General features: G+C 40.2%; 2 protein-coding genes across 2 annotated transcripts; both read right to left on the reverse strand.

Moving 5' to 3' along the window:
* Positions 1–32,491: 32,491 nt before the first annotated feature.
* Positions 32,492–33,415, reverse strand: LOC309382238 (olfactory receptor 5AP2-like; the record flags this gene model as incomplete). The annotated part of the gene is made up of 1 exon (XM_081933824.1): positions 32,492–33,415. One exon carries the CDS (start codon positions 33,413–33,415, stop codon positions 32,492–32,494), a length of 924 nt encoding a protein of 307 aa, XP_081789950.1.
* A 5,587-nt stretch (positions 33,416–39,002) lies between these two features.
* LOC309401390 (vomeronasal type-2 receptor 26-like) lies at positions 39,003–51,075 on the reverse strand (the record flags this gene model as incomplete). Its single annotated transcript, XM_081970460.1, has 5 exons — positions 51,048–51,075; positions 44,333–44,939; positions 43,242–43,469; positions 41,382–41,508; positions 39,003–39,901 (listed from the first exon to the last, which is right to left on the reverse strand). Exons 2-5 carry the CDS (start codon positions 44,936–44,938, stop codon positions 39,003–39,005), a joined length of 1,860 nt encoding a protein of 619 aa, XP_081826586.1. The 5' UTR covers position 44,939; positions 51,048–51,075.
* Between the last annotated feature and the right edge of the window lie 21,014 nt (positions 51,076–72,089).

Consider the following 72,089-nt stretch of genomic DNA (forward strand, 5'->3'; position numbering starts at 1 on the left):
AACAGGTACATTAAAGAAAGAAACAGAGTCACTAATCCTGGCTGCGCAAGAACAAGCTATCCGAACAAATGCCATTAAGGCCAAAATCAAAAAATCCTCTGATGATGCCAAATGCAGACTCTGCAAAGAAGTTGATGAAACTGTTGACCACATACTCAGCTGCTGTAAAAAAATCGCGCAGACTGATTATAAATTGTGGCACAATTCAGTAGCACAAATGATCCACTGGAATTTGTGGAAAAATTATAATATTAAAACAACAACAAACTGGTGGGAACATAAGCCTGAAAAAGTCACCGAAAATCAGATGGTCAAGATCCTGTGGGATTTTCGTATACAAACAGACAAAGTACTAGCGCATAACACACCAGACATCACACTGGTTGAGAAAAAGAAGGTTACAATCATAGACATCGCAATACCAGGTGATAGCAGAGTTGAGGAGAAGGAAGATGAAAAAGTCGCGAAATACCAGGACTTAAAAATTGAAATCCAACGATTATGGCAGAAACCAGCAGTGGTAATTCCAGTGGTAATCGGCACACTGGGTGCTATTCCAAAAGCACTGGAATTACATTTAAAACAGTTAAAACTTGACAAAATCACCATCAGTCAAATGCAAAAAGCTGCACTGCTTGGATCTGCACGTATATTACGAAAATACGTTACGACGTCCTAGGCCCCTGGGTGGGGCCCGACTAGTAATCAATGCCAAATCCGGCGAATCAACTGGCCGCTGTGATACAATCGTATAATAATAATAATAATAATAATAATAATAATAATAATAATAATAATAATAATAATAATTATTATTATTATTATTATTATTATTATTATTATTTATTTGTTAGCCGCACCCTCTCCTAAAGGACTCGGGGCGGCGTACAATAAAAGCACATAAAATATACAAATGAGCAATACATATACAGATAAAAATAAACACATACACGTACGTACACATATACATTTTCCTGTAAATGCTGCCTCTAAAGTTTAAAAAATGAGGCGAGGGGAGGAAAAAAGTGATCTTTCAGGGCAAGTCAAGCAGCTGCTGCTCTGAGAGGATGTGCACTGTTTTGTCACTTTTGCTTCCCCTCCTTTAAAGCCCACACCTTGGGAAAAAGGAGAGGGGAAAATCTCAAGCCTTGCAAGCACCCTGAGGGGAATGGCAAGCTTGTGGGGGAGGGGGAAAGAAGAAGAGAGCATGACCGCAACAAGAGGTGGGGGAAGATGAAGGGACAGTTGTGATGTTGGCACTCAGGGCTGTGATGCGGTCTCAAACCCATTCGGGTTTTGGCTCTGTCCTCTATCAGGCTTCCCCATGTGCATGGAGAAAGAGAGAATGAGAGAGGGGGGGAGAAAGAGAGAAATGAGAAACAGAGAGATGGAGAAAGAGAGAATGAGAAGGGAGAGAAAGAGAGAAATGAGAAGTAAAGAGAGAGATGGAGAAAGAGAGAATGAGAAAGAGGGGGAGAAATAGAGTAATGAGAAACAGATAGAAAGAGATGGAGAAAGAGAGAATGAGTGAGAGAGGGAGAGAAAGAAAGAGAGAAATAAGAAATGGAGAGAGATGGAAAAAGAGTGAATGAGAGAGAGGGGGAGAAAGAGAGAAATGAGAAACAGAGAGAGAGATGGAGAAACCATATTTATCTGTTAAAAAAACTATATGCCACTTGTCTATTCACAGAGTTTTCTGCTATTATATAAAAGCACAGTGTCAAGCTCCCTACTTCCAGTTTTGTTATTTCATGCACTAATGAAAGGATTGCCTAGGATTAGGAATTCCCAGTTAACGTCAATTTTCAGCCATGGAAGTTTACTGGGAATTTTGGAACCAATCTCAAACTCTCGCCACTCTTACAGGATTGTGGTAGTGTCAGAACATTGGTTAGGGTTAGGGTTGTATGGTACTATGTTTTTATAGAAGAAAAACAATGTAAATCTAGCAAATATCTAACAATAAAATGCTGTATCTTCTACTTGGAAATCTTGAGAGTAGATGTTGCCCACTGGTGTAATGTGTGTGTATATGTGTGTGTTTTATGGGATAGAAAGATGGGAATGTTTTTCTCAGACCCCCTAGTACAGTGATGGTGAACCTATGGCACGCGTGCCACAAGTGGCACACGGAGCCATTTGTCAGGGCACTATAGGCACTGCCCTGTCAGCTGGCCAGCGCGCATGCACGTGCTGGCCAGATGAGTTCACCTTTTTAAAAGCTATTTTTCGCCTTCCCCAGGCTCCAGAGGCTTTATAAGAGCCTGGGGAGGGTGAAAAGAGCCTCCCCGCCCCCCCCCAGAGGCTTCAGGGACCGTCCGGAGGCTTCCCTGACGCTTTCGGAGCGCTTAAAACCACCCTCCGAGCAAACCGGAAGTCACTTCCAGTTTGTTTGGAGGGTGGTTTTAAGCGCTCCAAAGGCTTCAGGGACCATCCGGAGGCTTCCCTGATGCCTTCAGAGTGCTTAAAACGACCCTCAGATCAACCCAGAAGTCACTTCCGGTTTGCATGGAGGGTGGTTTTAAGCGCTCCAAAGGCTTCAGGGAAACCTCCGGACGGTCCCTGAAGCCTCCAGAGGGCCTCCGGGGGGCAGGGGAGGCTCTTTTCGCCCTCCCCAGGCTCCTATAAAGCCTCTGGAGCCTGGGGAGGGCAAAAAAACCATGTAAAAATGGGGGGTCATGCGTTGTGCGCGCATGCACACTGGGGGGGGTCGCACATTGCATTATAGGTGCGGCACGCCCGCACATGACCCCCCTGCGCTCCCCCCACTTGTGGCACGCGAGCCAAAAAAGGTTCGCCATCACTGCCCTAGTACTTATTTGGCAAAATAATAATAATAATAATAAGCTTTATATCTAATACATAAATAATAATTCCTAAACATATATTTAATCAAACATATAATTAAACAGAAGGGGGGAAAACTTCATTTGCAGCATAACAGCATTCATTAGGTGGTATTTACACGTGTTAAACACAGTGGACTTTTAAAAAAATAGGAATTTAGACATTGGCAGAATACATCCTCTTTTTCAAGAATCAGAGGAAAAGTCATACCTCAATTTTAAAAGCAGTCTCCCATCAAGTACAAACCTCTATTCCCTCCAGGAGAGTTTGGCCATAAAATGAGATGCAATCTATTACAACTATGAACTCTGACATCTCAGTATTTTATGCATTTATTTTATTTATTTATTTAGTTTGTCACTCACGTGCAAGATAACAAGAATAAGAATAAAGATAAATAAGAACACAGGAAATGGGTACAAATAAATGGGGACATTAGGATAGGGACATTAGGCACGGTGGTGCATTTATGCATGCCCTTACTTCTTTCAATATTATGGGACAAGATTTTTAACAATAACAATTTAATGTTTAAAATTGAAAAGACATTAAGAAAAATTCTAGATAGCCATTTCTTTTATTGATGTACAGATAATTTGAAATGACTTAGCTGATGCCAATTTTCCTACTATTGATCTAATTTTCATGTAGTTAAACAGCTATCTGAAATTTAAGAGAATCTCTTTTGAAGGTTTATTATCTATTTTTTTTCCCTCGTGAGTCCAGCAGAACAAAATAAAATTGATTTTGTTTGCTTCCTGGAGCATGTTTCATCACTTGGAATTCTCTTTCACTTCTACCTTTTAATACAGGGGTGTCAAACTACTTTAAGGACAGGCTGTCAAATAAAAGTCATCAGATGATGTATCATGACTTCGCTAAAATGGGGTGGGCATGGCCACTGCATGGTGCATCCAGCCCATCAGCCGTAAACTATTTTTTACTCAAGTAAAACTCAAAACAAACTAAAGCATAAAGTAACTCTTAAAAATTTTAAGGAACATACAAAGTAAGATACAAGAATAAACGTATCCCTAGAGGCACATTGTAGGATGGCTGACTTTCTCTGTATGTAGTTGTTCTAGTTGGTGTAGTTTTGACTGGGACAAATGGAAAAAGGAAGAAAAACTGAACTCCCAGAGGCAGAGAAGGGAATGTATTGGGAAGTACAAGATATATAAGCTCTGCTAATGTAAGAGGCAAAACTGACTGAGCCAGGAGGAGAAAGGGGAAATCAAATGGGGAATTAGTCAGGAATCCCAATCCAAACCTGTTGAACCTTATCAAGTCTCACCCAGGTGCCAACCATCAGTCTGAGAACATTCCTTTGTAGAGGCTTAATCAATAAAACAGCTGAATGAGCTCTTAATGTCTGGGTCTGGTTATTGGTCCTGACAGCTAAGCAGGTAGAAAGAAAAAAACAGCAGTGTCTATAGGTAAGAGTGATCACATTGGCAACATCAGTATAGCACTATTATGATGCAAGCACCACTTCTGTTACATGTAGACTAAAATCTCCCATTTATACATGAAAGGGATAATCTTTCACAGACTTTCTTTTTACTAAATGGGTAGGTTTGGTTTTCTGCAACTCTCTGTAGCATGGATGGAATTCATTATTTCTCAAGGACATTTCAGTAAGATATCATTCTTAATGTATATCTGTATATCTTCTTTTGTCTGTGTATTAGAGCAGAGGACATATCTTATCTCTTCTACAGTGTATCAAATTGTAAGAGTTCTGAAATCTTATTTTTATCATTATTATTTTTATCTTCATTAGAAACATGTATCATCCTAATTTAATTTCTTGAATTTTCATTTCTCTTTATTACTAATAGGTTGTGTGATACAGTATTACTTCATACAACCGTTTCACCCTACCAGGTGTTTGGTTTTACCAAAGCTTTTCTAAGGGAAGTAAAAAATAGTCTAAGCTAAAGATTTTGAAAATCTGTTTGATACAGAAGGGAAGGCATTGGGAGTATTACAAAGCAGGACTACAATTCTGACATTGGAATGTAGCTATCTGGATGACTTTGGGCTAATCCCCCAACTCAATCCTTAAAGGAAGCAATAGCAAACCCCTTCCAAAAAATGTTGCACAGAAAAGAGAATTATTCAGGCAGTCAATTGGTGCAAAATATCAAACGTAGGGAATAAATGATTAATTAAGGAGGGAAATTGTTAAGTCCTCGAGGCTACGACACCATTGACTATCATTGCTGGCCCCTGATTGGTTGAGATGTGAGCAGACAGCTGGCGGGAGAATGCAGCCATTCTATTGGTTCAGCTTCTGACAGCTGTAGTATAAAAGGGCTGTCAGCTGTCAAATGTTGCTGTTTGCCAGTTCAAGGTTTGAATTACATTTTGTCGTCCAGCAGTTTGAGGCAAACGACTTCACTGGTTTGTCCAGTGGCTGTAAAAAAGGATATTTTCTCAGCTCATGTGGCCACGAGATGTTTGGAACAGCTAAGGCTTTAGCAACCCCTCAATCCATACATTCAATGCCTTGGGAGACTCTTTTGGAGAAACTTAAAAATCATTACTCTCAAACGCCCTCGTGCATAGCCAATGTTATGCTTTTAGGCAGAGGACCCAGAGAGAAGAGGAATCTGCGAGCAACTACATGGCTTCCCTCAGAACAGCGGCCCTGCACTGAGACTTTCCTGTGCTCGACGATGCCCTGTTATAACATCTGGTTTGTGATATCAAAGACCTCAGACTCCAGCGACGCTTGCTGGCATGAAAAGAGCTGAGCCTTCAGGGAGCCGTGAATGAAGCCACGGCACATGAAATGTGGGACAAATCCACAGTAGAAATTCAGAGATTTCTGCCACTGGTCACCCATGTCAGCAGGGGCCATGCTGTCCACCACAAAGAAGAAGATGAATAAGACTTCTCTGATGAGGAAAAAAAGATTAGCCGCCTCAAACTGGCCACCAGAAAAAAACAGACTCAGGCTGATTTTTTACCTCAGGTGGGTTGCCTGAGTTTTGGCAGGAACCATGCAAAGTCAGTCTGCAGGTTCAAAGCCGCAATATGCCGTTGGTGTGACAGGAAAGGACATTTAGCCAAGGTCTGCAGAGCGGCCATGCCAATCAGTGACCCACCTTTGGAGCGCGCTTTGTCTAGACAATTTGCAAAAAGATTTCCTAAACACCGCCAAGACTGCTTTGCCATCACAGGTGACCAGCAGCACCCTGATTGGGCTATTAGCCATGTGTCCCTGACCAAATCTACCCATAAGATATATCTGACTGTGCACATAGAGGGAGAGCCCTGCAAGATGGAAGTGGACAGGGGCTCTTCCAAAACTCTGGTCTCTTGGGCTACTATCAAACGGATAGTGCCCAGCCTGACCAAAGTTCAACTCAGACAGTGCCCACTTCGCCTCAGAGACTATCAAGAGCAGCCAATACCCATTGTGGGTTGCAGCACATTCACCATAGCCAGCAATAACTTCCTGGGGCTCTTCCCCTCATTATTGTAGATGGCCATGTGCCCAGCCTCCTGGGGCTTGACTGGTTCTCTGCATTGGGGCTCAACGTCTCCAGCATCCACTCCATTGTTCCAGATTCCTTTGCTGTGCTGGCCAGCAAGTTCACAGATGCATTTGACAACAGGCTTGGTAAATATAATGGGACCCCCATTTCTTTTAATTTGGACCCCTAGGTGGCGCCAATACATCCAAAACCCAGGAGAGTGCCTTTTGCTCTTTGGCCCAAAGTAGATTTAGAGCTAGATAAATTAATAGCACAAGAAGTGCTTGAAGCAGTAGACCACTCCCCCTGGGAAACCCCCATAGTAATATCTATTAAGCAGGATGGTAGTATTAGAATTTGCGGATATTTTAAATGCACCATTAATAAAGGGTTGCAAACCAACCCTTACCCAGTGCCAGTGGTTCAACATCTGCTCCGTTCCTTTTGCCAGGGAAACATTTTTGCCAAGTTAGACTTGGCATAAACCATCGTAATGCACTGGGGAGCTTTCAAATGTAAATGCTTGCAATTTGGGGCTAGTGTAGTCCCAGGTATTTTCCAGACCCTAATTGAGCGGATGCTCCAGGGGCTGCCAGAGGTGGTACCCTATTTTGACGATGTGCTTATATCCACTTTGTATCAAGCTGAGGTCGTCGATGAATTAAGAGCAGTCCTGACCCATTTCTGCCAAGCGAGGCTGAAACTCAACAAGAAAAGTGTAGGATAGGGGTCCCCAGTGTAGAATGTTTGGGGTATCTAATTGATTCCAAAGGCATCCACCCTACTCTGTCCAAGGTAGAGGCAATTAAAGTGAACTGCAAGCCTTTCTGGGGCTGCTTAATTTTTACTCCATTTTTTACCCTATAAGGCGTCTTTGGCAGAGCCTCTTCATAGGCTCCTGGACGCCAAGATGCCTTGGCATTGGGGTTCTAAAGAAGCCCAAGCCTTTAGGGCAATTAAGGATGTCCTTACATCCAAATCTTTATTAGTGCAATACAGTGATCGCCTCCCATTAACTTTGGCTTGTGTGTATCACCTTATGGCATTGGGGCCATTCTGAGTCACATTCTACCTAAAGGCTCAGAAGCCCCGATTGTCTATTATTTGTGCAGGCTCTCAGCAGCTGAAAGAAATTACAGTCAGCTGGATAAGAAGGCCATAGCTGCTGTAGCAGGGGTAAAGCGGTTTCAAGATTACATTTATAGTCATTTTTTTCACTTAGTGACCAACCATAAACCCCTCTTGGGTCTTCTGGCAGGGGATCACCTGACTCCTCAGATTTTGTCTCCAAGAATATCCAGATTGACAGTCTTTTTAGTGACATATACTGTAATTATCAGCTACAACATAGGCCAGGAAAAAAACTTGGGGCATGCTGATGCTCTCAATTGCTGCCCTCTGCCAGCGCCTGTTTTGGATCCTGCTCCTACAGTTTTGGTCCTCTTAATTGAAGAATTGGCCATGCCAGTTTCTTCCGCTGAATATTGCCAGGCTCTATGCCACAGACCCCATTTTGGCCCAAGTTTTGGACTGGGTGCTCAGGGGGTGGCCACAGGGGCCAGTAGATCCTGAGTTTCACCCCTATTATATATGACAGCATGAGCTGTCCATCCTTAATGGGTGACTGTTATGGGGCAATAGGGTGGTAGCTCCCCCAAAGCTTAGGTCGCCAATTTTAAGTTGCCTGCGCACTGCTCACCCGGGCATTGTGCGCATGAAAGCTTTGGGCCGAAGCTACATGTGGTGGCCCAAGATTGACCAGGAAATAGAAATCTGGGTAGCCACTTGCCAGAAGTACTCCCCCTTCTGTGCCCATCAGGGAATGGGACATGCCCTGGGCTCCATGGACACGAGTCCATTTGGATGGCCCTTCTTAGGGCAGAACTTCTTGGTCCTCATACATGCCTACTCAAAGTGGGTGGATCTGGCACTCATGCCCTTCACCACTTCGGAGGCTGTAATTAGGGTGCTGGGGAGGCTATTCGTGACCCATGGGTTGCCTGACGTGGTGGTGACTGACAATGGGCCCCAGTTCACGTCAGCACCCTTCCAGATGTTTTTAGGCCAGCATGGCATACAACACGCCCCGATGGCCCCGTTGCACCCGGCCGGAAATGGCCTAGCAGAATGAACTGCCCGGTTGGCTAAGGAGGCATTGGGCCACCTGGGGCCAGGTAATTAGCACGACAAACTATCCCAATACCTCCTGGCACAGCATACGCCCGGTCGCTTGTACCAACCCCCGCAGGCTAGGTGGACAGGATCGGCAGAGCCTGGGCCTTAGGCTGATGTTATGTAACGCGAGGTCCGTGATTAATAAGGCCCCCCTCATCAGTGACTTGATCACAGAGGGGGAGCCGGACCTCGCAGGAATAACGGAAACCTGGCTGGGCCCAGAGGGGGGGTTGCCCCTCAGGGAAATGTGCCCTCCAGGTTACCGTGTATTCCACCAGCCACGGGCCCAAGGTAGGGGTGGTGGGGTAGCGATAATCATCCGGGAAGATTTGGCACCGAGAGAATTCACTGTGTCGCAGATATCTGGTTGTGAGTCTCTGGGCATGAAATGGGGCCCAGGGAGTCAGCTGGGCCTGTTGATAGTATACCTGGCTCCCCGCCATACATCAACGGCCCTGCCCGGGCTCCTCGAGCGGATCACGGAGATGGTGGTTGAAACCCCCAAGCTATTAGTGATGGGGGATTTTAACCTGCCATCGACGGGAGAGGCATCCGGGGCAGCCCGGGAATTCATGGCCTCCATGACAGCCATGGATCTGACTCAAGTAGTTCAGGACCCCACACACGAGAGAGGCCACATACTGGATCTTGTGTTTGTCTCCGACCAGTGGACGAGTGATCTGGGAAGAGGGAATTTAGTCATCACGCCCCTGTCATGGTCAGATCACTCACTTCTCCAGCTGGACTTCCCTGGCGCTGCTCCCCACCGCGGGGAGGCGGAACCAGACTATCCCAGATAGTTCCGCCCCAGGCGTCTGATGGAGCCAGATAGGTTCCAGGCAGAGCTTGGGCCACCTCCTGCAGACCTGCCCCGCCCCCGGGCAGAGGACCTGGTAGCCGCGTGGAATAATGCGGCCGCCGGTGCCTTAGACCGGGTGGCGCCTTTGCGGCCTCTCCGACGGCCACGATCTACCCGGGCCCCCTGGTTTAACGGGGAGCTAAGGGCGATGAAACGCCTTAGGAGACGCCTAGAGAGCAAGTGGAGGTCCTCCCGCTCCGAATCCGACCGAGCACAAGTAAGAGCCTACGTAAGGACTTACCTTGTGGCAATAAGAGTGGCCAAACATCAGTATTGTGCCACCCTTATAGCGTCCGCAGAGAACCGCCCTGCCGCCCTGTTTCGGGTGACTCGCTCCCTTTTGTCACAGGGGCAGCGGGACCCCCCATTGCTGGGCCGGGCAGAGGAATTTGGAGAGTTCCTGCAGGATAAAATCGATCGGATCCGAAGGGGATGGACCCACCTCAGTGCTCCAGTGGGGACGTCTGAGGCTAGTCTTGAGAGACCATGCTGGGAGAAGTTTGACCCTGTTGTCACCGAAGATTTGGACAGGTTGCGCGGGCGACTGTGAGCCACTACATGTTTATTGGACCTGTGTCCCTCCTGGTTGGTACTGGCCTCCTGGGAGGGCTCACGAGGCTGGCTACTGGGGCTGGTGAACGCTTCGCTGGGTGAGGGCCTTTTACCAGCCGCCTTGAAAGAGGCGGTGGTGAGGCCCCTGCTCAAGAAGCCTTCTCTGGACCCAACGGAGCTAGCAAATTACCGTCCTGTCTCCAACCTTCCTTTCTTAGCGAAGGTTGTTGAGAGTGTGGTGGCTCAGCAGTTTCCGCGCCACCTGGAAGAAGCTGATTATCTAGACCCGCGCCAGTCCGGCTTCCGACCCGGTCACAGCACGGAGACAGCCTTGGTCGCGTTGGTGGATGATCTCTGGAGGGCAAAGGATGAGGGTTATTCCTCCATCCTTGTCCTATTAGACCTCTCGGCGGCCTTCGATACCATCGACCATGGTATCCTATTGCGCCGTCTGGAGGGGTTGGGGGTCGGGGGCACCGTATTATGGTGGTTCCGCTCCTACCTCTCTGGCCGGACGCAATGTGTGTTGGCAGGAGAGGAGAGGTCGACCGCGAGGCCCCTTATCTGTGGGGTCCCACAGGGGTCGATCCTCTCGCCTCTCCTGTTCAACATATATATGAAGCCGCTGGGCGAGATCATCCGTGGTTTTGGGGTGGGATACCATCTGTACGCTGATGACACTCAGCTGTACATTTCCACCCCAAACCACCCCAACGAGGCTGTTGAAGTGATGTCCCGGTGTCTGGAAGCCGTACGGGTCTGGATGGATGACAACAGGCTCAGGCTCAACCCCTCCAAGACAGAGTGGCTGTGGCTTCCGGCTTCCCGATTCAACCAGCATATGCCATCGCTGACCATCGGAGATGATCAATTAGCCCCGGTGGAAGGGGCACGCAATTTGGGCGTCCTCCTTGATGCCCGGCTGTCTATGGAAGATCATGTGGCAGCCGTGGCGAGGGGGGCGTTCCACCAGGTTCGCCTGGTGCGCCAATTGCGGCCCCTTTTGGACCGGGAGGCCTTGCGTACAGTCACTCATGCGCTGGTGACGTCTCGCCTGGACTACTGTAATGCTCTCTACATGGGGCTCCCCTTGAGGTGCACCCGGAGACTGCAGTTGGTCCAGAATGCAGCCGCGCGGGTAATTATGGGGAGATCGAGGTTCTCCCATATAACACCTATCCTGCGCGAGCTGCACTGGCTTCCTGTGGCCTACCGGGTGCGCTTCAAGGTGCTGGTTACCACCTTCAAAGCGCTCCATGGCACAGGGCCTAGTTACCTGCGGGATCGCGTCCTGCCCCATACATCCCTGCGACCCGTCCACTCACACAGAGAGGGACTACTCCGGGTGCCGTCCTCCAGAGAGTGCCGGAGGGCAGCGCCCAGGAGTAGGGCCTTCTCTGTAGTGGGCCCCACTCTTTGGAATGACCTCCCCCCAGACATCAGGACAACAACCGACCTTCGCTCCTTCCGTATGAAGCTGAAAACCTACCTGTTTCGACTAGCTGACCTGGCATAATTCTACAACCTCTCCAGCCCAGGGCATTTTTAATTGGTAATTTTAGTTTTTAAGGGTTAATTTCACTGGGGTTTTAACTTTTTTAGGTATTGTAACTTATTTATTTATTCTTACCTCCTCTGTACGCTATATAGTACTTTTGTACGTCGCCCCGAGTCCCTGTGGGGAGAGGGGGCGACTAATAAGTTCAAGTAATAAATAAATAATAAATAATACAACCCCATGCCCAATCAACAAGCAAAGTCCTGCAGAACGACTTATGGCTCCAGACAACCCTGGACTGACTTCACCCTGGTTATGCAGCAGAGAAAAGCCCCCTTGCAGGCGACTCCACATGGGCCTTTAATGTGGGAAACCCAGTCTATGCCCAAAACTATGGGGCCAAACCAAGATGGCTTCCCGGATAAATCACTCAACTAACTGGACCCCACTCTTATAAGGTCCAGCTCAGTGATAGGCGAATATGGCACCGACACATCAACTGGCTCAGACTGTGAGCCACCAGCACATCAGACTAACACCCGGTGTGTGTTACTGCATTATTTTGTTTGCCAGCTGTGCTTAAACTCTAAGACATATGGTAGACTGATCTGACTCTTATCACTAAGCTTTCTATGCATGTCCATATTCTTTTCTTTCTGTTCACCTGCCAAGAAGGTAGGCAGGAACGCTGCCAAAATATAATCATTAGTTAGTAAGTTTTGTTTTCATTTTCTTTACAATAAAGTGTGTTTCTTAGAATATATTTTGGGTTTATTTTTCTTAATTATGAAGTATACTTCAAGGAAAAACCACGGTTCATCCCTCATTAAATACAATTACCCCAGGAGGGGGCTGAATTTCCACCCTGACACGTGGTAGAAGAGGATGGTTGAATTATGGCTATTTTGGATTGATTTATGGTTTTTTCCTTGCTTGTTACTTTGATGATAAGCGTCTAGGCTAATTAGGCAGATGATTATTTTCACGATTGTGGAACGCTGATTTAATCTCTTCTAAGATGCTGAAAAAGAAGAAAAAAAATAAGAAAACAGTCTGCAAAAGATATAAATGTCACTGGTCTCTCTAATGAAGAAGCGAAAAGTATTTTACACAGGCTTTCAACCTTTCAAATGACGCTTGCTTCAGCAACCAGACTGGATGGAGAAACTGCTGTGGGAGAAAAAATGGAGGAAATGTTTCAAGAAGAAGACGAAGCTGCTCTTGAAGGTGACGTGCTACGACTGAGGTCAGTGACGCCCCTTTCTAATTATGCATGCTTCCAAACAGTTCTTCAAGAACCTTTAGATTTTGAAACACTTGGTGCAAGGCCAAAGATTTCACAACTGGAAAAGCATTTGTACTCCAACACACAGAGAGAAACATATCATTCTCCTCAAAGCTCTAAGCAAGCTATAAAAAGCTATTGTGATCAAACAGAAGTTTTTGAACGTGAGCTATCCCAGGCAAAAATGGCCTTATCTATGCTTGAGCCAGATAAGAGGGACTCTCCTGTTTTTCAAATTTCTGAAAACGCCATCGTGGCTCCTTCTCCAAAGCCTAAGACAACCCCCCTGGAGGATATTGTGTCAGGCAAATCAGAACAGAGAGCTGTGTACACGTCAGAATTGTCACATGATGTTCTTTCTTCTCAAGTTACACATGCCATGCAGGCCGAAAGATTAACAGAGCAGCCTAAAACTGAAATTACAGCACCATCTGCTAGCAGAAGTAATTTACTAGAGAAAGCCGACATGCATTGTAAATTCCAGGAGCAATTACAGATATTGGAACAATCCTTAACTCACTCAGATGTTCAGGCTGCAATGCAACAAGTGTCTCCACAGGCCCAATCTTCAGCAACCCCTGATGGTGCTGGTGTCTTCTTAGATGAAGCACAACAATACTTAATGCAGCAAAGGATAATGACTGCGCCTCCAGCAGGCCATGTTAATGTTGCAGCTCAAGCACCGGCCACAGCTGTAGTACAGCAACCACAGGGTCAACAACAAGTATATTTACCTGCACAGCCAGCATTTCAAATGCACATTCCTCAACAGGCACCTTTTGTTGCTCCATTGACTGGTGAGTCAAAATTAAAAATGCCAGGACAGAATTATAAGGCCTGGGTCAGTGAGGTTGCACTTTTGCTTCATAGAGAAGGTACCCATTGTATGGTGTTTAATCCTCCTGTCCAGCCATGGACTCCTGCAATAAGAGACTTAGAGACTAAGGCTTGCACAATATTATTGATGTCCATGGATACTGAATTGCAGGTTACTTTTCCGCCTGATGCAACAGCCCAACAAATTTGGGTCCAATTGGAAAATTGCTATAGACCCATTTCAATCGAATCTTCATGTTTGCTCATGCCTGAGTTCCATGGTTTGAGATTGAAACCCGGTGAACAAATTGGAGGACATTTAACCAAACTGAAAGGAATGAGAAAAGAATTGAGAGAAAGAGGCCATTTTATTGATGATATTCAAATGATCAGCATTATCATTAACATTGAATTATGAATGGAAAGATGCCATTGCAAAGATTAACCAAGTGCCTATTGCTCAACGCACAGTGGACACTGTTTGCAGACTTTTAATTGAAGAGGAGGCACTCATGTTGGCCTCGCCACATTTGTGAGGACCACCCACTTTAAGAGCTCCAGCGAGGCATCCCTTCCGAGGAAGAGCCTATGTTCCAAGGATGCCAAGATGCTACATCTGTAACCATGTGGGACATCCCACCCAGGAATGTCTCCAACGAGTTCCAGCTCCCGTCACATACCAGCCCAGAGGAACAGATTCCAGAGGCAGAGGTGGAAGACAAGGTTGTCGTGGTCCAAGGCGTGATTCACAAGCTCCACTCTCCACATTGGCCTTAACCAACATTCACAACCTCATCCAGAGTACGACAGACAGCTTTTGCTGGACAGTGGTACAGCACTGCACGTTACCTACAGAAAGGAATTTTTCACAGAGATGCACGAGCCTGAACCTGAAGTACATGAACGTTATTCTTTCTCCAATCATACTTGTGAGGTCATGGGAAAAGGAACTGTATATGTTGAAGAGCTTGATGCATTCATCCCTGATGTTTATTACATACCTACAGCAAATAGTAATTTGCTTAGCCAGAGTCGCTTGTCTAGACAGTTAAAGTTCCAGGTTCACCACCTTGAAAAAGCAAGTTACATAGTTAAAAATGGAGATATTGTTGCTGAAACCATGCTAATTGGTGGTGTTTATTACATAAAACCAAAGCCTAAAGCACAAACACAGGCAAGTATACAAACTCCAAAAGAGGAGGGCACAGGCCCAGAGAGAGATGTTCCACTGAGAGATTCTGTAGCAACTCCAAAGTCTCCTAAAGCCAACAAAAAGAAAATAAGGAAACAGATTGCTCAGAGCAAGCCTGAGGTTCCTCACAAAACTGTTAATGTTGAAAATTCACTAATTGGTAAACCTTTGCATTCTGGTGTATCCACAAGTGGCATAGAAGATTGGGGCATTCCAGTTTCCATGTTCTTAAGAAAATGCCGGCGTTCGCAAAGGGTTTGGATGTAAAGGGGTGTAAGGTGTTTTTGGATTGTGCTGTCTGTAAGAAGGGCAAATCCAAAGCGGCAGCCATTCCCAAACGGGCTACACACCTGTCAACATGCATTTTTGATTTGGTACACATTGACATAGTGGGTCCTTTTCCGCCAACACTTGGTGGTAAAAAATATTTTCTAACAATTGTTGATAATTACTCTAGATATGGATATGTATATCCTATGAAAGAGAAATCTGAGACCTTTCAGATCTTTAAAGACTTTGCAGCTCTTGTTTCTACCCAACACCACATTTGCATTGCCAGAATCCAGAGTAATCATGGTTCCGAATTCATGTCTCAGGGTTTCCAGGACTGGATGCGTAAGAATGGAATTCTTCCAGACATCGGCTCCGTATTCACTGGCTCATAATGGAGTCACAGAACGAAGACCAACGGTCCTACAAAACATGATGCATTGTCTCTTAGAAGACGCCAACCTCAGTAACCCATACTAGGGTGAAGCTATCAAATATGCAAATTACATTGTCAATCATACTTGGAGCAGTGTAATAAATCATACTCCTTTCTTCATGATGTATGGATACAAGCCCAATCTCAAGAACCTCCATATTTTTGGTTCATACGCTATGGTGAACACTAACCGGTTGGATGATAAGGGTGCACAAATTGTGTAATGTTTTCCATAATCCTTAATAACCATAAGGCAGTGTGCAGTAATCCTCACTCTTTAATAACCTTTTATTATGCACTACTTTTAGAGTTTTTCGGAGGACCCTTGTTTCTAGGGTCCATTGTTTCTTAACCCTGACAATCCCCAACTGTTCTACCCTGATCTCCTTTTTTCTCTCTGCATCAGACAGACAATAATCATTTATGAAATCTTTCAAACTGTCAAAGTTAACTTTACTGCTATTACCACACCTTTCATTTCCCCTCACCTTTACCACCACTTCACGGTTGGACAAAACATAAGCATATGTTTTGGAGCCGGCTGCAACAAACTCTGTCATCGTAGTGTTTGGTGGAATTTTGCTTGTCAGTTGGCCTAAATAATCACCCAAAGGGGGTGTCCACGCCCCCTCTCTATTTACAAAGATGACTGAATAAGTGTCATGGTACAGACACCTATCACCCAGCCCCTCCAGTGGTCTGTATAATTCCAGCCGTGCATGTGCACTCGTAAAGCCGGGAATGAATACATTAGTGCAGGTGGATTTGGTGGGGTGGTTCTTGGCTGTTTTCCATGTCACAATGGCTGTCTCCGTATCCACAAACTCACACACAAATTGAAGCTCTTTAGCTCACTGGGTAGATAGTGTGGTCTCTGGGATAGCTCAGAATCCCAGTTATATTCTAGGAGTTATTATTTTGGAGTCTGCAAAATATAAATCACATCTTGTTAGTGAGTTATCCACTCCAGTGTCATTTACAATATCCTAAAAAAAAGTATATTTACTTACCATTGCTGGGAGATAGTGAAGCATCATTCGCTTTTTCACATACTGTCCAGTAAGTACTCTGCATATTATCGTTAAAATTATAACACATCATGCTGCAGCTGTGCAAAACAGGTCAATAAAATAATTCTTTATCATAACCCTTGCAACAGGGTTTGTTGCATACTGGCGGTTGGGTTCTTGTATCAGAGCATGTGATGTTGGCTTTTGCTGCTGTTTTAAAAACATCTTTGGAATCTGAGGTTGTCATCTTCAAGAGACTGCTGAAATTAAGGCAAACTACCCAGCTCTTGTAATGACAAGTGAGCCTTGCACATGCCCGGAAACATGGGAGGTATGACATGCCCAGGCATGTCCCTGGAATGTCCCTTGCACGTTCCCAGAATTTCAGGGGAATGGGCTGGGTGGGTGGGTGGGTAAGGCATGCCCGGGCATGTCCCACACATGTCTCTTGTGAGTGAGAAACACAGGGGGTCAGGTTGGTGGGTGGGTGTGACATGCCAGGGCATTTCCCAGGCATGCCTGAACAAGACTTATCCCCTGCATGCAACCTGGCGGGTTTCCTCTTGTGAACATTTTAATTCCTATTAATATTCCTTGTTTTTTCCTGTAGGTGGGCTTCAAAATGGTTACATGAGTATTTGAGTGAGCAATTGGCAAAATATGATTTTACAAAGGTAAAAAACAGCTGCAGGTTTTAAAAAGGTTGTGTTTTTTCCCCCCAGGGTTCAAGGAAATGTTTTTAAATCCACCTAGAAATAAATACCTTTTAGAAAAAAAAGGTGGGTTAAATGCAAACCCCTGTCACCACAAAAATTAAAATTTTATTTGATTTCTAGACTGCCCCCTCTCCCCGAAGGGGGAAAAAAGCAGGTTTAAATGCAGCCTTTAGGAGAATGATTACAAATAAAAAACATTTTTTTTTTAATTTCACAACCCCCTCTCCCCTCTTGAATGTCAATAGAATTAATCTAGGGTTAAACTAATCATGTACACAGAATCTTGGCATCTTTCTTAATGGGGTAAGTTTCTACAAGTCTTATCTGAAAAAATAGGGCTAGGATATTGCACAACACCTTATCTGCTAGGGCTACTCATCATGATGGGCTTACGCCAATACAACATATCCGTCTAGGGTTATGACCTTGTGAACCCTGTACCACGTGGGGTCAATTATGCACATCCCAGCCGGGGAGGAGGGCTATGTACGTCACATCCGGAGGATGGGGGCTGTGCACGTCACTTCCGCTTAGGGGCATGATCTGGTGACATAATCAGCACGTGGGCTTGTTTACTTTAACAACGTCACTGATCAAAAGTACTGATAATTTTCATTAAAAAAAGGTATGAACTATATCTACTAACATATGTCACCAATTCTTTGAAATATAATGAGCTTCTGCAATGCAACTGCAAGGCACTAACCAGCCCAAATAAAAGTTATAGCATTAGTATTTTTGAAGTCTTTTTTTACTAATACGTGTGTTAGCGTTTGTAGCAATCCAACCAGCACACAAGTAAATAATTCAGCAGGATTCAGCAGGATTATATAATATAATAAACTTATATGAAATAATACAAAGCATGTTGCATGTATATAATACCCACGCAGCAGAAGCCGGGACATGAACACAAAAGACAGAAACCCTGAAGCTTTATAATACAGAGGCTCTATTGCAAAGACAAAGCAACTCTTACAGTATATACAAATCAGCCAAGCTAAGCCATACCCAGGCTCCGAGTCACCTGAGTCACCAAACAGTCCCCATTGGCGGACCTGTAATTGTGTCTATTCCAATTCATGAACTCTCAAACAGTACAATACAATACGATACAATACAATACAATACAATACAATAGTAGAGTTGGAAGGGACCTTGGAGGTCTTCTAGTCCAACCCCCTGCCTAGGCAGGAAACCCTATACCATTTCAGACAAATAGCTATCCAACATCTTCTTAAAGACTTCCAGTGTTGGGGCATTCACAACTTCTGGAGGCAAGCTGTTCCACTGATTCAAGACCCACCTGTTTCAATTAGCTGGCCTGGCCTAATTGTAGTTTTAATCTTCAATCCTCCTGGCCGGTATTTTAAATTTCTGGGGGTAGACTTTTTAAGCTGTTTTTTAATTTTTACTATTATGGTACAGACTCTATATTTAATTTGTTTTTAAGGGGTTTCTAATATATTTTTATTGTGTATACGGTATTTTAGCTTCTGTCTGTACACCGCCCCGAGTCCCTTTGGGGAGAGGAGACGGTCTATAAATTTAATAAAATAATAAATAAATAAATAAATAAATAAATAAATAAATAAATAAATAAATAAATAAATAAATAAATAAATAAATAAATAAAATAAAATAAAATAAAATAAAATAAATAAATAAATAAATAAATAAATTGTTCTAACTGTCAGGAAAATTCTCCTCAGTTCTAAGTTGCTTCTCTCCTTGATTAGTTTCCACCCATTGCTTCTTGTTCTACCCTCAGGTGCTTTGGAGAATAGTTTGACTCCCTCTTCTTTATGGCAACCCCTGAGATATTGGAACAATGCTATCATGCCTCCCCTAGTCCTTCTTTCTATTAAACTAGACATACCCAGTTCCTGCAACTGTTCTTCATATATTTTAGTCTCCAGTCCCCTAATTATCTTTGTTGCTCTTCTCTGCACTCTTTCTAGAGTCTCCACATCTTTTTTACATCTTGGCGACCAGAACTGTGGCCTTACCAAGGCATTATAAAGTGGTATTAACACTTCATGTGATCTTGATTCTATCCCTCTGTGTTTTTTTTGTTTTTTTTAAACAAAATTTTATTGGTTTTTGAAAAAATAAACAAGGAAAGGGGTAGTGGAACAAGTTACAAATTTTGGCAGTTACAATATGCAGGAAGTGGCCCCTCCCCCCGTTCGCATACTTTTCATTTATTAATACATTAGATTAGTATTTTAATAGTATTTTGTCAGCATATAAACTTTTATCTTCAAATAATTTCAATCATTTTACATCAAACAGAGTTTCTTGTTCATTTTTGTGATCTGAGTTTTCTCGATGTTGCCCCTTCTCCCCCCTCCAGCAGAGCTCCGGCACCTCCCGTGTCCTGTGTGTCCTGAGCAGTGTCATCAAGTTTATCAAGGAGGACTTTATTTTTTTCCATGAAGGCCTGAGCCTCTGTGGTTGTATTAATTCTAACTTTTGTGTCCTACTACTGAGCAAGGTACCACCTATACTGTACCTGTGCATTCCATTTTTGTTGCCTAAATGTAGAACTTTACTCTTTTCACCATTGAATTTCATTTTATTAGATAGTGCCCAATGTTCAAGTTTGTCAAGATCTTTCTGTATCTTAGATGTGACACGCCTCCCTTCATGACTGGAATAGACATAAAACTGAATAATTTAATATTCTTCCCATGGTGGGCTCCACCCAATGTCTTGGTCATCATGTCTGTTAGATTGTCCTCTGAAGAACTGTGAAGCTAGCTAATTAATTTATATTTAATGGCTTCTCTTACATTACAATATTTAATATTGACATGCTTGCTTCTATTCTTTACTCTGTCACCAGTTGCCATTGTAATACAAGCAGCATTATCCTAAAACATCGTTACAACTTCAGTTACTTTTATGTTTAAATCCATTAACAGCTGTATAAACCAAGTTACCTCTGAACAAAGTTCAGACAGAGCAATCAATTCTGTCTCTTCTGTAGAAATGGTTTCTTCTGTTACTCTGGTCTTTGCAGACATTGTCTCTGCAGACTTCCTATCTGTTGCTTTTCTCTCTGTTCCTTGGGCCTCCACCTCAGGAATTTATCCTCGTCGCTTTTCTAAAATGGCAATTCTTTTCCTCAGAAATCAAACAGACTTTAGGGGCTTCCATTCATAAGTCCTATTCTGGTTTGCACTTAAAAACAGCTGAAACAATTTCCTACATTTCATCAAGACTATTTAACACCAACAGCACCTTCTGAAATTTAGGAATCTGCAGGTCACACTGTTCCAACTCAATAAATAAAGTTTGCACTTGCAGCAAATGCTTCTCCACATTATCTTGTGGTAACAGTCTGGCTCTGTACAATTGTCTCAATAATTGCATAATATTTCATGCTGACACACTCACATGCACACTTCTTAATTTCAGCCAAATAATATTTTTTTCTGTCCCATTCAAAGCAGAGAGCTCTCCTTGAACTCAAGAGCCATTTTGCAAGTCTTCTCAGCCTTTTTCTTGTAACATAGGCTGTCCTTCAGCGTACAGTTCAGTCTTACTGTGTGCTTGGTGTGCTCTGTGCCCATAACCTGTTAGAGTTTGCAGCAATTCAACCAACACACAAGTAAACAATTCAGCAGGATTCATTTATATAAGAAACTTATTTATATACAATAATATAAAGCATGATGCATATGTACAATATACATGCAGCAGAAGCCCAAACAAGAACTCAGAAGACAGAAATACAGAAGCTATAAAATACAGAGGCTATATTGCAAGGACAATTTTTATATACAAATCAGCCAAGGTAAGCCACACCCAGTCTCTGAGCCGTCTGGATTATCAAACAGTCCCAATTGGCTGACCTGTAACCATGTCTATTCCAATTCATGAACTCTTATATGCTGACAAAGTGGATCTCTAATTAAAGAAAATTTGCATTGTCTAGACTCACATACGGAATAAAATGAATATTCTGGGAGTAAAAGAAGGATAGAGTTAAGATGAAACGGTACTGAATGGATGTAGATTGAATATAAGAATCATCATTAAGAAAGAAGAACATTGGGATAGTTTGATTACATAGGGCAGAGAAAGTGAAAAAGAGACGACTGACAAAATTATCATTGGAGGGAGCTGATGATTATCTGTCTGTCTGTCTATCATCTATCTATCATCTATCTATCTATCTATCTATCTATCTATCTATCTATCTATCTATCAGTTTGTCTATCTGTCTATCTATCTGTCATCTTTCTGTCTATCTTTCTTTATCCTGCCTTCATTGATTTTTTGAATAAACAACTTGAGGCAATAAACATACTAATGCTGCTTTCTTTCTTTCTCTTCCTATTTAGTATAGCCTTCGTTGTCATTGTACAAAATAAATACAACAAAATTGGAGCGATTTTTTTCTTTTTGATCATGTAAAGATTTAATCTGTGGATAGGCCAAGTCTGTATAAGTTATAAGATGGGATGAGACTGTTTATTGCCAAGTGCATTGCTCCCTTTCGATCAGCATCATTTGTTCTTTCTCCCACTCCTTTGATTTTAATTAAATGAACATGTTTGTGATTAGTGGGAGTAAACCACAGTGCCATCTAGTAGCACCAGAGGAACTATCTATATATTAAATTGAGTCAAACAACAAAGAAGAAGATAAGAATGGAATGACCTTGGACAATGTTTATAGACTTGGCAATAGAGTGACGATAACAACTGTCTTCTAAAAAAAGAAAACAAGACCAGCTGTATAATTATTTTATTTCTATTTTTCTTTTTTTAATCTACAAATTTGGCTTTTGGGTCTTTCCCATTTGGAAACATTTGGAAGTTAATTTTTGGATACTCTTTTTAATTTCTTTCTTTGTACTTGGTTTATCAATGTGAATTTTTTTACTTCAACTTTTTTTCTTTTGTTTTACATCCTCCACTTTTTGCAGTGCTCTTGTTTTTATGGGGAAATTATATATATATATATATATATATATATATATATATATATATATATATATGTATATGTATATGTATATGTATATGTATATGTATATGTATATGTATATGTATATGTATATGTATATGTATATGTATATGTATATGTATATGTATATGTATATGTATATGTATATGTATATGTATATGTATATGTATATGTACATGTACACGTACACGTACACGTACACGTACACGTACACGTATACGTATACACACACACACACACACACACACACACACACACACACACACACACATATATATATATATATATATATATATATATATATATATATATATATATATATATATATATAATTTAGATTAGGGTAACAAGAATCTAAAGATTTTGAATATAAATTTGAATTTGAAGTGAAATTTGATCATTTGGGGGTTGAATGTGGTTGGTTTGGGTTGGCTTCAGGATCTGTAATTTGTATTACAGTTATACTTGGCATTTGGATTGTAAAATTAAATATAAAGAACAAGATGAAGAAAATAACAGTATATTCATCATCAGTAACAACATCTCCCAGCCCTACGACACAAAAAGCATTGAACACTACAATGCAACAAGATAAAACCAATGCTGAACTAAAAAGTATGTTACAGGCTATACATGAAGATCTTAAGGAATGAATAAGTAAAGTAGATGAGAAAATGGGAAAAGTAGAAGAATTAAAAGAGGTTAAACAAATGATGGGAAAAAGTGAGCAACAACTGCAGAAGCTGGAGGAAAAAGCGGAATTAACAGAGAAAAATTAGAGGGGACACAGACTTACAACAATTGATAAGAGACAGGAAAGGATAAATATATCCCGGGAAATTGACACGGCCGATTATTACCTAAGATTTCAAAATATTGAAGAAGAAAAGGAGAGAACTTAGCTGAAAAAATTGCATACTAATGGAAGCAATAGAAGAGTGGGAAAAAAGATATTAAGTGACATTGATGAGATATTCAGAGTACATACAAGATATACAATAAGAAATAATCTGCCTAGAAAAGTACATGTAAGATTTACTAAGAAAACACTAAGAACAGAGATTTTTTGCAGATTGCGAGAAACACTACAATAAAATATAAGAGTAGATTGATAGTGGTGTTGAAGCAAGTTCCAAGGAGGGTTAGAAATCTAAGGGGAAAAAAACCAATTTATGACTAAATGTCTGATTAAAAAAGGAGTGAGTTTTAGATGGCTAGTACCAGAATGGATACTGGTGAATTGGCAAGAACAAAGACATAAATTTATTAGAGAAGACAGAGTTATTTTATGCACAATATATAGGATTCCAAGAAGAAGAGAGATTGAGAGAGGAAAGAAGAGTTAAATGCCAAGAAGAGAAAGAATTAAAAGAGACAACCAAAGAACAAGAAGAAAGAGCACTGAGAAGGGGAAAGAGCAAAAGAGGGAAAGAACAAAGGGAGATAAGAGTGACTAGATCAACTTAACCTACAAATAAGTAAGACATAGAAGAAGTGATGGACCAGATGGACTATATACGGCACTTGCTTGTCAAAGTAAAAGAGGGGTAGCAGTATATATCAAAAAGGGAATACAATCACTTGGGGATGAGGAGGGGAGAATATTAATGGTGGAAATAATAATGAATTGTAAAAAACATCTTGTTAGTGGTGATATATGTTTCAAATAAGAACCAAGAGGAATTTTATGGGAAATTAAATAGAATTATAATAGAATATGAAGATACAGTATATGTATAATAGGAGATTTTAATGTGATTGTAAACTATAAAAATGAATAAGAAGCTAAGAAAGACTCTCCCCAAAACATTTTTTACAATGATAGATGAACATTTGCAGAACATTTGCAGAACATTTGGAGAGGAAGATACGCAAAAGAAAAGCAGTATACATTTTATTCAAATAGACATATGTCATAGTCAAGAATAAATACGATGTGGGTGTCAACAGAATTAATAGCCAAAACACACAAGATTGATATAGAAATGAGTACGTGGGCAGGTCACAATCCCATAATAATGACATGGAATGGACAGAGAAAGAATGAGATGGACATTAAATCAAAAATTATTAAATGAAAAATTTTCCAGCAGCATATGGAAAAAAGAACTGACCTTTTTCTTTAAGGAAAACAGAAAAGAGAATATGTCATTACAAAGCATGTAGGATACTAGCAAACTATTAGAGGACTGGCAATGACATATTTAGGAAAAAGAAACAAACAGAATAGACAAACACAAAAGAAACTGGAGGGGGAATACAAGAGGTTAGAGAAAGAATTACAGGAAAATCCACAAAATAAAAAGACTAATAATTTGTTGGATCTGCAAAAACACAAATTGAATTTAATTGAAAATGAAGACTTGGCAAATAAAATAAAATCAACAAGGCAAAACTTTTTTGAAAATGCAAATAAACCAGGATGATGGTTGGCATATAAAATGAAAAAGGAGAAGGAAAAAATAATAATTAATCAAATTGATAGACCAAGAAGGAAACATATGCTACCAAAATGAGGAAAAGAAAAAAAATAGTTGAGAGCTATTATGAAAAATTTTACCAACATGAAACAGTTGCAGATGAAAAGATAAAACAATACTTAGAAAAAGTTGAAATACCTTAGATTCCAGAAAAATGTAAAAAGGCACTAGAAGAGAGAATAACAATGATGGAATTAATGGAGGGAATTAAAAGGCAAAATAATGGGAAAACACCAGGACCAGATGGACTATCAGCAGAGTTGTATGAAATATTACAAAAATGTTCTAATTTATGTAATGCTGGAAGTATTTAATGAGTTATTATTAGAAGTTAAAATACTGGACTCGTGGATGGGGGCATATATAACCCTTATACCAAAAGAAGAGTCAGACCTACAGCAAATAAAGAATTATAGGCCAATTTCCTTACTAAATGTGGATTACAATTTTTTTGCATCAATAATGAGTGAAAGACTGAAGAGATTGCTAAATGCATTTATACATCCAGATCAAAATGGGTTCCTATCCAAGAGGCAGATTAGAGACAACATGTGGATTATATTGAACACTTCAGAATACTATGAAGAACATTCACAGAAGTAAATTGCATTTTTATTTCTAGATGTTCAGAAGGCCTTTGATAATGTGAGCTGGCAATTTATGATAATACAATTACAAATGATGGACTTTGGGGAGGGGTTTATAAATATGGTCAAAACTATTTATAATGATCAATTGGTAAAGGTGATTGTAAATGGTGATAGAAAAAGTAGATATTAGGAAGGATGTTAATTAATTAATTAAGGAAGATAACTATTATAAACTGAGAAATCAAATTGAAATACATTTGGAGAAATTGCAAAATCTACAGTTATCATTAATGGGAAGAATAGCAATAATTAGGATGAAGATATTACTAAGAATTTTGTTTCTATTTCAAACAATACTAATAAAACTTGAGAAAAAGTACTTTGAAAATTTGAATAAAATAATCTGGAAATATATATGGCAAGGGAAAAAAGCAAGAATTAATATAAAAATGCTACAAGACTCAAGAACCAGAAGTGGGTTTTGATTACCAAATTGGGAATTATATTACCAAGCAGCAGCACTAACTTAGATGAAACAATGGATTTTATTGAGAAATATAATGCTATTAACTTTGGAGGGACATGATATGCAACTAGGTTGGCACACATTTTTATAGATACATGGTTATTTTCAGAGACATTATGTAAGAAATGATTTATTGACAGTGTGGGAGAAAGTGAAAGAAAAACACTACTTGAAAAAAGCAATGTGGCTTTCAACAATGGAAGCTTTGACACACCCAAATATTAGTAACATGAGAAATATCATAAGATATAAAGACATTTTATCAGAAAAGGGAGAACTAAAACTGAAACAAGAACTAGAAGAACAAGGGATTTATATAGGTTGGTTTACACAAATGCAAATACAATCAAGATATGAAAAATATGTTAGAGAGTATGGATTTAACTTGGGAAGATCAGAATTGGATAAGATACTCATGGGAACAGATGAAAAATGATTAAGAAATTATATATCTATTATGAATTAGATTAGAGAAAGAAGAGGAAAAAGAAACAATGAAAAGATGGGCAAATTTTTTTGGCTATACAATTGAGTTAGAAAAATTGCAACAACTATGGGAAAGGAACTATAAACTAACAATGGTAACAGCATACAAAGAAAATCTGTACAAATTGTTTTATAGATGGCATATGCCACCCGAAATATTAGCAAAAATGTTCAAAGATAAATCAGCTAAATGTTGGAAATGTCACCAACTACTAAGATCATACTATCATATGTAGTGGACATGGTTAGAAGCAAGGAATTATTGAATTAAAATATGAACATGGTTAGACAAAATGCTACACATATAGAGTTAAAGCCAGAGACATTTTTATTGGGTATTTTATCAGAGAAATATGGTAAAGAAGATACATATCTGATCATTCATGTAATAACAGTGGCTAGAATTGTATATTTTCACAAAATTGGAAAGCAGATAAAATCTCTTCAGAAGGAGAGATAATAAATATAATGTTAGACTGTGCAAAAATGAATAGGTTAAAATTGAGAATAAAGAATAAAGAGGAATTGGTGTACTTCAAGACGTAGAGATGATTTTACGATTGGTAAGAAAAGGAATATGAACAAAAGAATATAGATCAAATAACTGGACAGGACAAAGAGTTAATGAAAGGAAAGGGGGAGGAAAAGGAAATAGAAATCCAGATGACACACTATCAAATGAAGGAGGGGGAAAGAGGAGGAAAATAAAAAGATATTAATATACAGATATATGTTTAAAGGATGATGTATGTGTAACTATTAAAATAGAAAATAAAACGAGGAAAAGGGAATTTAAGATTGTTATGTAAATACAGAATCAGGTTTGCTCGAATTCCATCCTGAAAATGCACCAGATGGAGGGAATGGAGTGAGGACTAGAGGGAAAGGTAGGAAGAGGAGAGCAGAGTAAAGGAGAGGGAAAGAAAAAAGGGGAAAGGAGAGGAAGAAATGGAGGGGAAGTAAGAGTAGAAGAGAGGGCAGAAAAGGAAAGAAGAGGGGAGGAATGGGGGAAAGGAAGAGGAAGAAGAAAAGGGAAAGGAGAGGAGGAAAGAAGAAAGTAGAGAAGAAGAGAAGAAGGGAGGGAAGGAGAAAGGGAAAGGGAAGAAGAAATAGGGCTCTTGTAAACAAGATGGATGTATGGGATGGTAGGAAAGCAATCTCAATTATATTTTTAATTTTAGGAGGAGAAATTAATTGTTATAAATGTCAAAAGATAACATATTATTAATAATAGCTATAAGATAGTATATTTGTGAATTTATGTATGAGAAATAAAAATAAAAAAACTTTAAAAAGAAACAGTTTAGATATTCAGGCAGTCAAAGGCCTCATTTTCTTCTGGCGGTGTCTGCTTTGGTGCTGTTGGTCAGTGTATGACATAACACAACTTAATCTGAAAAGAATAATGTTGGGTATGCCTGCATTTATGAAATAATTTACAACACAATATAGAATAACTTTGTGTTTTGGTATTGTTCCTAAAAACAAGTAGAACTTCTTTTTAATTGTAAATAACTACTACAAATTTCCTAGAACTTTTCATAGGATGCCTTATAGTACTTAGAAGAATAAATGCCTTTCTGGGAACAATGTTCCCTCTAATTTTTTTTCAGTGTGAGCAGAAAAGTATAGTGTTTGAGCAGCACATTTTTATGCCTGAGCACCTGAATTTTTTTCACAAATGTCACCTAAAACAACGAAATCAGTATTATTTGAAACTCAAAGTTATGTTTCTTCAAGGTACCCACTTAATTAAAAGTGTTATATAATGTCAGTATCACTTAACAACGCTCCTGCTTAGCAACCAAAATGTTGGCTCAGGAACTCTGGCATTTGAAGCATGCAAGTCTTAAAGCTGTCAAGTTGCAAGACCCTTTGCACCCCTAACCCTTTAGGAAAAAAAAAAAACCCAGGGCTCTTCAAACTTGACAGCTTGAAGACTTGGGGACTTCAACTCCCAGAATTCCTCCTCCAGTCATGTTGGCTCAGGAACTCTGACATTGAAGCATGCAAGTCTTAAAGCTGTCAAGTTGCAAGTCCCTTGCACCCCTAACCCTTTAGAAAAAAAACCCAGGGTATTCAAACCTGACAGCTTGAAGACTTGTGGACTTCAACTCCCAGAATTCCTCCTCCAGTCATGTTGTGGCGACGTCATCTGCGTGGATCCATCTTCGGCTTTTTCACAGGGGGCAGGGCTGCTGCTGAAGATGCTGACAACGAGCCCCTGCCGCCACCAGAATAACAGCTGTCTCCTCCTCTTCCTCCTCCTCCTCCACATTTGGAGTGAAGCCGCCAAAGCTCCTGCTGGCGCCCCCCTCCACTCGGAGCACCGCGTTACCCCTGCTGCCTTCTCCACCGCCGCCATGCTTTTGAGAAGCCATGAGACCTTTTCCCCCTGCTCCGGCCCCCTCCGCCGCCTTCCTACTGGCTCCCGCGGCCTCATGGCTCCTCAAAAGCACAGCAGAGGAGGAGGGGGCAGGGTAACGCGGGGCCCAGCTCAGGTGCTCCGAATGGAGAGGGAGGCACCGCTGCAATATGTGGGGGTGCCAGCGGGAGCTTTGGCGGCTTCACCTCTGCCGCAGCGTCGGGTGCTGTTAGAGGAGGAGGAGGCGGCAGCAGATATTCCGGTAGCGGCAGGGGCTTTACTTTAGCTGCAGTGCCGGGCGCAAGCAGCTAGGATTGGCCGCCCACAAAGGACCTCCTCCTCGGGCTTGCTTTCCTGGTGTCAGTCGCCCCGCGCTCACCAAAACAAGTCTGGGGAGGTCCTTTGTGGGCGGCCAGTTCTAGCCGTCTGCAAAGGACCTCCCCAGCCTCCGGCGCCTGTGACAGCAGAAAGCACTGCACAGCAGTTGGAAACTGCTGCGCGGTGTTTTCTTGCCACCTGCACGGGCTCGCAGCCGCGCACCTTAGAGGGAACAGTGTCTGGGAAACTATTGATAGATGAATGTGAACAAAACGTTCACCTTTAACATCATGAATTGTCCTTATCGACTGGACAATTTTAATAGAAAATCTATAAATTGTTCTTTTTACTGGAAATCACTGGTAGATAAAAAGGACCTACATTTTAGTAATCAATATGCTTTAGCAGTCAGTATTGACTAAGACTGATTCAATAATGAGAAATAAACAAAAGGAAATGAATTGTGTAAATGCAGTACAGATTATTGAATATAGGTTCATGAGATCTGAACCAATCTGCAACATATAGCACACCTTCTTGAATCCCCCCCTTTTATTAGCAAAGTTAAGCATGTTTCAAGTTTTCCTTTCATCCATATAATATTTTTCAGGCAATATTTCTTTATAGCATGCTTACTTTTCTCCACTTTTCTGATGTTGCAGTGGCATAAGCATAAAACAGCAGTTTAATTACTGTATGCCTAGCCATGTACTTCAACGCTTCTTACATCTCCTAAATTTATGTGGAATTTACAGGGTTGATTCAATGTGTACAATTCTCCTTCTATAATTTCTTGTTTAGAGTAATTTACTGTATGTATTCAGGTTGGCAATCTTCTAAACTGGTTTTGGTTTATAAGCATAGCATCATAATCTCCTCCCTGACCTCCTTCCCTTCCTCCCTCCCTTCCTCCCCTTCCTACTGGTGTTCCACGCTTTTTTCAAAATATTGCCCATTTGCCAGTAAGAGCCTTTATTCTTACCTTGATTGAATTTCTACTGTGCCCACTGCTGAGCTATGGTTATTTTGGAAAATCATAGCTCTATAGATATAAGACATTTGATATGGAAGAAAAACTAGGGAGAATAAAGTGGTGAACAATTTAAGACACAAATATCTGAGTATAGATTTTTGGAAATAAGTAGTCTTAAAAGATGCTGAGGTTTGTTTTTTCCCATCCCAAATGAAAGCATGCCAGCCTAATTCTAAATTGTGTCCTTCTATTCTTTACATTCTTTTATTCTTTAGATTTATCCAGTTCTTTATCCAAGTAAGGGCAGCTACCTGATAATAGAGATCCCGGTCTGGGAGTCCAAAACCTTCTTTCTCTCTACTGTCCTGTAATAGTTTTAATTGAATACATGGATTTTTCGCTAACCAAATAAATTGTGTTCTTAATTTGTTTAAGTACATAAATAATTTTTTTCCTTAATTTATTGGTGCTACTTGAAATGAAAACCGAAGTTTTGGTAGGACATTCATTTTAACTGCAGCTATTCTTCCTGTAAGTGAAAGTTGCAGTTTTTTTTCCAATTTTCCAAATATTTTTAAATTTGTTGCATAATCTTAGTATAGTTGTCTTCTTTGATTGTTGAACATTTTCCTGTTAGCAAAATAAAATACGTAGTTACTTCCAAAGGCATCAAATTAGAAACACTCTATTGCAAACATAGCAAAAAAATAAAAGAAATCATTATAATAAAATTCCAATTTGGTTATTATGGAAGCACTAATATATTCAAATGTATTAGATATAAATAAAATAATAAGATATGAAGATTTATTGGATAATCAGGAGAAATTAAAAACAAAACAAGAATTAAAAAATCAAGGAATGGACATAGACTGGTGGCCAAACATGCAGATACAGACTAGATACAAGAAGGACTTAAAAACAGATGGATTTTACGAAGAACCACAAGAATTAAACAAAATTTTAGAGGGGCAGAAGAAAAACTGGTTAAAAAATATACCATTATCTATTATGATTTAAAATGGAAGAAGTAGTGAAAGAGATCAGGATAACATGGCAACAAATTTTGTACACAACATAGAATTAGAGAAATGGGACAACCTCTTGGAAATAAACTACAAACTAACAATAGCAATGGCATACAGAGGAAACTTGTACAAAATGTTCTACAGATGACATTTACCATCAGCGAGAATAGCGAAAATGTTTCCAAACTGTTCACCGGAATATGTACCCATTACCACGGAACATTTTATCTTATGTGGTGCAAGTGTACAGCAGCAAAAAAATATTGGATAAGAATAAAAAAACTGGCTGGAAGAGATAGCCACACAATCAATAGAACCAAAACCAGAACTATTTCTATTAGGGATAATTACAGGTAATTATGAGAAAAAATTAATACTTAATACTACATATAATAACTGCAACAAGAATCATATATGCACAGCATTGGAAAAACAAAAATAGAAGAAAATGTGATAAAAAAAGTATTAGAATGCACTGAAATGAATAGCCTTACAAAATAAATAAGAGACAAAGAAGAATCTGAGTATTTACTTAGTATGGAAAATATGGTAAAATGGCTAGAGGAGAAATGCAAAGAATAAGAAAGCATTAAAGGGAAAAAAGATTAAGAAATTAGAAAATAATCATAAAACCACACAATTAATAAGAGGGGAGGAAAGTAAGTTAGATTGTATATAAAATAATAAGGAACAATAATTATAAGAGCAATATATGTACATAGAATTATATAAGATGTATTGTATAGAAATAAGTAATTGAAAGAGTAATATGTATAGAAGAAATTTAAGTATAAATTACCATATGAGTAGATGAAAAATGTGTATAGATAGACAGATAGATAGAGATAGAGTTAGAAGAGATAGAGATAGATATAAGGGTATACATGTACGGACAAAAAGAGTATAATGGAGGCTTACCAATGTGGAAATGTTGCAAAAATGATATTTGTGTTTAAAAAAATGGGGGGAAATGGTTTAATATTTTTTAAAGATGCTGAGTTTGTTGGTAATTAGCATTTTTAGAATTGGGAGTAAAAGAGTCATGCTATGCATGTAGTACAGTGTTTCATATACATGCATACAGTACAATAATATTCAGGAAAAAGACTTTTTGTCTGCAAAGAAACATCCATAGAATCATAGCTATGTTCCACTAGGACTCTGGATTAAGTAGAGTGTTTTTATTATTCATAAATAGTTAACCATAGTAAGGTATTGGGAGGGGTGGGGTGGGAAAATTGCACTAGAATTCAATTGACCTTACCACATTTATTATTTTCATGAAGAGGCTAAGAACATTTGACCAGAAGAGCAGTCCAGTCTACAAGGCCAATAAAGCCATTCAACACATTATTTCTAGATTATGATTCTTCATAAATCAGAAGTCAAATAGTCATTAAGAAGAAGATTAAATATTTTGGTACACTGTTTAACATCAAGCATTAGGTTCTGCAAAACTACAGTGATGGATTTGTTCACCAAAATCAAAACAATTGAATTCATTATGATTATAACATTGTCCAATTCAGCCTGAACCTGCTGCTTTAAAATTAAATTTTTAAAAGTTTATGGAAAACATTGGCTATTTAATGCCCCCAAATTCTCCCCTATGTTCCTTGAATTATTTTACGAAGTGCCCGTTGTACATCCTTGTTTCTTAAACTGTAGATAATTGGATTAAGCATAGGTGTTAGAATCCCATAGAGCACTGGTAAAGCATGGTCTTGCTCTTGAGAGTAAGTGGAATTAGGGCGTATGTAAGTGAAGATGATGGTGCCAAAGTAGATGTTCACTACGGTCAGATGAGAGGCACAGGTGGAAAATGCCTTGTGACGTCCTTCTTTGGTCCGAATCCTGAGTATTGCTAAGGCTATATATACATAGGACAACAGTGTCATTAGGAAGGAACCCATTATTATACCTCCTCCAAATACAAAAGTAGCAATTTGATTGATTTGAGTATTAGTGCAAGACAGTTGGAAGAGAGGTGGAATGTCACAGAAAAAATGTGCTATCACATTGTCGTGGCAGAAGGACAAAGAGGTCATAAGGCCAGTGTGGACACCTGAGTTAGACAAGCCAAGAATCCAAGCAGTTACTGCAAGCCAAATGCATACTTTGGGTCTCATGAGCACACTGTAATGTAGTGGGTGGCAAATAGCTGCATATCGGTCATATGCCATGATGCCCAACAAAACACATTCAATGCCACCAAAGGAGATGAAGAAGTACATCTGAGACAAACAGCCTGAGAAAGAGATCTGCTTATCATTAGAGAGATAATTCATTAACATCTTGGGAACAGTGGAAGATGTATAGCCAATATCTACTACAGAGAGATTGCATAGGAAGAAATACATGGGGTTATGGAGTCTGACATCTAAGCTGACAATAAGAAGGATAAGTATATTTCCAACTACAGCTATCAAATAAATAATTAAAAAGACACCAAAGAGAATGAGTTGGGCCTGAGGGTCGCTGGAGAGTCCCAGAAGTATAAATTCAGTGACAGAAGTTGAATTCTGTGTCATCTTATATTGAGGATTCATCTGTGAAAGAATATTACAGAATGTTTTTTCCAGTTGTTTTTCTACTAAGGAATATGACCTGAAATAGAGGTCTTTTACATGCAAATAAAAACCCAAAGCTATCAGTTCTGCTTAAGTCAATGGTAATGTTTTAAAGCACACTATACATTGAAAAATAAATGCATGCATTTATTAAAATAGCATTACAAAAAGTCACAATAATTCACTAAAGGGAAATTACATTTATGATTTTTTTTTAAAAAAATCATCTGATTCAAATTTACACTGCTATTATTCTTTGTACTCTCTGTTTATTTTATTTATTTATTTTATTATTTTGTGGACCATTTTTGCTCATACAATTTGTTTTGGGTCCTTAATATCTCATCTCTGTAATTTTCACGCTCCTCCCTTTCTTTGATTTCAAATACTTTTCTTTCACAAATTTATTTTGCAAATAGGTCCATGTTCATTCTCTCAAAATGACCAAGCAATTTACTACATTTCTTTTGTACTAATCATTTTCAAGTCAATGAATAATATACAATAAATGTGATTTTTAGAATATTAATGATGAATTAAGCCATAATATGCCAGGTGTCGTGCATTGAGTGATTGTTTAAAATTCACTTTTTAAAATTTTACTGTAAAAGGAAAAAGTAAAAAAAGAGAACATTTCAAATGTAACACTTTTAATTATCTTAAATTATTTTAATTTTGATTATCTCTTTTTTTTTGTCCATGTGAATAAACCTTTCAGTTCGGGTCCAGTCGCAAACCTAAGAAGAAATCACGACCACATACATGCCACCAAAGTGAAATGAATGAGATTTTAAATCTAATTTATTTAGAACATGAAAACAAACAAAATAAGTTCTAAATATTATCGACAAGTGCAGGTTATTTACAAACTTGGATGAGCCTGCACTTAATTCAATAGCTGTTCCAAATGAGCCTATAATAACATAGATTCAAATCCTGTGGCTGTTGAAAGAGAAAAGTGCTGGAAAGTTACAGCTTTTATTGTTCCTATTTGCAGTTAATCCTGCATTAAATTTAAAACTACATTACTACAAATTGTTTGCCATTGTTGGTCTGCCTATTTGTTGGTCTGCCTATTTCTATTCCTCTTTACAACAACAACAACAACAACAACAACAACAATCTTTTCTTTGAAATCACTACTATATTTCTTAATGTCAACCTGCTTCCTCTTTTTAATTCTCTATTCTCAAACAATTTCAGAGTAATTTATGCCAAAATTCCAGTGACTGACTTTACTTTAAAGAAGAAATGAGGGAAATCCTAACTTATTCTATATATTTTTAAAAAATTTAATGGGTAAAATAGCTGTTCCTCTGCCGCTCTCACACATACGTTCATTTATACACACAAATATGTGCACACACTATCATACAGACATTGGTACAAAGTTACCTGCTTGAAATTGCAGATTTTATTTCATTTGTGGCAGAAATCTTGATTCACCAGAAAGCTTTAAAATCACCAGCGTCAACCGAAGCAGCTGTTTAGCATTTGTCTCTTTCAGTTATGGCCCCAAACTATGAGATCTTAAGATAAGACACATGCTACAGGGAAATTAGCCTAGAAGAAATGGACACAAATGCTTCATTTTCATAATTAATCCCACATGATACTCCTGATCATTATAGTCTGGAATTAGCTTTAAAAAACTTTGTAAGACAACTATTGAAGACAAGTTTGACTTCATTTAAAAAAAATCTATGATTTAGTGAAATTGTCAGACAAAAGAGTGATTAGTATGAGAGTCAAAGAACATGCAATGATTTTTTTTCCTGATCCTCGCTAATATGATAGAAATGAGTAAAATATCAAGAGAAATTTTCATTAGTTAGCTTTCTCGTGTTATTTATATGAATTGCTTGGATTTATGAAACAGTGGAGGTAAGCATGTGAGTGTATGTGCATGTGCCTCCATTGCAAGGCCTAAGGCAAGGGTGTCAAGCTGGTGGCCTGCAGGCTGGATACGTCACATGCAGGCTGTGCCCACCCAGCTCTGTGAAAGGAAAAAATGTCATGATACATCACATAATGGTAACGTGCTATGGCATGCTTGCCACCTGTGTCCTAAAGGGAAGAAAAAATGACATATGCATATAATGTAATCAAATTGCATTGTCGTTTATGTAAAGTACTTGTGTCAGGCAACCTGAGAAAACAATTATCGTGGCATATGTATACAAGTAATTCTTACATTATGACAACAGTTGAGAGTTGAATTTCTATTGCTAAACAATGCAGTTTAAGTGCAGACTAAGAGCTTAGTCACATGAGTTTTAGCAATGACAATCCCATCATTTCCTATTGTTATCATTAACCAAATTATGGACTTTGTTACTGCCCACCCTGAGCTTCAATAAAGTAAGAACTACCTCCAATTGCCCCCGTCTATATATCTCACTCCATCTTTTTGGTTGGTCTGTATCTTGCCTTGTTCAAAGGAGTCCAGTTGGTGCAAAGCGAGTCTGTAGGAGGTTGATATTTATTTATTTATTTATTTTGGTTTGTCAAGCAGGTAAGAGAAAACAAGTATAAGCATGACTATGACATGCAAACATATAAGTATAAGCAGGTATACATATGTGCATAGCATAGGAGTACAAAATAAATGGACTTGTGGACAGGGACATGTGGTTATGCACACCCACTTACACACCTCTTATGAATGAGGTGAGGTCCACGGTAGACAGTTTAAGGTTAAAGTTTTGGGGTTTTGAGAATGTAACAACAGAGTCAGGTAGTGCATTCCAGGCATTGACCACTTTTTCTGACGTAATATTTTCTGCAATCAAGTTTGGAGTGGTTTACATTGATTTTGTATCTATTGTTTGCCCATTATTATTGTAATTGAAGCTGAAGTACTCATTGACAGATAGGGCATTTGAGCAGACAATTTTGTGTATTAAGCTTAGGTCAGACTGTAGGTGGCGTAGTTCTAGGTTTTCCAGGTACAAAATTTCAAGCCTAGGGGCATAAAGTATTCTATTGTGAGCAGAGGAGTGGAGTACTCTTCTCATGAAATATTTCAGGGAGGATCCATTGTTTTAGTAGGCTCCATTTGTTTTTGGAGATTGTGCAGCTACCTTAAAGAACAGACATCCCCCTCCAATTGTGAGAAGTATATCTGGCTCAAGGAACAGCACACAATAGCCATGAGGCAACTAGTTTCTGTAAGAAAGTGGAGTGTAACATTGGATTGCATTGAGTGGGTTCCTCTAAAACAAACAGAAAGATAAATTGGCTGCTATTAGGCTGTGGACTAGAGTGAGGAGTAGACTGAATCTTGAAAAGTGCTTGGATGACAGTATGGAAATTAAACCTTGACCTACAGGTTGTAACTGGTATCCTTGAATTGGAAGCATTTGCTTTTTTATGCCTTAGACTCCCTTGCATGTCTGACTCAGAAACCTGGGAGCAGGATGAGGTTTAGGGAAACTTCAAGAAGCAGAAGATGGAACACTGAGTGCCTCAGGATGGGGAAGCCTTGGGAGGTCCTTGGATGTTTAAAGGACTACTATGGTTTAAGACACTTTAGTTGCCTTTTGGTGCTAATAGCTTTTGCTGACTTGCTTTATGTTCCCTTGCATGGGAGAGTGGTCAGTTGGGTATGGACCAAAGCCTGGGAAAATCAGAAGTGTCAGGGGGAGGTGTTTGGGGATCTGGATGAGAAGTAGGCCATGGTTTAGATGGTAGATTGTAACTTCCCTCTGTGTGCGGGTAGCTCTAGAACGCTGGCTTTAGGTTACCTTCCATGGCTGAATAGCTAGACTGGGACTTGGCTAAGGCAGAGGGGAACCCCAAGGGACAGGTGGAGGCCTTGGGGGGCCCTTGGATAGTTGATAATATTATACCATCGGATACAGACTATAACTATCCTCTGTGTGCTGGTAGCTTCTGTTGAATAACTTTAAGCACTCTTGCATACTGATGGTTGGGAGAAATCTGGGAAAAGCTGAATGGGCAGAGACTGGAGCACTAGTTGCCTCAAAGGATGGGAGGCCTTGGGAGGCTGGGGAAAATGAGCCTGGACTTGTCTTAGGTCTCCTTGTACCACCACCCCACCATTGAGGCACTCTATGTTCCACTTAACAACATACACATTCATTTAACAGCTGCATCATGGAGAGCAGTGAGTTGAGGTTGTTAAATGAGGCCATGACACTTTACAGCCATCACCTCTTGCTCCATTACAGTCTATACTGCAGGGGTATAATAATGGGTGTAACCTAAAGAACCAGTAGTAAGTCCATTTATTCAACATTATTAAAAGTATTCTCCGTGTACTGGTAGATGGTCATTGAATGAATGTGTGTGTATATGTGTAAATATGCATGTGCATATGTATATGCATAAGTATATATGTATGTATTTCTCTGTGTTAATATACACATAATATGTATAGAATAACAATTGACATTCATAATTTTCTTAGAAAATTGAAGGATATCTTAATGTTGCATTATTAGTAGATTCTCCAAAAATGGAATGTCTGAAAGATTTTCCTCTCTTGTACCTGACCTTTATATATCTTATTATAATATAATATTTTAAAAATAATTTTATTAAAAATTACAATTAAAATTAATTTAAAATTTAAAATAAAGAAATGGAAACTAACAATAACTAATAATTAATATATAAAGGAGAAAATAATAATAAAAAAGCAAAGCGCAAAGTACAGAAAGAAAGACAAAGAAACCCACAAAGAAATAACTTCCAAATTTATTTTACAATAGATCGAGGTATGAATTTACATTAAATAGGATCAAGTAGAGACTATTATATTTAATGATGAGTGTTACATTTCCTTTAGAAGTTGTAAATATAGTTATATTTTCAGCCTTTTATAAGAGCATTGTCTTGATCTAGCCTTTGCATGAAGTAAGTTATATACGAATTTCATAGTCAAATATTTATCTTAATGAAGAACACTTTAAATTCTATACAGATTATAAGACTAAAATTCAGAAAGTGATTTATTATCTATTAATATAAAGCCTCTGTGATTTAGTGACAGGGACAGCAATGTCAAGTAGTTCTGCATAATCCAAAGAAGTGAATATTGGGAAGATTCATCATAACTTTCTTTCAAAAAAAATTGCAGTATAAACTGCCTTTCTTTGGTCCTTTTGGCATGTGCCAGGGTGTCCCATGACAAGTTTTTCATATTGGCCTTCTTCACATAGCCTCAGGACCCTGACTGAGAGCCACTGTTCTAGAGTATATCAGACTGGTTCCTAGAAGTCTCAATAATTGCTACATTAAAGTTCATACACCTGGAAAATAACCACACTAGGATTCATTCCCTTACATGTGCATCCAGAGTGGATATTCCTATGTATCAATTTTCCCAAATATTTATATGCATTCTTAAACCTATGACTACTGAAAAATGATTACACATTTAGCACCATATTTGCATATGATGAATTTAAGAAATTTGTTGACTTGGGTGCAGATACAAAATTAACTATTACCTCTGTTGATTGCAGTAGAACACTCTTGTTGATGTTCTTTAAAGAATGAGTAACCACAAACAGATTTCTATTTATGTTCTCCTTATTATTAGTTCTTTACTATTAAGCTCAGGCTTTAGAGCAATTATATAACACTTGGGCAAAAAGATACAACCCAGCAAACCAGCACTGGAGGTCAAGATGGAGAAGATCTCCACAACCACCATGTATTTTCCCTTGGTGCTTAGGTAAGTTGGGACAAAGGTGATCCATACACTGCAAAAGACTAACATGCTGAATGTTATGAACTTGGTTTCATTAAAAGTATCTGGCAACATTCTGGCAAAGAAAGCTACAATGAAACTGATTAGAGCCAGAATTCCCAGATATCCCAGAACACAGTAAAACATAAAGTCTGACCCTTCGTTACACTCTACCACAATTTCTTTAGTCAAAGAATGCATGTCGAGGTCTAAGAAGGGAGGAGCTGTACACAACCATATAGTACAAAGGAGTAATTGAAAAACAGAGCAGAATAGGATTATAAAAGTAGCCAATCTTTTCCCCACCCAACTCCTTATTCTGGATCCTGGCTTTGTAGCCATGAATGCTAGAACCACAGTGATGGTTTTTGCCAGGACAGAAGAAATTGCTATCGAGAAGATAATGCCAAATGTGGTTTGCCGGAAAATACAGATTATAGTGTGAGGTTGGCCAATGAATAGGAAGGAACAGAGGAAGCAGAGCAGGAGGGATATGAGGAGAGTGTAAGTGAGGTATCGGTTATTGGCTTTGACAATTGGAGTATGCTGGTATTTAACAAAAATCCCCAGTACCAAAGCTGTGATTGCAGAAAGTAAAGCAGCCATAAAAGCTAAACCAAAGCTCAATGGTTCATCATAAAAGAGAAAATTTAAACTCTTGGGAAGACATCCATCTTGGTTACTGTTTGCATACTGATCATCTGGACATTGAATACAGTTATCCATGTCTGAAAAAAGATAAAATAATAACATCTCAGTGTCTTGAATACATATCTCATTTTATCAAGGGTTTGTATTTCTTTTCTTTTCTTTTTGATTCCTAACAAGGATGAGAGAAAATGTGATAAAGATCCAATTTTCTAAATATGTAGTGGGAATCTTGTCCATTTCTTTAAATAACAATAATTATATCACTAAAATTTGCAGTATTGGACAATTTAAAAAATTTAATTCATACAAATCATTAATATTAATATAGTATTGTTTTTCTCTGTTAAATTTATATTTGAATAAATTTATTCAGAGATTTTTCTTTTGACCTTTTCCTCCAAAAATGGTTGAAAACAAGTGTTCACATTATAAAATTAGTGGAAAATAAGTTTAATAAATAATGTAGAAATGCACAGTTATGGCTAATTGACTACAATTTATACATCTATCAGTATTTTAAAATGCTTATTTGAGACTCAACTTAGATATTGCTCATTTGTTCAGATTTCTTATCACAATACTATTGTACGCAAAGCAAAAGAGGAAGTTATTATCTTTTCAAAACTCTCCCTGTGTATCATAATCTCTTAATCTAGTAAAATTTTAATCATTAACCTTACTGTCCTTAAAATCTGAGCAGGAAATGTACACAGGAGAGTGTGTGTGTGTGTGTGTGTGTGTGTGTGTGTGTGTGTGTGTGTGTGTGCATGTGTGTGAGAGAGAGAGAGGGAAAGAGAGGGAGAGGAAGAGAGAGGAGGAGGAGGAGGAGGAGGAGGAGGAGGAGGAGGAGGAGGAGGAGGAGGAGGAGGAAGAAGAAGAAGAATTATTTTACAATTGGTGAGCATCCATCCTAAATTGCAATCCCATAACACTTAAAATAATTTTGCATGATATAATAAACCTAGCCATACTAATCTCCATTCATCTGATTCTCCATCCTTCCAAGATGAAGATCCAATTTGTTGGGGACAATATGCTGACTCTGTAAACAGTTTAGAGACAGCGATAAAGCATTTTGAAGCAGAATATAACTTTAAATGCTATTGCTATACATATAGCACAATGGGTAATCCTCTTCTGGATTTTTGGGGTGCCTGTACACACAGCAATCAACCGGCCTTTATGTGGGTAGCAGTTCCGGAAACTGGAAGAGCTAGTCTTCCATTTTCCAGTGTGAGCATGCATGCCAGACAGCTGATCGGCATGTGTGCATGCGCAGAAGTAACCGGAAGATTTGCTAGCTGAAAGTTCATTTTCCAGTGTGCACATGTTCCCTGGGCAGCTCCTCTTCCTGGTCACGCCCAGACAAGCTTGCAAAGTGCTCCCTTTTGGGCACTCTCATCCCTGATATAAGACAGGCTTGAAAATTACATTAATTACAAATCACAAAGCACATATTATTATGGCTTAGAATTGTATGCAAAGTACACCCTTATTTAATTAAAAGACTAAATAAAATTTATTCATTGTAACATAGCAATATATTGTATTACCTACCATTCTGGTTAGAAATCTTCCCTTTGGGACATGAAACACAGTCATAGCAACAGAATGGTTTCCCATCTTTCTTTTTTCTAACAGAACCTGGATGGCAGTGGTCATTACATACTGAAAATGGTGGTGTCTATTAATAAACAGAGGGGAGAGAGAACTTAGCAAAATATTTTCAAAGAATTTTTCTCATTGAAAACGGCTTTCTCATTAAAGAGACAAAAATCCTCATGTGAAACATATCCATTTATTCAGGACATGATTCTAGGACCTTGATAGCTTGAAAAAGTTCTCTTACTATTTGCTTTATTAAGCTAACATTCTATTTTGGTTCTTAAAATAGTTTTAAATCCATAAACAAAATGCACATCCATAAATTTTTTTTCACAGATTTCTGTAAAAAAGATTTTCTAAGAAAATTTCTGACTATATATATATACTAGTCTCCCTTTATTTATTTATCAGTACAAATACAACACAAATATATATATATATATATATATATATATATATATATATATATATATATATATATATATATATATATATATATATATATATATATATATATATATATATATATATATATTTGTGTTGTATTTGTACTGATAAATAAATAAAGGGAGACTAGTATAGATCTATTTCGAGCTAATTAGCTCTCATCAGCTAGCCATACCCTTACTGGGATTTGAACCCGGGCTGTATATATCTTAGGCAGGAGTCTTAGCCACTAAGCCACGGGCTCATTTCCTTATCAGTTGAGCCAGGGAAATAGGTATGTATTTGTGTTACAACCCCTGGTAATATATATAAAAAAAGGCAACTTTAAAAATAAAAATATGGTTTTCTGCCTGCATGGTCTTCTGTGATAAGCCGAAGGACAGAAAGAGGGAGTAGTGACCTTCCTCCCATATTTAGGCATACCAGGGGTTGTAACACAAATACATACATACATACATACATACATACATACATACATACATACATATATGTGTATCTATTCGCGGAGTTTTTTTTTTTAAAAAACCTGCGATCCTTAAGAAGACGCTTAAAAGGAAGCGAGGAGCCGAGGTATTAGGGTAAGGGGATTAGGGTAAGAGTGTCGAGAGGTCCCTTATCCTCTCGACACCCTTACCCTAATCCCCATACCCTAATACCTCGGCTCCTCGCTTCCTTTTAAGCGTCTTCTATTCGCGGAGGTTTTTTTTTTAAAACCTGCGATCCTTAAGAAGATGCTTAAAAGGAAGCGAGGAGCCAAGGTATTAGGGTAAGGGGATTAGGGTATGGGTGTCGAGAGGATAAGGGTATTTTCGGACATACACCAAGCGACTATGTGAATGTCGACATTCACCGGTGAAGGTCCGAATGTAAAACAATGTAATGAAATATTCGGTCTTTCACCGGTGAATGTCGACATTCACCAGATTTCGGTCTTTCACCGTAACATACATACACACACACACACACACACACACACACACACACACACACACACACACACACACACACATATATATATATATATATATATATATATATATATATATATATATATATATATATTAAATTATCTCATACATTTCTTGTTCCTCATATTATTCCCACAGTATGCTGGGCTCCACTTAGGTTATCCCGTACATTTATATTCATAAATGTATATGATACATCATTTTAGTATTTTCCATGAAGTAAACATTAAATTATCACCGATAGGCAATCAGATAGGTAGATCTACTATGTATAATGTCTTCTGCTGCCTATAATGTGGAGTGCGGAAATGTGGAAAGTCCAGATTTTACACATGTTCTTCAAAAGAAGGAAATTGTCTTTACCTTCCTAGCTCAACATTCTATAATAAAACATTACCTTATTGAAGTTGCTATGCCAGAGGATCTTCCCATCATTGATATATAATTGTTTAGTAGATAAGACATGTGGGTTCAACTTTCCTACTTTTACTCTGGAGAATGATTTGTTTGAAAAAGTAATCCAGTTAATAATATCAAATCCGCCTTCCAATTCACGTTGCTCATCGAAAGATACTAGGTCTCCAGCACTGTTGTTAAATGAAATTCTCCTCAAGAAAGAGTGAAGCTGCAATGGAAGATAACAAAATGAGTTTTAAATGAAAAGGTGAAATGTCTTTATTATTGCCATTTCATATAAATATTGAATTGATATCTTCTAAACTCCTCAGTGTGGATTAAAAGCAAGTAGCAAATAAACACACACACACACACACACACACACACACACATATCACAACAAAAAAGTATAATAGACATAGATATGCAGAAGCTGAAAGAAACAACAATAAAACAATGATGTAATAATTTTGGAGGAAAAGCAATGTGAAATTTAGAAAGTGATGCTGATGATTCTATCAATAGAGAAGACATGAAGAAACTAACTAACCGAAAATTGCACATTCCTATTTTAATAAATACAATTGGCTGATATTAGGCATTATATATGAAAGAAATGATATGGGTTATGACATTTTTTTAAAAAAATGGCTCATAATTTATTATGAGGAAATTATCTGAGATGATATAGACAGAATTATTTGTGGTTGTGATCAATAGTAATTTAACTTTACATAGTGCTACTGTGAAGTTTCCAAGAGTTTCCCTAATTAATTTACGAGCCCCCAGACAAGGTTAAAAAAAAAACCCATTCATTTATTAGGACTAACACGGACTTCTGTGTAGCTGAAACTAAATCACACTTAATGGCGTCTGACCTTTACCCCTGTGCCCCCTCCCCTCTGGCTGACGTCAGCAATCACATTCTCCAACAGTACAGAAATATGAGACTTTTACTCTGGCCAAAGGTATGCATAGTATTTCCCTCCCCTTCTCAAGGTGATAGTAGTCATGGAAACACTTTAGGTGTTGACAGCTACTTTTTAATTGCCTATTTATGGCAATAAAATTGATTTGAATATGAAATCATACCTGCCAAGGTTGTGGGCTCCCAAGTGTTCTCATCATTCTTTGCTGGGAATCCAGTGACCGCATGGCATCTAAAGCATGTGCCACAACATAGACAGCATTATATACACTATAGCTTTGGGCTGTCATCTTCATTTCAAAAAAGGGTCCAGGAAGGTTCTGCAATTTTTCTCTCCCAGTGCAAAATTCTGTATGCTCCTCACCAGTGTAGTAATTTGAAAATAAACAGTTGAAAGCCTGTTCCCAAAAATCATTAATGAAATTGTCTTTCTTTAGTAAGTTAGGCTTTATGGTTGTAAGGAAATGTTGGAATCCCAATACTTCCCTGGAATGAGCTGCAAAAGACAAAGTCCCTTGGAATACCATTATATCCCAATCCTTATGAAACTGTAAAGCTGGGAAGTCCCATTGGGCGGTCATAATCCATACTCTGTCTAAAGTGTCTGCTATGTCATTATTTTGAGTAAGCAAGAATTTCAAACTCAGTACACAATGAGTTTCTGCATATACCAGAAGTGCTTTGACTTCATTGATCCTAAAAAAATTGAGTGTTTTTTCAGTCTTCATATATGAGTCATGGATTTCCAAAAAGTTTGTTATGGAGGGCATTCTGTCAGTGAAAGCAGAACAAATACCATTTTGGGAAAGCATTGGCACCAAGGTCCGAACAAAACTTTGTCCTTTATCATCATCCAGTGTGATGATCCCAACCCATATCCATTGGAAATGTTTAAGTAGTTTGACAATACCCTTATACTGATGCTGTTCATTGGGAACCACCCGGTATATGAAAGGGAACTGTATTTTAGTAGAAAATAAAGGCTCAAACAAGTAATAAGAGACCTAAGCAAAAACAAAGTTCTTGGCATAAGTAAAATAAAAATGTGCTTACTGATATATTATAATGAACCTTCTTTTTAATTAGTGCCCTCCAATATGGATAGATTTCCCATTTTTTGAATGTAATATATCCATAATTATAACAAAATAGCAATTGAATATTACATGTATCAAGCTTGCCAGGCATGTGCAACTGTAACTGCCAGTGTGACTAATTGTCAATATAATTGGAGAAAATTAGATTAGGGAAAATTTAAGTAATTTAATGTTAGGATTTTATTATTGCAAAACAATAATAAGAATTACTATTTCAAAAATATATTATTTTTTTAATCCTAAAATTTCTTGAGAATTTTTTTTCTAAATTCATTCTTTAATCCAGACTGTATTTTGGAATAATTTTTCTCATATGAAAAAAAAATGTAACTAGCATTTCTAATATCCTAAGAATGCAATTTGGTACTTCTTGGAATTAAAGAAAAAAGGAATTTTTCACCATTGAAATATAATTTCAACTTCTAAATCAGTTTCACCTTTTTCTAAGCCTGTTTCCCAAACCACCAGTGAGTAGCTAAACCCCCAAGATGATAGCCAGAATGGCTTCTGATAAATTAATAAGTACCATGATGCAAGTGGTATGGCTTGGATTAGATTTCAGAGCTTAAATCTAAGGTTCCAATACAAATAGTTCCTATATAGCTATCCAAACAACAGCATGTAATCAGGGCATCTGCATATAACTCCAGTGTTATTACATGGACTGATAAGGCATATTGACATCTAGGAATAATGTTATTCAATACAATTTTTTTCTTCTTTTTAAGTGTATATGTTTGTATATATGTGTTACTTTATAAATGCCATTTATATAGCAAAGTGGTGCTGATTTTAAATAACAAACATGGGTGTTTAAATGAGGGGTATGTAAGACATTAAAATTACTAGGCTGCATCATTAGATGAAGCCCCTCTATCTTATTTTCTCTCTTGTCCTTATATAAACATCTTACAAAAATTATTAAAATCACTATACATAGATGAATTTTCCTACCTGGGGAATTTTATAAATACTTGAGATCGTGGCCATATGAAAGGAAGTTTCTGAATGAAGTGCCCCAGTGATTGCTATCAAATTCTTCCCTGAATTACATTTGTAATTTGGAACTGTTTTTTTTGGGCTATAAAGGAGATCCATGGTTGTCTGAAAGGTTAACCTGTCATTGAAGTAGCTGTCATAAATGTGGAATCCCATTGTTACATTAGCCAAGAGCCTTGGATTCTCATTGATTTCCTTCATAGCATACAAGAAGGCCAAGACCTGCTGGTAGTTCTTTGTCACTACACTGCAATGAAAGCATTGGTATAATCCAATAATATTTTAGACAATTATAATCAAAAGCACATATTTCTTATAGAGACATTTGTTTTTCAGAATGTCATTTATTCTGCCAACAACCACATACTTCATTAGAAGTAAAGTATATATACATTTGAAATGATCAAGAAATGACTCAGAAAGTAACTTTACTCCTGTTATGAAAGTTTCACACCAGTTATTTAATTAGGTTAGTGAGAGAAAGAGGCTGTTTGTATTGGTTTCTTTGCTGTTCAGATGCTTTGTCTATAATCAGTGGACAAGATCTACCTGTCTCTAGGTGAAGACAATATTGTGTGCCAAAGGAAATCACATTTCTAATTGTTCCTTAGGTTAAAAATGTATGAAAGGAGAAATGAATTATGAAGCAGCAAAATACAACATGGTGTATAAATGAGAAAAGCAGCAGTTGGCTGGGCTCAGAATTACTACTAAAGAGTGATAAGACTTTTTCATGCTTAATGGGATGAATGCATCCAGCCATTAGGAATTAGTCAACAAAATATGGTTAAAATATTATTGCAGGGTTACTATTTTCTTTGGAGTTTTTGTCCTGAAAACTGAAAGGAGGAAACTATAGTGTCATTAATTATAGAGTTCTTTGATAAAATTGTCCTTTTACATCTCATCCACTTATTCTTATAGTAGATATGGCTTAGGCCTCATTGATTTTAGTGAATTTAATTTAACTTTGATTTGGATTATGATTATGTGTTCATTTTCAGTACCATGATTTGACTCGCTTTTTGGTTCAGATTTATTTATGAGAAACTTTTCTTTTTCATTTTTCTTCCTTTCATATTTTTCTAGCCCTATAACAACCACATGACAAACACTATATTAAGAAAAGCACTTCAGAACCTGAATACAGGTCTTCCTGACCCACTTCTGACTCTTAGAGTATCCACTCTGCTGACTTGCACAGCTTTGTAATATCCTTTATGTTTAACTTTTAAGAGCTATTGATCAATATAATCATCTCATACTTCTTTGAAACAAGAACTAACACAGTAAAGGGGATGGAAACTGAGGACTATGAGAAAGAGAGAACATGAAACATCTTGATTTATTTTGAGAAATAAATCTCTTAGAGATACAATGTCATTAAGGCAAAATTGCAGTAAATAAGAACCAATTTGCATCAAAATGTAGAGGCAAAACTGAAGGAAGTGCTTCATATTCTATATGATACAGAAAATTAGTTGGGATGTAAGGAAACTAAGTTTTGACAAATGCAGAAAACAGCATGATCTGGTAGACACATTAATAGAGTGTAGTTCTCATGAAAGAAAGGCAAAATGCAGAATTGAGAAAATGATATTTTGAAAACCTGTAACTATATATTTAACACAATCTTATTGAAATTCTCTATTTTGCTCAAGTAAGGAAATGTTCTTTCTCTTCTTAGGAATTATGATAATGTTCTCCTGAATCTCTCATTGAAATAAGAAATTCCTTACATAGGATCTTCAATAAACATTGATCTGGGGTATTCCTGGAAAGACAGAGCCTTGAAAAAGGAGACGAACTGAGAAGAGATCCCTCCAATGACAAAGTTACCTGGCTGGTAATATTCATGTGGAATTTGGAGGGCATCAATCCTTTTGCAAAGAATGGGGTACATCTTACATTCAGTTTGGGGCAAAAACACCAGCCATAACATTAGCAGACATAGCAACAAAAAAATCATTGCAAATATAAAAATGAATTTGTTTCCTTTAAAAATAAAATTCAATATCCCACTCTAACTCATAAATATCTAAGGTTAGTTTTCCTATACCAATCCATCTTCAACGATTTTTCATTTTGCTGCTCTCTAGCCACGGAATAAATACAAAAAATGACATGAAATGTTGGTGGCTTTCCTTGCCCAGCATTTGTTATGTCCAGTTGTAACATTTATCTGTTCTGTTTCTGATTGTGAAACTGTTCACTGAAATTTCAGACAAACATAAGCAAGAAACAACATTACCCTCACTTGAGATAATGATGTAGTTCTCAATTAGGTCCCCAAAGTGATCACAAGTAACAGAGTATCTGAAGAAAACATGTTTGTGATTTTGTCCCATACCTGTTCCTTATTGAGAGAGGGAGAATATTTGTTTCTATAACAAGTAGGAAGAATATACAGCTAGAAAAAAAGATTTGGGAGAAGGTAAAGAACATGCTTATAATAAAATAACAATGAATACATTTTTGCAGTCAGAAACTTGTGAAAGTCTCAGAGAAATTCAAAAATAGATTCCATAAAGTTATCATCCACATATCCATCTTGCTTGAATAATGAGCATATTCTGCAAACAGAGTTTTTGTTGCTGTACTGTTTTGAGAGCTCAGATATACTATTAACATTGCATGGCAATCCATTTCAGTGTAGTTTTAATGCCAGTTTTTTTAAAATGAATTTACTTATTTTGTCTTTATTTTATTTATTTTCCAACTTTTATCCTGTCCATCCCACCCCCATAAGGTGAAAGCACATATAAAAAAAGAATGGAGTTCTATCAAGCCAAGAACTAGCTTAAGTGACATTTAAAAGGCATCAGTAACATTTTCCCCACATTCCTTTCTTGCCACTAATTAGCAACTTTTTAAACTAGAAGTATCTAGATTAATGAGATCATATTGTTAATAAGACTTGGGAAACATTAAATGATCATATTGGAAGAGAAAGATACAAATAATGGAGAATATCAGTAGCTCAGGGTTGAAATGAGAGCTCCTTGGTGCTCTCTGACTTGGTTGTTTTCTTGCAGATATGTCATTACCCAAACTAGGTAACATCACCAGTGCTATCAGAAGAAAATAGATTTATATGTTCTGAAATAAAGAGGTTTCTGAGACTATAATGCTAGGACCTGGTAGGAAAGTTGTTGCAGAGAAGTTAAACCCCTTGGTAACTCTTCAGAAAGCTTTAAATTATAATTCAATTGGAGAAGAAAGGCAGCTAAATTAAGGTCAGAGATAGCAATATAACATGAAAAGCCCAAGAGGAAATGTTGTATTTTAATCTATGCCCTTTGCAATGATAGAACCAAGCTGTTTCACTCTATCTTTCAAAACTTGTTTGACTGCTTTATTTCTAAAGCTATAGATAATTGGATTGAGCAAGGGGGTTACTACTGTGTTGAGCATTGTGGCTAACTTGTTGAAATCCATAGATGAGCTTCCAGATGGTCTGACATAGATGAATATGGAGCTACCATAGTAGATTGAGGCTACAGTGATATGTGAACTGCAAGTGCTAAATGCTTTATTCCTACCTTGGGCAGAAGGCATCCTTATAACTGTGACAATAATGCAGACATAAGAGATGGTAGTGATGGAGACAGAAGAAAGCAATGTAAAACATGATGAGGCAAATTCTAAAACTTGAACGAGCTGGGTATCTGCACATATCAAGTTTGTCAAGGGTCCTGTGTCACAGAAGAAATGGTCAATGATATTTGGTCCACAGAAAGGTAGTTTTGACTTGGAAACGATCCCAATTGTAATACAAACAAAACTAATGAACCAGCAGAAAATCACCATCAGTAAACATACTTGGTTACTCATAATGGCTGTGTAACGCAATGGGTTACAAATAGCTAAGTAGCGGTCCACCGACATTGCTCCCAGTAGGAGGACTTCTGTGGTTCCTGCCAGAAAGTATAATGTGACTTGAAAGGTACACGCAAAGAAGGAGATAGACTTCTTCTCTGAAATGAGAATGCTGAGCATCTTTGGTGTGACAGTGGTGGTGATGATAATTTCCAACCAGGAAAGATGGCTGAGAAAGTAGTACATAGGGGTATGCAGGCGGGAGTCCAGATGGATCATGAGGACAACCAGAGCATTACCCATTAATGCTAACACATACATGATCAGGACAATGCAGAATAGAGGTAGCTGCATCTTCTGGAGATGAGAAAAACCAAGTAAAAGAAATTCTGTGACAGCATTCCCTGAGGTATTTTCTCTGCTCTTCAAGATCATTGGGTCAGACAACTATAAACCAAATAACCAAAAATCCACAAAATATTGTTGCTTCTATGAATTCTGAGAATAACACAAGAGAAAAACAAATTAGGATAAATTATGTAATAAATTTATATATCCCAAGAATTTACTGCTTGGGTCTACTTTCCAAACCATCTGAGAAGATCTAATCTATCTATATATTATATTTCACGTACACACCCAATTCTCACACACACTACCACCAAAGTCTAATTTTTATTGGTTTTTCTTCCAAATCAATCAACATATTTTTTTTTTCCTGGCATAGAAAAGAAAATACACAATAAATTTAATCTCTTTACTTCTGTCTGGTTAAACAAAAAATGGTAATATGCTGGCCAGAAGCCTGAAAGTATGAGATTCATGTACCAGTTTGTGTTAGCTTGTTCTATTTGTTTATTTGTTGTCCAAGAAAAAAATAGCAAACTCCTAGCAAATTATGGTGTGAATAGAAAAAAGAAAAAGAGGAAATAGAACACGGTTAATCATTAATATCACTGCTTACCTTCTGGCTCTGGAATTTTGCAATTTTGAATCCTTCATTCAGCATCGGCAAAATTCATTGTATATTGTTAAGGGGGGGAGACATGATAATAAAAATTATTCAAAATTATACAATAACATGAATACAAGAGGTACTTATATATTTTAGTTTTACTACTTAGCAACTTTGTCCATATTTCTTTCTGTTCAGATCAAGATTAATCAAACTATTAAAATAAGATAAAAATAAAAAGCTTCTCTGCGATGCATTTTACTTGCGTGACTTTCTTTTTCAAATCATATTCTGAATTTTTGATAAAATATATTTCCTGAATGTATTAAGAATGCTGAATGCATTATCTATATATAACATACAGGAAACATGCAGGAAAAAGAAAATACTATTCTGATGGCATGAAATTATTAATTATTACAAAAGATCTGCAGAAGAAGATCATTGACATCTTAAATAATCCTCAGCTATATTTCATTTAAGCTATAATAATCACTTGGGGATTTAAGTAAAGACAAGGCGTTCGTACTTTATTGGGAAATTTGTTTCTCAACACTAAATAAATATTGATTTTCTGCAATGTTGTGATACAATTAACTAAAATCAAGACCGCTATAAAATATGAGAAATGATTTAATTGTTATTGATACATGATGGCAGAAGAAAAAAAAAACATTTAAAGTTCATTCTGAGTGAAAACCTTCAGGGACAACTAAGTTCTTGAGGGTTTTTTTGTTTATCAGATATAATAATGAGCTGTATAGTTTAAAAGTAAATTACATTGGGGATGTACATGAAGGATTTAGAGTCGTGCCTGTCAATTTCAAATTATCCAGAAGAGGATATTGGGGTTCAGGATAATTTTAATCTTTGTAGGAATATTTTATTTTATTATTTCAATTTATTTTTATTTATATTGGAAAATGTAAACATTTCCCACATCATTCACAGAGCGCCTCTGGGAGGCTTACAAATTAGTTATAAATCATAAAAAACTATATATACATACATTATTATACCATGAGGCAATACAAATAAAAATTAAATTAAATTAAAAGTTAAAAAAGGTGAAAGGAGGGCCTTTAAGGTACTAACCAATCCCATGGCTACATTCTCCTCTCTAAGCATCAGGGAAGGCTGCAAAGCCAAGTCTTCAGAGATTTCTACAAAGCCAGGAGAGTGGGAACCTGCTTTACCTTTTTCAAAGAGTGGGGACAACAGTAAAACATGTTCTGTTCCTGACCCCGCTAGTGAAAATTCTTCTACTGACAGAATTCTATCAGTTTGCAGAATTCTTCAGTTCTTCTGCAAACAAATCTCCCTGCCTCATTAAGAGGAATAGAGTGGTGTAATGGAGTGAACATGGTTCTGCAGGTATCCTGGCCCCATGCCATTTGGGCTTTAAAGGTCATAACTGTTAAGTAATTAAGCTCCCCGTTAGAAGAGCGAGTATGCAGATAAGCGTAATGAAAGTGATATGGAATAACACGAACAAACCAGCATACAGAGACACTGAATAGTATAAAAATATAGTAGTTTACTATGTAGAAATATAGAGGCATTCAGAGTTCAGTTATCAGTCCAAGTCATACACGGTTCAGTAATTCAGTTATCAAAATAGTCAGTCTAACACAAAAAATATAGCTAACAGTTGCAAACCACAATACCTCAGTATACACCGATCAGCTTCTAACAAAACAGAGAGATCTAACAACCATTCTGGCTCCCTCTTATGGCTGCTTGAGGTAACAAGCCAATTATATCTCTTAAGCATTTAAAGTAACAGTAAAGTAATCATAGCTTATATACATTGGCAAGCCAAGCCTAGGGTTACATCTCTAACAATAACCAACACTATAAGCAAACCTACATCCAATATAGCTTCTGCAGCTGAGATATTTTATGGACCATCTTGGGGCAATCAAGATTGCTTGTGTAGCCTTACTCAATATTAACTGGAGCATGTGGATAGTTTTCAAGATGTAGAGCCCATTGCAATAGTCTAGAAGTAGATCACCAGGATGTGAATAACTGGGGAAATATATAAGTGACACAACACGAAGTTGCACAAAGGCCCTTCTGGCAGGAACTGCTGCCTACTCTTTGAGTAGGAGCCATGAGTTTAGGAGGAATCCCAGAGTAACCATTGGGTCTGCTTTGTGTAGTGCAACCGTTCACAACCAACGATAATAAACTCCAAGATAGAGATAGGGCCCTCACTCACAGCCACAGATGTAGTCTCTTCTTCCCCATCCAGGCCCCTACAATCTCTATGCACTGCAAAAGAAAGTCCACAACATCACTCTACCCAGAATGGATGTATATAGAGGGATATCATCAGCATACTAGTGATATCTCAATCCATGGTGACATATTATCTCACCCAGCAGTTTCATGTAGATGAAGGAAGAAGACAGCACCAAACCCTGCAGCATACCACAAAGCAGAGGCTTTGAACTGGACCCCTCATTCCTTACCAACACTAATTGACAGTGACTTTGGAAAAAGGAAGTGAACAAGCATAAAACTACACTGCCAAACCACAACTCCCTAAAAGCCCAAAAGGATACTGTGGCTGATGGTATTGGAAGCTGTTGAAAGATCAAGAAAAGCAAGAGGAATGTATTTCCTCCATCCCATTCCTGAAAATCATCTAAAAGTGTAATCAATACTGTATCTTTCTTATACCTGAAATCTGACTAAAAAAAGAGCCAGATAATCCATGTCATCCATCTAGAATTGCATTGATACTGCTCTCAAGATCAAGCCTAAAAAGATATGAAAGACTGGATAACAATTATCTAGAATGGTGGGATCCATTGATAGCTCCTTGAGGGGAAACATTAGTGCCTCTTTAAAAAGATCTCAGAAAACTCCCTCCATTAAGGCCTTGAGCAGCTAGGAGAGACACAAATCTATCTCACAATTTGTTGCAATTAAATTCTGGAGGATTCTGTCCAACAGAATCAGACTATTTTCAGATGTTCCCAGCCACTTCTTCAAAATTTGCACCATGCTTGACATCCAACTAGGAATGAATTCAGATGATTATATCTTCTGGATGCATAGAAAATTATTTTGTGTGGCCCTGCAAATGTAGCCACATTAACCCTAAACAGGCCTATTGGATGGCGTTCTGTGGACATGAGAAATATTGATGTTTTACTGCTTTTACCACTAGGAGTTAGGCCTTTATAGCAGTTCTAGCTCATGATTGATTGGATTTGTCTCTTGTTTTTTTCTAGCAGTGCTCTAGCTTTCTTAATCCTTTTCATTTACTTTAGCTCTTCTGTGAACAACATGGAGTAATGGGAGAAATGGGCCAAATCAGGCCTCATGGATACCATCATGTTCAAAGCTCTGGCTGCTTCCCTATTCCAGGCAGCTACTAGGGCCTCCACAAGTATGTGCAGCAGATCGTCAGGTACTACTCTCAGCTCCCTTTGAAACCTGGTTATATACACCAGTCACCTTGAGTGGCTGAAATGAATGGGCGCAGCCTCCCTGAGAGCTGGATAGCATAAAGGAAGCTTAAATTCACCAGGCATGATCTGTCCATGGGATAGAAACTCCACAGCTAAATCTGAAATAGCCTTGAACAGCTTAGGTACGGAGGTTACTATGCACCAGGGGTTCTGATGCAATAACAGCAATCTCAACTGCTCCCTTGAGCCTAACTTCAGGAATGGGGTCTCACAACAGGCAATTTGTAGAGTAATTCCTCTAATGACTACTAAAGATTCCTGGATGACAACTGCTACCCCTACACCCTTGCCCTGAGGTCTTGGTTAGTACCAAACCATAAACCTGTCTGGGGATAGTTCAGAAACAATAAACACACACACCCCATCCCAGGTCGTAGTGTTACATACCAGATTGGCTTCCTTATTATTGAGAAGTTTTGATGACCTGATACTAAGCAACCAGAAAGAAATTTTGAAAAATGAGATTACAAAAGCCCAGTCTAGCACAATACCAATGAAGAAGAAAAATAACAGCTCCCAAAAGAAACCAGAATGGCTGCATAAAGAACTATTTGACAAAGTGAAAGACAAAAAAGGTAAGTATAACAAGTGGAAGGAGGGGGACATAACTAAGGCAGAATATCAGCAAATAGCCCGAGCCTGTAAAGATGAAGTGAGGAAAGCTAAGGCTCACAATGAAGAAAGGCTTGCCACAAAAGTAAAAATTAACAAAAAAAGCTTCTTCCAAAATGTTAAAAACAAGTTGCAGGGATAACGGAGACCTGGCTGGGCCATGAGGGTGGTTTGCCCCTCGTGGAGATGTGCCTGCCAGGTTACCGTGCATTTCATCAGCCGCGGGCCCAGGGTAAGGGTGGCGGGGTGGTGGTAATTATACGGGAGAGTCTGGAACCGAGGGACTGTGCCACAGATCTCCGGGTGTGAGTCCCTTGGTGTGAAATGGGGCCCAGGGAGGCAGTTGGGCTTGCTGATTGTATACTTGGCTCCTCGCTATGCATCAGCGGCCCGAGCTCCTCGAGCTGATCGCGGAGACGGCAGTTGATACCCCCAAACTTGTGGTTATGGGGGATTTCAATTTGCCGTCGACGAGTGAAGCATCTGAGGTGGCTCGGGAGTTCATGGCTTCCATGACAGCCATGGACCTGTCCCAATTAATTCAGGGCCCCACACATGAGGGTGGACACACACTGGACCTTGTTTTTGTATCTGGACAGTGGACGAGTGATCTGGGAATAGGGGATCAAGTTATCACTCCCCTGTCATGGTCAGGCCACTCTTCTCTCCGGCTTGACTTCCCCGGCGCTACCCCCCACCGCGGGGAGGCGGAACCTGATTGTCCCAGATGGTTCCGCCCCAAGCGACTGATGGAACCGGATAGGTTCCAGACGGAGCTTGGGCCACTTCCTGTAGCCTTGACCCGCTCCCGGACAGAGGAACTAGTGGCCGCTTGGAATAAGGTGACTGCGGGAGCCTTGGACCGGGTAGCGCCTTTGTGGCCTCTCTTGCGGCAACGAACCACCCTGGCTCCTTGGTTTACCGAGGAACTGAGGGTGATGAAACACCACAAGAGACGCCTAGAAAGCAGGTGGAGGTCCTCACGCTCCGAATCTGACCGAACACAGGTAAGAGCCTATTTACGGACCTACCTTGTGGCTCTAAGAGCGGCCAAACGTAGACACTGTGCCGCTCTTATTGCATCTGCGGATAACCGCCCTGCTGCCCTGTTTCGGGTGACCCGCTCTCTCTTATTTCAGAGGTCGCGGGAATCCCCTTTGCAGGGTAGAGCAGAGGAGTTTGGGGAATATCTGCAGGACAAAATCGATCAGATCCGGAGTGGATGGGCCCCCTTCAGTGGACCAGGGGTGACGTCGGAAGCAAGTCTTGAGACACCATGCTGGGAGGAGTTTGACTCTGTTGCCCCCGAGGACTTGGACAGGTTACGTGGGCAACTGCGAGCCACCTCATGTTTACTGGACCCGTGTCCCTCCTGGCTTGTACTGGCATCCTGGGAGGTTACATGAGGCTGGCTCCTGGGTCTGGTGAACGCTTCATTGGAGGAGGGGTCCTTGCCGACCGCCTTGAAAGAGGCGGTGGTGAGGCCCCTGCTCAAGAGGCCTTCCCTGGATCCGGAGGAACTAGCTAATTACCGTCCTGTCTCCAACCTTCCCTTTTTAGCGAAGGATGTAGAGAGTGTGGTGGCGCAACAGTTCCCACGTCACCTGGAGGAAGCAGTCTATCTTGACCCACGCCAGTCCAGCTTTCGACCCGGTCACAGCACTGAGACGGCCTTGGTCGCGTTGGTGGATGATCTATGGAGGGCCAGAGATAGGGGTTGTTCCTCTATCCTGGTCCTATTAGATCTATCATCGGCTTTCGATACCATCGACCATGGTATCCTATTGCGCCGGCTGGAAGAGATGGGCGTGGGGGGCACGTTCTGCGGTGGTTCCACTCCTATCTCTCTGACCGGACGCAGTGTGTGTTGGCAGGGGAGCAGAGGTTGACCCTAAGCCCCCTCATCTGTGGGGTGCCCCAGGGTTCGGTCCTCTCGCCCCTCCTGTTCAACACATACATGAAGCCGCTGGGTGAGATCATCCGTGGTTTTGGGGTTGGATACCATCTGTACGCTGATGATACACAGCTGTACATTTCCACCCCGAACCACCCCAACGAGGCCGTCGAAATGTTGTCCCGGTGTTTGGAAGCCGTGCGGGTCTGGATGGGGGACAACAGACTTAAACTCAACCCTTCGAAGACTGAGTGGCTGTGGCTACCGGCGCCCCAATTTAACCAGTTGATGCCATCACTGGCCATAGGGGGCGAATTATTGCCCCCCGTGGAACGGGCGCGCAATCTGGGCGTCCTCCTTGATGCCCGGCTGCCGATGGATGACCATCTGACAGCTGTGGTGAGGGGGGCGTTCCACCAGGTTCGCCTGGTGCGTCAATTGCGCTCCATATTGGATCGGGATGCCCTACGCACAGTGACTCATGCGCTGGTGATGTCTCGCCTGGACTACTGCAATGCTCTCTACATGGGGCTCCCCTTGAGATGCACCCGAAGACTACAGCTAGTTCAGAATGCGGCCGCGCGGGTTATCATGGGAGGATCAAGATACTCCCATATAACACCATTCCTGCGCGAGCTGCACTGGCTGCCTGTGGTTTTCCGGGTGCGTTTCAAGGTGTTGGTTACTATCTTCAAAGCGCTCCATGGCATGGGACCTAGTTACCTGCGGGACCGCATCTCACCTCATACATCTCTACGACCTATCCGCTCTCACAGAGAGGGACTCCTCCAGGTGCCATCCACCAAGCAGTGCCAGCGGGTGGCGCCTAGGAGTAGAGCCTTCTCTGTGATGGGCCCAACCCTCTGGAATGACCTCCCTCCCGATATTAGAACTACTAATGACCTCCGCTCCTTCTGACAGAAGCTCAAGACTCACCTGTTCCGACTAGCTGGCTTAGCCGATTGATAGTTCCATCTTCCACCTCCTGGCAAACATTTTATTGGGGATTTTTTAAGGGAATTTTAATTATATTTGTATTTTAACTAAGAATTGTACAGTATATTTTTTACCTCCTCCGTCTACGTCTACGTCTATGTCTACGTCTACGTCTACGTTCATGTCTATGTATTTGTATATGGTTTTAACATGACTGTACACCGCCCCGAGTCCTGCCTAGGAAAGGGTGCGATCTAGAAATAAAAGTTTATTATTATTATTATTTAAAAAGTTAAGGAAACAATTGGTCCATTGCTAGGAGAAAGTGGCAAGAAGGTGATGAGCAACAGGGAGAAAGCAGAACTATTTAAATCATGTTTTGCATCTGTCTTTACACGAAGGGATAAAACAGTCCAACCTATCAAAAGCAGCACCACAAAAATCAGATTAGGAACACAAATTGAAATAGGGAAGAAAATGGTAAGTGAGCACCTATCTACCCTAGACGAGTTCAAATCACCAGGACCGGATGGATTACACCCCAGGGTTCTGAAGGAACTAGCAGACGAGATCTCAGAACCACTGAATTATATCTTTCAGAGATCCTGGAACACCTGGGAACTACCAGAGGACTGGAAAAGAGCTGATGTGGTTCCCATCTTCAAAAAGGGGAAAAAAATAGATCCAGGAAACTACAGACCTATCAGCCTGACCTCAATACCAGGAAAGATTCTGGAAAAAATAATCAAGCAACGAATTTGCGAACACCTAGAAGCAAACAAAGTAATATCCAAAAGCCAACATGGATTTGTTAAAAACAGATCATGCCAGACTAATCTTATTGCATTCTTTGATAATGTGACAAAATTAGTGGATCAGAGGAATGCCGTTGATATAGTTTACTTGCACTTCACTAAGGATTTTGATAAGGTAGACCATAACCTACTATTAGATAAAGTAGAAGAATGTGGGTTAGACAGCATCACCACCAGATGGATTCGTAACTGGCTGACCAACCGCACTCAACGGGTAGTCCTCAATGGAACTGCATCTACATGGAGGGAAGTATGCAGTGGAGTACCCCAAGGCTCTGTTTTAGGCCAAGTACTCTTCAACATCTTCATCAATGATTTGGATGAGGGAATAAATGGGGAACTCATTAAATTTGCAGATGACACCAAGCTGGCAGGAATAGCCAACACTCCAGAAGATAGGCTTAAGATACAGAAGGATCTTGACAAACTTGAACATTGGGCACTATCTAATAAAATGAAATTCAATGGTGAAAAGAGTAAGGTTCTACATTTAGGCAACAAAAATGGAATGCACAGGTACAGTATAGGTGGTACCTTGCTCAGTAGTAGTAACTGTGAAAGGGATCTTGGAGTCCTAGTGGACAACCTAGTGGACAACCATTTAAATACGTGAAGTGTTGATGCCGCTTTATAATGCCTTGGTGAGGCCACACTTGGAATACTGCATTCAGTTCTGGTCGCCACGATGTAAAAAAGATGTGGAGACTCTAGAAAGAGTGCAGAGAAGAGCAACAAAGATGATTAGGGGACTGGAGACTAAAACATATGAGGAACAGTTGCAGGAACTGGGTATGTCTAGTTTAATAGAAAGAAGGACTAGGGGAGACATGATAGCAGTGTTCCAATATCTCAGGGGTTGCCACAAAGAAGAGGGAGTCAAACTATTTTCCAAGGCACCTGAGGGTAGAACAAGAAGCAATGGGTGGAAACTAATCAAGGAAAGAAGCAACTTAGAACTGAGGAGAAATTTCCTGACAGTTAGAACAATTAATCAGTGGAACAGCTTGCCTCCAGAAGTTGTGAATGCCCCAACACTGGAAGTCTTTAAGAAGATGTTGGATAGCCATTTGCCTGAAACAGTATAGGGTTTCCTGCCTAGGCAGGGGGTTGGACTAGAAGGCCTCCAAGGTCCCTTCCAACTCTACTATTGTATTGTATTGTAATGTAAATTTCTTACCAAAATTCATCTGTTCCAATTGTAAGAACATAAATTGCCAATTCACATTATCAAAAGCCATTTGTTTTTCGGGATGGGCCACATAATATTCCAAAGTATTCAAAACCATTTCCACATTGTCTTTAATTTGTCTCTTTGGTAAAAAATCATTTTGATCAGAGTGAATAAAACTGTCTAGGTACTTTTTAAGTCTCTCTTAATATAGATGCAAATAATTTATAATCTGAATTTAATAAAGAGGTCTATAGTTCTTGGTTTGTGTTAAATCAGTCTCCTCTTTAGATAGCAATGCAATGTTTGCTTCTGACCATGATTTAGGTATTCTACTCTCAGACATCACTTCATTATCGAATGAAGTGGAAGAGACAAGGATTCTTCAAATGTTTTGTAGAATTCCACTGGTAATCCATCCGGTCCTGGGGCCTTTCCATTGTTTTGTTTTTTAAGTGCTTCTGTTAGTGCCATCATCGTTATTTTACCTTCCAACATTGTTCGAGTTTCATCTGATATCTGGGGAAGATTAGCATCCTGTAAATATTTTTTCATTCCTCCCTCTTTCATTTTTTCTTATTCATACAGCTTAGCATAGTAGTCTTGTATAATTTTCTTCTTCTCAGTATTTCCATACTGAATTTGTCCTTGCTCATCTCCTAGCTGCAATGTTTTCTTTGCTTCTCTCTCTTTTTTAAGTTTATATGCCAAGCATCTGCCTGGCTTATTTTCATTTTCAAAGTAGTTCTGTTTGGAGCCTCTAATTTTTTGTGCCAGTTCTTCCTTTTCCAATAGATCAATTTTATGTTTAATTGTATCCATTTTTAATTTAACATCTTTTTGTGGAGATCTCTGTAGCTCTTTTTCAAGTATTTTATAATCATTGTCTAGGGCAGTGATGGCGAACCTTTTTTGGCTCGCGTGCCACAAGTGGGGGGAGCGCAGGGGGGTCGAGTGCGGGCGTGCCACACCCATAATGCAACGTGCGACCCCCCAGTGAGCATGCACGCACATCGCGCGACCCCCCCCCCCATTTTTACATTTTTTTTGCCCTCCCCAGCCTCCAGGGGCTTTATAGGAGCCTGGGGAGGGCGAAAAGAGCCTCCCCTGACCCCCCGGAGGCCCTCCGGAGGCTTCAGGGAGTGTCTGGAGGCTTCCCTGAAGTCTTCGGAGCACTTAAAACCACCCTCCGAGCAAACCGGAAGTGACTTCCGGGTTGCTCGGAGGGTCATTTTATGTGCTCCGAAGGCATCAGGGAAGCCTTGGACGGTCCCTGAAGCCTTTGGAGCGCTTAAAACCACCCTCCGAGCAAACTGGAAGTGACTTCCGGGTTGCTCGGAGGGTGGTTTTAAGCGCTCCGAAGGCATCAGGGAAGCCTCGGACAGTCCCTGAAGCCTTCGGAACGCTTAAAACGACCCTCCGAGCAACCCAGAAGTCTCTTCTGGTTTGCTCGGAGGGTGGTTTTAAGCGTTCCGGAGGCTTCAGGGATGGTCCCTGAAGCCTCCGGGGGGCGGGGTAGCTCTTTTCGCCCTCCCCAGGCTCCTATAAAGCCTCTGGAGCCTGGGGAAGGCGAAAAATAGCTTTTAAAAAGGTGAACTTAGCTGGCCAGCGCGCGCATGCGTGCTGGCCAGCTTACAGGGCAGCGCCTTGCGTGCCCTGACAAATGGCTCCGCGTGCCACTTGTGGCATGCGTGCCATAGGTTCACCATCACGGGTCTAGGGCTTTATGTGTTTGTCTTTTCTTTGAATTTCTCTTCCTTATGTAGTCTATTATCAGACCTCTAGTAACAGCCTTCATTATATCCCAGAAGTTCTGCATTGATGTATCTTCTTTTCTATTTTCTTTAAAGAAAAAGGCCAGTTCTTTTTCCATTTTCTGCATAATGTCTTTTTCTATCAATATGATATTATTTAGTGTTATTAAGAATATATTTTTTAACATTATCCATAATTTCCACCATCAAGATTCTTCCCTCTTCATCTTAAAAGAGTTTTAAAAGAGATCAAATATCTGCCAGGTGCTACTGCTAGCAGAGACAAGAGCCGCATTCTTAAGATAGTGAAGAATGCAAGTAGGGAATGTGATGTTGATGCTATTATACATCTTTGCACAAATGATCTGTCCCCAAAAGATGTACTTTCTGTGAAGAATGGTTTCCAGAGCTTGTGGTATGAACTTAGTAATATAGGTTGTAGGCTTATCTTTTCAGAGGTTTTACCAGTATATAAGGAACAAAAAGGGAAGGGCCTGTGTGTAGCAGAGTTTAATGTGTGGCTAAAGGAGTGGTGTAAAAGGGAAGGCTTTATTTTATTAGTCATGATGCCTGCAGGTGGTCCAATGAAAAACTGTACAAAAGAGATGGTTTGCATCCATCTAAGAAAGGGACTGAGTTACTTGGCATTAAATTCACAGATTTTCTGGATAAACATTTAAACTGAACAGCGGGGACAGAGAATTGATTGATACAGAACATTTCTGTCCCCAGCAATCTAAAATTCATTGGGTTATCAGTGCATGTAACATAGATGTTTGTGCGGGTAAGATTATCACTCCCGCTGTCAAGCAAAACCAAGTATTTAATAGTGAGCGCCATACAATGTGCATGAATCATATAAGTGGCAAGAAAATAGGGGCAGTCAGGCATAACACAGATTATGTAGACAGGAAACACAGGGTCAATCAAAATGGAGTCAAGACGACTTCCGGCAGCCGAAGGCGACGGACGTGTGTGTCCGCCTTCTCACTGCTTTGGTGGGCTCCCCTGAATCCTAGGGGGAGCACAGTGTGCCTTGGAGTGGCGCCCTGCCGTAGGGGCGGCTTGCTGGGACACCTTGGAACTGCGGTGGCTACAGGGTGGTCTCCAGCCTTGCCCCAGGAGCCATGGAGCATAGGGAGTGCGCGGAATGCCATCGCATGCTTTGCCAAGTGCAGCCAGGAAGGAAACAATTAATTTGAATGCAACAGCTGAAGCGCGGTGAGGTGGGGGCTCTCCCCGGTTCTCTTACAGTTTAATACCTTTTTGACTGACTTGCAGTTTCTTCTTGGACTTTGTTTCAACCAGTGGAGGAGTCAAAATTGGAGGGGGGAGGGAATTTCCACCCCCCTCGGAAAAGCGGCACTTGGAAAATCTCTCCCTTGCAAGGGAGAGAGAGAAAGTTTTAAAAAGTTTAAAATACTTCCCTTAATTAATGGGGAAAAAAACCTTTTTTCTCTTCTGACTACAACTATGAGAGAAAGGATGGATGAACTGATTCTTCTCTAAACTATGCATGGGAACTTTGACTTTGTTGTTTCCTGACCACCGGTGCTGGCTGAGCCAAGATGGCTCACTTCCTCTTTCTTCTTTGTCTTTGTGCATGAGACTCCTCCTTTGAAAAACTTTGCTGCCTTGAATTAATTTCCACCCCAGAGACCTCCAGAAGCCTCTTCAAACAAGTTTTTTTCCCTGGATTTGGAATATTTTGATCCACCCATCTGCTTTGGTCTTGAACTAAACGACTTATTCTCCTTTGGATCTGCCTGTTTGGTGGTCTCTACTGGCTGTGCTTTCCCACGGATGCCATTCCCTGTATAGAACAATAACTATCTCCAAGCCTCATGATGGGTCCTAAAAAATTACCAACTGGAAAGGCCTCATCGGCCCCGACATCTTCTACATCCAGCCCTATTGCTCACCAGTCACAACTGGGATCTTTTTTACAACCTAAAGCCCCTGAAGAGAGTTTAAAGGATTTGTCTACTCAGCAGATGCTGCAGGCCCTCTTAAAGGGACAGGACGAAATGAAAAAACAATTGCAGGACTTAAATGACCAGCTCAGAGAGACACAACAAAAAACTACACAGAATGAGCAGAGGATAGGTGTACTGGAGGAGGGTGCAGCTGGGATGAGGAACGACCTGGAGGCAATCCAAAGGGGGAATGCAGAATTTGAGAGTCATGTGATAAAAACGGAATTTGAAAGGATGTCTTTTTTTCTTAGGTTTCAAAATTTACCAGAAGTTGAAAATGAAGATCTTAAAGAGATTATGACCACAATATTAGCAGAATATATTAACAGAGATAAACAACAGCTTGGGTGGGATATTGACCTGATTTAGGACAGCTCCAAAAAGAAATCAGCATGGCTGCATAAAGAACTCTCTGACAAATTGAACGACAAAAAAAAAAAGTATAAAAAGTGGAAAGAGGGGGACATAACTAAGATAGAATATCAGCAAATAGTCCGAGCCTGTAAAGATGAAATAAGGAAAGCTAAGGCTCACAATGAAGAAAGGCTTGCCACAAAAGTAAAAAAACAATAAAAAAGCTTTTTCCAACATGTTAAGAACAAGAAAAAAAGTTAAGGAAACAATTGGAGCCCATGGAGTTCGGTGCTGCCAAACCCTGCTTGTCACACACGGAGGTGGACAGACTGTGTGCAGGGGCGTTGTATTTCTACTGTGGGGATCCTGGACACCTGGCTTTGGTTTGCCCCCAAAACGGTAGGGAGGCTGCACGGCCTGCGGCCTCCCCCAGTGACTGAACAACATGTCAGGGAATGGGTGGGGCCTGATCTGAGGGAGACCTTAGGTTGGGCGCATGCCGAAACAGAGGTGGGTGGGCCTCCACAGCACAGGATCTTAGCAGCACACATCCTCTTGTCAGGTAGTCCACAGGGAGTTCAGGCCCATGCCTTGGTTGATTCTGGGGCTACAACAAACTTTATGGATGCGGCGTTTGCTACAAAGTACGATGTCTCTCTGTGTCCAGTGGAAGCACCGATGTGGGTCGAGACCATTGACGGTCAGGTGATTTTTGTCTGGGCCTATCAAGGCTGCCACGCAGCCCTTGCGCCTGGTCCTTGGGGAGCACAAGGAGGCCATCCAATTTTATGTGGCTTCAGGCCTGCATTTCCCCGTGGTCTCGGGCTTGGCTTGGCAGTGAGCGCACAATCCTCAGATTTATTGGTCACAGAACCTGATCGCGTTCCCTTCCTTGAAGTGTGTCGATCACACCCGTCACGTCTGTGCAGGCCAGGTGCTCAGCTCCCCCGGGTTTAGTGGAGTTCGCGGACGTCTTCAGCGAGCAGGAGGTGGATCAACTGCCAGCGCACCGACCTTATGACTGTCCCATCGACCTGGTACCTGATGTGAAACTCCCTATGGGTCGCCTGTACTTCATGTCCGAACCAGAGTTGGCCGCATTGTGGGACTTTCTAGACAATAACCTTGCCCGGGGTTTTATCCAGCTCTTGTCTTTGCTGCTGTCTACCTGATTTTGTTCATGAAAAAGAAGATGGGGAATCTGAGACTTTGTTGTTATTACCGTTGCCTGAATTCCATCATGGTGTGTAACCGTTACCTGCAGCCCCTGATTCCTGAGTTGTTGGAGCGGCTCCTGGAGGCGACGGTGCTCACAAAACTGGATTTACGTGGGCCGTATAACCTGGTCTGAATCAGGGCGGGGGATGAATGGAAGACGGCCTTTGGCACCCGGTACGGACATTTCAAATACACAGTCATGCCATTTGGGTTGACCAATGACCCAGCAGTTTTCCAACACTTCATGAATGACATCTTCCATGACCTCTTGGATCAGTTTGTCGTCATTTACCTGGATGACATCTTGATCTACTCGATGTCCCGGAGGGATCATCAACAACATTTGCACCTGGTCTTGCAATGACCCCAAGAGCATCATTTATTTGCAAAGCTGGAGAAGTGTCAGTTCTGAAAGACTATTTATTTTCAAGATTTATAGACCGCCCCGTGGTCTTGGGCTTCGAGTTCCTGGGGCACTGTATCTCCCCTGAGGGAATTGCGATGGAGCCGGGCAAGGTGGAGGCGTTGCGTAGTTTGCAACCTTCTTGATGTATGAAGGACGTTCAGAGACTCCTCTGGTTTGCCAACTATTACCGGACCTTCATCCCCAGCTTTGCTTTCTTGACAGCGCCCCTCACTCGGTTCCTGCAAAAGAAAGTGCCATTTCGCTGGGGGCCACAGAGCAACAGGCATTCATGGCCCTGAAGCATGCCTTTACAAAGGAACCGATCCTGAAGCACCCTGATCCCCATCATCCATTTGTGGTGGTGCCGGACGTGTCTGACTTTGCAGAGGGTGCGGCTCACGCCCCTGATGGTACCCTTTTCCCTTGCACTTATTACTCACAGAAACTCAATCCTTCCGAGTGAAATTACACCATCTGGGAGAAGGAGTTGTTGGCTATCAAGGTGGCGTTTGAGGTCTGGAGGCATCACCTGGAGGGGGCCAGGCATCAAGTCGAGGTCTGGACGGATCATAGAAATTTAGAGTTTCTGACAACGGCACGCAAGTTGAACCAGTGCCAGATCCGGTGGTCTCTGTTCTTTGCCCGGTTCAACTTCAAAGTGATTTACATTCCTAGTGCGCAAAATCAATGGGCAGATGCCCTGTCTAGAAAACAGGAGTACTCTGACCATGCAGATTCGCTTCCACCCTGTACTGTTCTACCCATTGAATCCTTCACTGCAGTTCACAAGCCCATGGACTTACGGTCTCTGATATGGGATGTGCAGTGGGGTGACAAATGGGTAGAGCAACAGAGGGCAGAGATAGGGCCGGCTTCCCCATGGACTTTGATGATGACCTTTTGAGATACTGGGACCGGCTCTATGTGCCCACAGGGCCCCTCCATGGACTTGTTCTCTCCCAGTGTCATGACATTCCAGAGGCCGGACATTTTGGCCTGTTCAAGACTTTAAACCTGGTCTCCTGTACTTTCTGGTGGCCCCGCTTACAACACGACATACAGCTGTATGTCACACTGTGTGTGCAGTGTCAACAGGCCAAGTCAATGACAGGCGCTCCTCCAGGCTTGTTGCAGCCATTGCCGACACCAGACAGACCCCGGGGAGCCATGTCCATGGACTTCCTGACAGAGCTGCCTCTGTCTTCAGGTTTTACCATGGTCCTCCTGGTGGTGGACATGCACACCAAGATGGTGCATTTAATCCCCTGTCAGAGATTGCCGACAGCCCGCGCCACTGCCTGCATGTTCATCCAGCATTTTTTCGATGCAAGTGCACCTGGTGTTCCATCACTCGCTCCTGATCCCTGAGCGGTCGGCTTGTCCTCTCCACCAACCCTCTTCCCCCCAGCCATCATCTCGTGAGGTGAAGATGCGGCGACTGCACGAAGTGGCCCGGATCTGAGATTCGAGATGAATGAAGGGCCGTTTTCAGTACTTGGTCGATTGGAAGGATGAGGGGTCAGACAGGGGGACCTGGACCGATGTGACCGATGTGCATGCCCCTGCTTTGGTACAAGCCTATCTCATGTGCAATATACCTTGAGGCCACACCCCGAGTGTCAGACCCGGGGAAGGACCCTGCAGTGAGGGATAGTGTTGTGGCCCAGCAGGAGCCATTGGAGCTGCAACCAGACTTTGACAGTAAGGGGCCTTCTGAGTGGGCTCTGGAAGATGTGGAGGACCCTGGACAGGGTTCCGACTCTAAGCAGGGATCAGAGAGTCTGGTTGGCCACCAGGAGGCACCTGAGGCATGGAGCAGTGGTGAAAGCCAAAGGGAGTGTGCTCCTGATGTCATGCCTTGGAGCAGTGGGGAGGAGAAAAGGGAGTTGGTCTTGGACGCTCAGCAATGGAGGGCTGATAGACGTACAGAACAACTATGCAGATACAGAAGATAATTGGGCCCAGGTGGTTGTAATTAGGCTCCTCTCAAGATAGTATTTAAGGAGGGACTTTCCTGGAGGCTGGTTGCAGAATTCAACTTATCTACCAAAGCTGGAAAAGCGTTCTCGTTCCTATGTCTTATCTTGGAAGTCTGGATTGCTGCCAAGTTCTAGTCAGTGTGTTAATTTACTGTGAATAAATCATCTACCAGTATTCTTGTATTGGAGTGCTTTGGTGTACGAAGAGAGGGGTCAGAACAGGAACACAAGTTGAAATAGGAAAGAAAATGGTAAGTGAGTACTTGTCTACCTTAAACAAGTTCAAATCACCATGATTACACTCCAGGATTCTGAAGGAACTGGCAGCCGAGATCTCAGAACCATGGAACTATATCTTTCAGAGATGCTGGAGCACCGGGTAACTGTCAGAGGTCTGGAAAAGAGCTGATGTGGTTCCCATCTTCAAAAAAGGATAAATAATAGATCTAGGAAACTACAGACCTATCAGCCTGACCTCAATACCAGGAAAGATTCTGGAAAAAATAATCAAGCAAGAAATTAGTGAACACCTAGAAGTAAACAAAGTAATAGCCAAAAGCCAACATGGGTTTGTCAAAAACAAATCATGCCAGACTAATCTTGTTGCATTCTTTGACAAAGTGACAAAATTAGTGGACCAGAGGAATGCCATCAATCTAGTTTACTTGGATTTCAGTAAGGTATTTGATAAGGTAGACCATAACCTACCACTAGATAAAGTAGAAGAATGTGGGTTAGACAGCATCACCACCAGATGGATTCATAACTGGCTGACCAACCACACTCAACATGTAGTCCTCAACGGAACTGCATCTACATGGAGGGAAGTATGCAGTGGAGTATCCCAAGTTTCTGTTTTAGGCCCAGTACTCTTCAACATCTTCATCAATGATTTGGATGAGGGAATAAATGGGGAACTCGTCAAATTTGCAGATGACACCAAGTTAGCAGGAATTGCCAACACTCCAAAAGATAGGCTTAAGATACAGAAGGATCTTGTAGGCAGGGCCTGACATTGCTATAACACAACATACAATCTTGGGGCTCCAGGATTACTGTCAATATCTCTATTGCTGGATGATCCTTTTGCATCTAAACCATTCTGAAGGAACCGTGATAGAGATGGGAACATCCTGCTGATCTCAGGGGCATTGCAACGCCTTTGATTGATCCAGAAAAAAAGCTCTTTTTCTGACTACAAGAGAAGCAGCCAAAATGGCTGCAGAAGGTTGGGACAGACCCCTGAAACGGAAGCAGAATAGGAGAGACAGTGTGTCGAAATGGTGAGAAAAATCCTTATTATTAGGGAAAAAAAACCCAAAAGACTTAGAGTTAAAATAAGATTGAAGACAGAAGTAAGTAAGTGGTGAATTAACACTGGTTTAAACTATCGTGTTATCTTTTTCACTTTAATTTTGTTTGTTTTCTATGGATGGACTTTTTGCAAATGCCTCTTACTTTTAAACTGGACTGGTCTTTTTTCCCCCTTCTTCTTCTATACTTTTTCCATTTTTTTTGTATTTGTGGATTAAAAGTTTCTTTCCTTGCAAGGCTCAGCCGGATTGTAATCTTTAAACATTTTTCTTCCTTCTCTTCTGGAGTTGAGCTTAGAAAGAGAGGCAAAGAGATGACTTCCGGCAGCCTAAGGCGACGGTCGCGTGCGTCCGCCTTCTCGCTGTTTCGGTGGGCTCCCCTGAATCCTAGGGGGAACACAGGGTGCCTTGGAGGGGCGCCCTGCTGTAGGGGCGGCTTGCTGGGACCCCCTGGAGCGATGGCGGCCATGGGGTCTCCAACTTTGCCCCAGGAGCCGGTAAGCGTAGGGAGCACGTGGAATGCCACCACATGCTTTGCCTAATGCAGCCTGGAAGGAAATGATCAATCTGAATGAAACAGCTGAAGTGCGGTGAGGTGAGGGGTCTCCTCAGGTCTTTTACTGTTTTTTACTCTATTGACTGATCTGCAGGTTTTTTTGGGACTTTGTTTCAACCCTTGGAGGAGTTAAGATTGGAGGGGGGGGGGAATTTCCACCCCCCTTGGAAAAGCGGCACTTGGAAAATCTCTCCCTTGTATAGGAGAGAGAGAAAGTTTAAAATCTACTTTCACTTCCCTTAAATAATGGGGAAAATTTTTTTCCCCCTCTTTTGACCACAACTGCGAGAGAAAGGATGGTTGAACTGATTCTTTTCTAAACTAAGCATGGGAACTTTGATTTTGTTGTTTCCTCACCACCTGTACTGGCTGAGCCAATATGGCCAACTTCCTCCTTCTTCTTTGTCTTTGTGAGTGAGACTCCTCCCTTGAAAAACTTTATAGCTTTGAACTAATTTCCACCCCAGAGACCTCCAGGAGCCTCTTCAAATACGTTTTTCCCCTGCATTTGGAATATTTTGATCCACCTATCTGCTCTAGTTTTGTACTAGATGATTTATTCTCCTTTGGACTTGCCTGTTTGGTGGTCCCTATCAGCTGTGCTTTCCCACAGACACCATTTCTCTGTACAGAACAATAACTATCTCCAAGCCTCATGATGGGTCCAAAGAAGTTACCACCTGGAAAGGCCTCATTGGCCCCGACATCTTCTACATCCAGCCCCATTGCTCACCAGTCACAACTGGGATCTTTTTTACAACCTAAAGCCCCTGAAGAGAGTTTAAAGGATTTGTCTACTCAGCAGATGCTGCAGGCCCTCTTAAAGGGACAGGACGAAATGAAAAAACAATTGCAGGACTTAAATGACCAGCTCAGAGAGACACAACAAAAAACTACACAGAATGAGCAGAGGATAGGTGTACTGGAGGAGGGTGCAGCTGGGATGAGGAACGACCTGGAGGCAATCCAAAGGGGGAATGCAGAATTTGAGAGTCATGTGATAAAAATGGAATTTGAAAGGATGTCTTTTTTCCTTAGATTCCAAAACTTGCCAGAAGTTGAGAATGAAGATCTTAAGGAGATTATGACTACAATGTTAGCAGAATATATTAACAGAGACAAACAACAGCTTTGGTGGGATATTGACCTGATCTATAGGATTAATTCAGCCTATGCAAAAACACACAATGTTCCAAGGGAAGTTCATGTTAAATTTCTTAGAAAAACCACAAGAGATGAGGTTCTAGGAGCTCAAAGGGGAGGACCATTAAAATATAAGGATAAAGAAATAACCATTCTTAAACAGATCCCAAAGAAAGTAAGAGATAAGAGAAGGTAATATTCCTTCTTAGCAAAAAAAGTTATACAATAATGGGATTTGGTTTAGGTGGCTGTTACCAGAAGGCATGTTGATTTTTTGGGAGGGCAGTAGAAAGAATCAATACAGTTGTAGAAGCAGAGGCTTTCACTAAAAAACACAGTCCTTTCTTAGGTGACATGGGGAATGTTACACAAGGAACAAAGGAGGGAAGGGCTGAGGCTCTGCCAGCCGACGGGGGGGGGGGAGGATGCAACAACTAGAAGACTCAGATCACAAAAGTGATTTGAAACATTATTGCAAATGTTGTTACAATGTACCTTTATGGAAGTGATAAAAAACAAAATGATTGAAACATACTGATGATTTTGTGTTAAACTTAAAACTGCTAATATCTATGTAAATGTTGATAATTTTCTTTTTTTTTTGTAAAAGTTGCGAGACCTGGGGGGGGCTTCTCCCCCCCACACGATGTAGCTGTCAAAATGTTCTATAACCTTTTAACCCCTTTTTTTCTGTAAAACTTTTAAAATCAATAACATTTGGACAATAAAAAAAAGAAAGAGAGGCAAAAACAGAGGGAAAGGATGTAACACTGCCATCTAGAGGCTAGAGGCTTGGCAACATCTGATAATACAAAGCTATTGGCTTTGTTTACTGAACGGGTCAGTGGAAAACATCTTGTTTATACAGGTGTTTCTTTGAAGGAAAGAGAAAGCTTTGACCTGAAAAACTTTACTGAATTTGTTTGAAACCCAGCAAAAGCCTTGGATGTTTTAGTGGCAGTGTTTATAAACTGGAAAAATGGCCCAATATGAAGAAGAAAAGGAACTAACATTGCAAAGAATTATGCTAGAAATTCAAAAAGTCTTAATAATCACAGAGATAATTGAAAAGAGACTTGAAATTATAGACCAAAATACAGAAAGTAAGGAGGGAAGAGTTGACAATACTTATAAAACAACGATGAAATTTGAGGACAGAGTTCAAAAAACCACAGAAACATGAAAGTGATAAGAAAATGTTGACACTGACAGCAAATTGAGAGTGGAGGGAAATGATAAGTGTGAAATATGGAAAGGAGAGATCGATGAACTGGAACTTTATCTCAGATGTCAAAATATAGATGAAGAAAGGGGAGAAAATTTGGCAGAAACAATTAGAGTAATTTTGGCAGAAGCACCAACGATAACAAAAGTCAAGCTGATGAAAGGAACAGGTAGAGGGTTTCAAATCTTTATATGCAATGAATAACAAGTTGACAAGA

Source organism: Natrix helvetica, assembly GCF_964273705.1.
Source record: "Natrix helvetica genome assembly, chromosome: Z".
In the NCBI taxonomy this organism is placed as follows: Eukaryota; Metazoa; Chordata; class Lepidosauria; order Squamata; family Natricidae; genus Natrix; species Natrix helvetica.